The sequence below is a fragment of the Diceros bicornis genome, chromosome 7 (genome assembly GCF_020826845.1).
Source record: "Diceros bicornis minor isolate mBicDic1 chromosome 7, mDicBic1.mat.cur, whole genome shotgun sequence".
NCBI lineage: Eukaryota > Metazoa > Chordata > Mammalia > Perissodactyla > Rhinocerotidae > Diceros > Diceros bicornis.
In genome coordinates this window covers 59,336,756-59,408,844 of record NC_080746.1, presented here as the reverse complement: position 1 = coordinate 59,408,844, position 72,089 = coordinate 59,336,756, and the positions used below count along the sequence as shown (strand labels likewise).

At 36.0% G+C, this 72,089-nt stretch overlaps 3 protein-coding genes and 3 pseudogenes across 3 annotated transcripts; 4 read left to right on the top strand and 2 right to left on the bottom strand.

Annotated features, from left to right (window-relative positions):
• Positions 1-11,457: 11,457 nt before the first annotated feature.
• On the top strand, positions 11,458-12,402 carry LOC131407961 (olfactory receptor 52B4-like). The gene has a single exon (XM_058544546.1). It carries the CDS (start codon positions 11,458-11,460, stop codon positions 12,400-12,402), a length of 945 nt encoding a protein of 314 aa, XP_058400529.1.
• A 10,636-nt stretch (positions 12,403-23,038) lies between these two features.
• Positions 23,039-23,622, top strand: LOC131407960 (RNA polymerase II subunit A C-terminal domain phosphatase SSU72 like protein 3-like; annotated as a pseudogene).
• A 3,795-nt stretch (positions 23,623-27,417) lies between these two features.
• LOC131409012 (olfactory receptor 52B4-like) lies at positions 27,418-36,513 on the top strand. Its single transcript, XM_058546227.1, has 2 exons — positions 27,418-28,318; positions 36,380-36,513. Exons 1-2 carry the CDS (start codon positions 27,418-27,420, stop codon positions 36,511-36,513), a joined length of 1,035 nt encoding a protein of 344 aa, XP_058402210.1.
• Positions 36,514-41,694: 5,181 nt separating this feature from the next.
• LOC131407959 (olfactory receptor 52B4-like) lies at positions 41,695-42,644 on the bottom strand (annotated as a pseudogene).
• A 19,009-nt stretch (positions 42,645-61,653) lies between these two features.
• LOC131409011 (olfactory receptor 52B4-like) lies at positions 61,654-62,626 on the top strand (annotated as a pseudogene).
• An 8,195-nt stretch (positions 62,627-70,821) lies between these two features.
• Positions 70,822-71,766, bottom strand: LOC131407957 (olfactory receptor 52B4-like). The gene has a single exon (XM_058544545.1). It carries the CDS (start codon positions 71,764-71,766, stop codon positions 70,822-70,824), a length of 945 nt encoding a protein of 314 aa, XP_058400528.1.
• Positions 71,767-72,089: the final 323 nt, after the last annotated feature.

The window sequence follows — 72,089 nt, the reverse complement described above, 5'->3', positions numbered from 1 at the left end:
AAACTAAAGAGACAATCAACTTAGTATAGATTGCTATATACATAGGTTACTGTATATGGACACCATGGTAATCACAAACCAGGAACATATAATAAATACACAAAAAACTAAGAGAAAGGAACCCAAACATAATACTAAAGAAAATCATCAAATCATAAGGGAAGAGAGCAAGAGAAGAAGAAAGGAAAAGAGAAGGACTACTAAAACACTGGGGGAAAAAAGTTTAAAAATGGCAGTAAGTACATACTTATCAATAGCTACTTTAAACGTCAATGGGCTAAATGCTCCAATCAAAAGGCATAGGGTAGCTGAGTGGTTAAAAAAACAAGACCCATATATATGCTGCATACAAGAGACACACTTCAGACCTGAAGACACTCACAAACTGAAAGTGAAGGGATGGAAAAACATAGTCCATGCAAATGGCAATGAAAAGAAAGCTGGGGTAGCAATACTCATATCAGACAAAATAGACCTTAAAACAAAAACTGTAAAAAGAGACAAAGAAGGTCATTATATAATGATCAAGGGGACAATCCAACAAGAGAGTATAACACTTGTAAATATCTATGCACCCAATGTAGGTGCACCTAAATATATAAAGCAATTATTAACAGACATAAAAACAGAAATAGACAGTAACACAATAATAGTAGGGGACTTGAACACTCCACTCACACCAACGGATAGATCATCCAAACAGAAGATCAATAAGGAAACATTGGCCTTAAATGACACACTAGAACAGATGGACCTAGTAGATATATACAGAGCATTCCATCCAAAAACCGAAGAATACACTTACTTTTCAAATGCACATGGAATATTCTCCAGGATTGATCACATATTAGGCCACTAAACACGTCTCCATAAATTTAAGAAGATTGAAATAATACCAAGCATCTTTACTGACCACAATGGTATGAAACTAGAAATCAACTCTAGGAAGAAAATCAGAAAACCCACAAACATGTGGAGATTAAACAAAATGCTACTGAACAACAATTGGGTCAATGAAGAAATCAAAGGAGAAATCAAAAAATACCTGAAGACACATGAAAACAAAAATATGACATGCCAGAATTTATGAGATACAGCAAAAGCGGTTCTAAGAGGGAAGTCTATAGCAATACAGGCCTATCTCAACAACCAAGAAAAATCTCAAATAAATAATCTAACAGGGCACCTAAAGGAACTGGAAAAAGAAGAGCAAACAAAGCCCAAAATCAGTAGAAGAAGGGAAATAATAAAAATCAGAGCAGAAATAAATGAAATAGACACTAAAAAAATAGAAAAAATTAATAAAACCAAGAGCTGGTTCTTTGAAAAGATCAACAAAATTGACAAACCTTTAGCTAGACTCACCAAGAAAAAAAGAGAGAAGGCTCAAATAAGTAAAATCAGAAATGAAAGAGGAGAAATTACAACAGACACCTCAGAAATACAAAAGATTATAAGAGAATACTATGAAAAGCTATATGCCAACAAATTTGACAATCTGGAAGAAATGGATAAATTCTTAGAGTCATACAACCTTCCAAAAGGGGAACAAGAAGAAATAGAGAATTTGAATAGACCAATCACCAGTAAGGAGATCAAAACAGTAATCAAAAACCTCCCCAAAAATAAAAGTCCAGGACCAGACCGCTTCCCCAGTGAATTCTACCAAACATTCAAAGAAGATTTAATACCTATCCTTCTCAAATTCTTCCAAAAAATTGAAGAGGGGAGTAAGCTCCCTAACTCATTCTACGAAGCCAACATTACCCTGATACCAAAACCAGACAAGGACAACACAAAAAAAGAAAATTACGGGCTAATATCACTGATGAACATCGATGCAAAAATCCTCAACAAAATACTAGCAAATCGCATACAACAATACATTAAAAAGATTATACACCATGATCATGTGGAATTTATTCCAGGGATGCAGAGATGGTTCAACATCCACAAATCAATCAATGTGATACACCACATTAATAAAATGAAGAATAAAAATCACATGATCATCTCAACAGATGCAGAGAAAGCATTTGACAAGATACAGCATCCATTTATGATAAAAACTGAATAAAATGGGTATAGAAGGAAAGTATCTCAACATAATTAAGGCCATATATGACAAACCCACAGCTAATATCATCCTCAATGGTGAAAAACTGAAAGCTATCCCTCTAAGAACAGGAACCAGACAAGGATGCCTGCTCTCACCACTCCCATTTAACATAGTACTGGAAGTCCTAGCCAGAGCAATCAGGCAAGAGAAAGAAATAAAAGGGATCCAAATTGGAAAGGAAGAAGTGAAACTGTCACTGTTTGCAGAGGACATAATTTTATATATAGACAAACCTAAAGAATCTGCCAAAAATCTTTTAGAAGTAATAAACGAATACGGTAAAGTTGCAGGATACAAAATCAACATACAAAAATCAGTTGCAGTAACATTGGTTTATGACATTGTAAAAATTTCAGGTGTACATCATTGTACAATGTCATAAACCACTGTTACTGCAATAAACAAAAAAATAAAAATAAAAAAAATAAAAGGTTGCTCTGGAGGTGAAAAAAATAAAATAAAATTAGCTATCCTTCAAAAAAAAATCAGTTACATTTCTATAGACTAACAACAAAGTAGCAGAAAGAGAAATTAATAATACAATTCTATTTACAATTGCAACAAAAAGAATAAAATACCTAGGAATAAACTTAAACAAAGAGGTGAAAGATCTGTACACTGAAAATTATAAAACATTGCTGAAAGAATTGAAGAAGAATCAAAGAAACGGAAAGATATTCCATGCTCTTGGATTGGAAGAATTAACATAGTCAAGATGTCCATACTTCCTAAAGCAATATATATATTGAATGCAATCCATAGATTGAATGCAATCCCTATCAAAGTTCCAACAACTTTTTTCGTAGAAATATAACAAAGAATCCTAAAATTTATATGGAACAACAGAAGACCCCGAATAGCTAAAGGAATCCTGAGAAAAAAAGAACAAAGCTGGAAGTATCAGAATCCCTGATTATAAAATATACTACAAAGCTATAGTAACCAAAACAGCATGGTACTGGCACAAAAATAGACAAACAGATCAATGGAATAGAATCGAAAGCCCAGAAATAAACCCACACATCTATGGACAGCTAATCTTTCACAAAGGAGCCAAGAGCATACAATGGAGAGTGGAAAGTCTCTTCAACAAATGGTGTTGGGAAAACTGGACAGCTACATGCAAAGAAATGAAAGTAGACCCTTACCTTACACCATACACAAAAATTAACTCCAAATGGATTAAAGACTTGAATGTAAGACCTGAAACTACGAAACTTCTAGAAGAAAACATAGGCAGTACGCTCTTTGACATCGGTCTTAGCAACATATTTTCAAGCACCATGTCTGACCGGGCAAGAGAAACAATAGAAAAAATAAACAGAGCCAGCCCCGTGGCTTAGCAGTTAAGTGCACGTGCTCTGCTGCTGGTGGCCCGGGTTCGGATCCCAGGCGCGCACTGACACACTGCTTCTCCAGCCATGCTGAGGCTGCGTCCTACATACAGCAACTAGAAGGATGTGCAGCTATGACATACAACAATCTACTGGGGCTTTGGGGGGAAAATAAATAAATAAATAAATAAATAAAACCTTTAAAAAAAATAAAAAATAAACAAATAAACAAATGGGACTACATCAAACTAAAAAGCTTCTGCACAGCAAAGGAAACCATCAGCAAAACGAAAAGACAACCTAACAATTGGGAGAAGATATTTGCAAACCACACATCTGATAAGGGATTAATCTCCAAAAAATATAAAGAACTCATGCATCTCAACAACAAAAAAACTAACAACCCAATTAAAAAATGGGCAAAAGACCTGAACAGACATTTCTCCAAAGAAGATATACAGATGGCCAACAGGCACGTGAAAAGATGTTCAACATCATTAACTCTCAGGGAAATGCAAATTAAAACTACGAGATATCACCTCACTCCCGTCAGAATGGCTATAATTAATAAGACAGGAAACAACCAGTGTTGGAGAGGATGTGGAGAGAAGGGAACTCTCATACACTGCTGGTGGGAGAGCAAACTGGTGCAGTCACTATAGAAAACAGTATGGAGATTCCTCAAAAAATTAAGGATAGAACTACCATATGATCCAGCTACTCCACTGCTGGGTATCTATCCAAAGAACGTGAAAACACCAATGCATAATGATACATGCACCCCTCTGTTCATTGCAGCATTATTCACAATAGCCAAGACTTGGAAGCAACCTAAGTGCCCATCAAGGGACAAATGAATAAAGAAGCTGTGGTATATATACACAATGGAATACTACTCTGCCATAAGAAACGATGAAATCCAGCCATTTGTGACAACATGGATGGACATTGAGGGTATTATGCAAAGTGAAAAAAGTCAGAGGGAGAAGGTCAAATACCATATGATCTCACTCATTAAGTAGTAGATAATAACAACAACAAACAAACACATAGGGACAGAAATTGGAGTGGTGGTTACCAGAGGGGAAGGGAGGAGGGAGGAGTGCAAAAGGGATAATTAGGCACATGTGTGTGGTGATGGATTGCAATTAGTATTTGGGTGGTGAACATGAGAACATGATGTGACCCATGCAGAAATAGAAGTATAATGATGTACACCTGAAATTTATACAATGTTATAAACCAATGTTACCATAATAAAAAATTTAAAAAAAATAATAAAAATCAATATTATTGAGTTCTTGTGAGGATCAAATGGATTAGCATGTGTAAAAGGACTTAGAATGTTGTCTTGCATATAGTAAGGGTATATATTTTCATTTATTATGATAATTCTTATTTATTTTTGCTTGTTTAAATGTCTTTATTTTACCTTTATTTACTCTTTTAAAATAATTTGGGTTACACACTGTTTGACTTCATTTTTATAACATTCTTGAAATAACAAATTTGTAGAGATGGAGAACAGGTTAGTTGTTTCCAATGATTAGGGACAGAGAGAGAGAGAGGTGGATGAAGCTATAAAAGGAGGATATGGGAACTTTGTGGTAAAGGAACATTTCTGTAAATTGATGGTTGTGGCGCTTCACAAGTCTACACACATGATAAAATTGCACATAACTACACACAGACACACACACAAGTGCATATAAAATTGTTGATATCTAAACAAGATATGTAGATTTTACCAATGTCAATTTTTTTTAGTTTAGATATTGTACTATAGTTTTGCAAGATATTATCATTGGAGAAAATTGGGTGAATGGTACAAGAAACCATTCTTTGCATTGCTTTTTTACAACTACCTGTGAATCTACAATTATTTCAAACTATATTACAAAGCTATAGTAACCAGAACAGTATAGTATTGGCATAAAAACAGGCACATATATCAATGTAACAGAACTGAGAGCCCAGAAATAAACTCTCATATATATGGTCAACTAACATTTGACAAGAGAGCCAAGAATACTCAAGGAAAGGATAGTCTCTTAAATAAATGGTGTTGGCAAACCTGAATAATCACAAGTAGAAAAATGAAATTGGACCCCTATCTTACACCACTCAAAAGAATTAACTGAGGGGCCGGCCCAGTGGCGAAAGCAGTTAAGCGCGTGAGCTCCACTCGGCGGCCTGGGGTTCGCTGGTTCAGATCCCAGGCGTGCACTGATGCACCACTTGGCAAGCCATGATGTGGCAGCGTCCCATATAAAGTGGAGGAAGATGGGTGTGGATGTTAGCCCACGGCCAGTCTTCCTCAGCAAAAAGAGGAGGATTGGCAGATGTTAGCTCAGGGCTGATCTTCCTCACAAAAAAAAAAAAAGAATTAACTGAAAATGGATTAAAGAACTAAACATTAGACCTGAAACCATAAAACTCCTAAAACAAAACATAGGGGAAAAACTTCTTGATCCTGGCCTTGGCAATGGTATTTTGGATATGACACCAAAAACGCAAGCAACAAAAGCAAAAATCAACAAGTGAGACTACACCAAACTCAAATGCTCTACACAACAAAAGAAACAATCAACAAAATGAAAAAGCACTTCTCTGTGAAATGAAGAAAATATTTGCAAAACACTTGATAAGGGGTTAATATCCAAAATACATAAGAAACTCATACAACTCAAGAGCAAAAAAACCAAACAACCTGATTAGAAAGTTGGCAGAGGAACTAAATAAACATTTTTCCAAAGAAGACATACAAATGGCAAATAGGTATATGAAAAGATGCCCAACATCGCTAATCATCAGGGAATAGAAATCAAAACCGTAATTATTAATCACTTCACATTTGTTTGAATGGCTATTATCAAAGAAAAAAAAACAAGAGATAGCAAGTGTAGGCAAGGATGTGTGAAAAAGGGAAGCATTGCAGACTGCTGATAAGAATGTAAATTGGTTCATCCAGTATGGAAAACAGTATGGAAATTCCTCAAAAAATTAAAAATAGAGCTGCCATATGATCCAGCAAACCCACTTCTGAATATATACCCAAAGGAAATGAAATCAGGATCACGAAAGATAGTTGACAGTTTATTACAAAGCTAAACATGGTCTTACCATATTCAGCTATTGTATTCCTAGGTATTTATTCAACCAATTCTAAATTTATGACCACATAGAAACCTACATGTGAATATATACAGCAGCTTTATTCATAATCACCAAAAGTTTGAAGCAACCAAGACATCCATCATAGGTAAATGGAGAAACAAACTGTGGCATAGCCATACAATAGATTATTATTCAGAGATAAAAAGAAATGAGCTATCAAGCCAGAAAAAAACATGTATGAATTTTAAACGCATATTGTTAAGTGAAAGAAGCCAGTCTGAAAAGACTATATACTGTATGATTCCAACTATAGGACAATATGAAAAAGGTAATATTATAGCAATGGTAAAAAGATCAGTGGTTTTCAGGGGCCTTGGGGGAAGAGGAAATGGTCGATTAGCTGAAACACAGGGCATTTTTAGGATGGTGAAACTATTACATATGACATTATAATTGTTGATATATGGTACCATGAATTTTTGGAAACCCAGAGATCTTGATAGCACAAGAATAAGCCTTAACGTATGAAAATTGAAAAAAATGTTTAGGAGTTCAGGGGATCCTAGGCTGAAACGCCGAATGTGACAATCTAACTGCATTACAAGTACTTGAAACAACCTCACTATAGAAAGCGGGGGAAAGAGGTACTGACCTAAGAAGATTTGGATATTAATGGAGTCTGTAGACTAGAAGCCAAATAAATTGTACATAAGCACTTTTTTTCAATTGATAAAGTTGTATGGCGTATCAATTCTGATATTTCTGTGTAGGAAAAAGTATACTAGAATTAGACAATTAAATAAATAGATGGAAAGTAGTAGAAGCCAGGTTTCTCTCTGTTGGAGTGGGTATTTACAGATAAGTAAGAAAAAGAGTCTAGAATGATCCATGTGGTAATGGATTAGAGTTGGACACATCAGCATGAACTCATGTTTCACTTAATACAGAAATAGATAATTGCATACAGAAATATTTATAGATATGTGTATATACATTGGGTAGCATACACACATATATTTTCTTGCTCTGTCAGCTGAGAGGTCCTAGAAGCAATGGCACTTTAGTAGCAACAAGCAGACCTAGTGCCCAGATTTTTATTTCTAATACCATTCTCCACAAAAAGGAACAGAGTTCTTTGGAGAAATTGCTGATTCTAGGCCTGGGGCAGGAAATACACAAAATGAGCCTGGAGTATCTTGTAGTGCCAGAAAGTAGAGACATGCTAAACAAAACAAAACAAAACAAAACACAATGACAGGGGTATATCAAAGGGACACTGGAATCAAGTAAAAGCTCTCCTAATGACCAAAACGGAAACATTTAGGGCAGCAAAGCAAAGCAGTATGGGATTATAACTCAAAGTTGAAAATAAATAATCAAGCTCCCATACTGACATAAATAAATAATTGAATAAATACATTAATTGGAAGGAGAACAGGCATATCTGAGCAGAATAATTCTATGTAACTTATGTAGATACTCCACCCACAAGGAAGTGCAGCCTAACTCCCCACCTCCTACATGTGGCTGCACATAGTGGCTTTCTTCTAAAGCGTATACTCTGGAACGGGAGAAAGCGTAACTTTACAATAGAGAAGACTGACCAACACTGAGCCCTGTGAATAAAGTCAACATCAATAGCGATAAGCAAGGTTATAGTATGTACCCCTGTTACGATGTGATAAAAATGACAATTTACTCTGTGGCCTTCCTTCCCAAATCCCAGAACCTCAGTATAATCATGAAAGAACATCAGACAAATCCCAGTTGAAGGACATCTTAAAAAACACTTGACGGGCCCGGTGATGGCACAGCAGTTAAGTGCACACACTCCACTTCAGCAGCCCGGGGTTTGCAAATTCAGGTCCCAGGCACACACCGAGGCACCGTTGTTAAGCCATGCTGTGGCGGCATCCCATATAAAGTGGAGGAAGATGGGCACGGATGTTAGCCCAGAGCCAATCTTCCTCAAGAAAAAAGGGGAGGATTGGCATCAGATGTTAGCTCAGGCCTAGTCCTCCTCATAAAAAAAAAAAAATACTTGACCATTACTGATTAAAATTGCAAAGGTCATCAAAAACAAAGTAAGTCTGAGAAACTGTCACAACCAAGATCAGCCTAAAGAAAAATAACTACTAAATAAATGTGGTTTCCTGAAGGGGTTCCTGGAATAGAAAAGGACATCAGGTAAAAACTATGGAAGTTTTTACTAAACTAAACAAAGTATGGATGTTAGTTAATGATAATGCATCAATATTGGTGAATTAATTGTAATAAATGTATCATACTAATGTAAGATGTTAAAATAGGGGAAACTGGGTCTATGGCAACTGTGTACTATGCAATTTTTCTTTAAACGTAAATCTTCTAAAAAGTAAATTTATAAATAATAATTTGTACATTGATTTTCAATTTATATGTGTTGATTGGTAATGGGATTAATACTTAACTAATTTCCGTTAAAATGGAAACAGGAATATTTCACATACCAATGTTAACATTGGATTTCTTGAAAATAATACATGTGCACACGTAATCTAGGAGTGGAGTTGTGGAAGAGCCAGCGGTGTGGGCATGACTGAAGAACCATAATGACTTGACCCATGTGCATTAAGTCTGAGATCCCTTGTGTATTAGCTCACTCTGCAGTCTTTAGACAAATGCATAAAATATCTGCTCCCTGACACCCATTGCTCAGAGTCCTCCTGCGACTCATCCCATTCTAGCCCATGAGGACCCCATTTGAAGCAGGTGAGTGACTAATTTATTGCTGTGAAGTGAAATTTCAGGAGGAAGACCGGGAATTGCTGGGTTATGGGTCCTAAGGTAGGTGGTTGAAAGTATTAAGATCTTTGTCTGGTATTTTCATATTGATTTGGATTTCTTCCATCTCCTCCAGGGGGATGACTTTCCTTAGAGTGTTACATGTTCTCATAGTGATTGTGTGGCCATGGACTTACCTGGTGGTAGTTGCTGTCCACAGCAGACACATCCTCACAAGCCTCTACTGGGCTGCATTCATGTGAGTTTATTTTCAGTACAGTTTCAGCCATTTCTTAGGAGTACCATAGCAATGAAAATAGGAGTAGATTTTCCTGCTCTGGAAACTAAATTGAGAGGTGAAGAGAATAAAACCTGGAAGACCAAGGGAACATGTGATTCTTTGTACCTACTATGTGCTAGGCACTGAGCCAGGCCCCAAATAAATGCAAAGATGCAGACAATAGTTTATCCGTGCTTCTTCACCCCTTGAATCTCTGAACTTCTCACTACTGTGTGCTGCACACAGCTCACATCCTGCAAATCGATACCAAGTTAAACAACCACCTGAAGAGGGTGTGGAGAGTTAGGACCTAGATGTTTTCTCTATGGGACGTAAATATTTTCCCTGAGGGTAAAAATTATTCCTTTTACAAATAGTGCTTCTTGTCTCTTCAGGGGAACAATGAGTCCTCTGTGCACTGACCATCTGCATTTACTCTACAATTTGGAAAGGTTTAAATTTTTTTCTGTCTTCTCCATCATTCCTTATAGTTTGGGCCCACTTGCCCTCTATCCATGTTAGCCCCTGTTTCTTTATTCTGTAGGACACTGGACAACAGAGCCATCTTCTCCTGGCTTGGGTACAGGATGCACAGTGTTTTATATCCTTACCAAAACTTTACCCTTTTTCTTTTTAGAGATATTACCAAGGAAGCAAACATCAAAAGCTGGTGGATTTTCAATCATAATTACAAAAGCTTTGTAGTATTTTTCTTCCTCTTTATTCTGTGGTAAAGGGGATGGGTTATAGCTGCCTGCTGAGGGGCTGCCTTTCCTCTGCTACTCTCACCCCTCTCCCCCGCAGGTCAGGAGGACATCTATTTTCTTAGTTTAGAAAGGTCTCTTTTACTTGACCCATTTCAAAGTTGAGGAAATTATGTCTAGCAAACTTAGAACAGATTCAAATTCCAGCTCTGTTCTTTGAGCTGTGACATATTCTTGAGCCTGAAATTCCTATTCTGAAAAGTTGATGATGAACAATCCCCACTGGCCTGTGGTGGCAGAAGAAATGAATGGTGAGTCATAAGTAACATTTTTACATCAGGGCCTAAAATTGAAAAGGTGCTTTAAAAAGGATACTTTCTTGATCTTATTTCACTGTGATGGTAATTCTTCAATACATCAATTTCTCTCACTAGGGCAAACTTCACTATTTCATTGAATTCTAGTCAGGGCTCTCTTTTTCCTCTTTTCTATCTTCCCTGTAGCAGCAAGATAAATATATTTAAAATGCTTTCCAATTTCAAAACTATTCATGGCTGACCATTTTTTCTAACATGATGCAGTCCACACTCTTTCACTGATGTTCAGAGCCAATCAGCTTTGGTTGCCATCATTTTTTCAACTGGTGCAAATTTACAATGTCACATCACAGAGCTGAAAGCTGCTTTAAATATATTTTGCATTTGCGTGTCAAACATTTCTCCTTAAACTTCCAAATGACTTCATTCTGTTCATTACTTGGAACACCATCAACCTGATGACATCCTACTCTTTTTTTCAAGGCTAAGTTCATATATGAAGTCATCCTTAAGATCATTACAAATATGAGGAGTGAGAATAGTTTCTATTGTGTTTTCATATTAAAATTTTCTTATATAACTTAATCATTTAATTTTAGTTAGTTACATAAATGTCTATCTTATTTATGAGCTTAAAACTTCATTCAGAAAACAAACCAAGCTTATTCACCATTAATATCATAGTTCCTGGCACCCTCAGAATGGATAGAATCAGGTAGGAAGGAAAACCTTTGGTAACAACAAAGAAAATCTTTGAGTATAATCTGAATTTTCCTCTCTGTCTGTGAATAAGAGGTGAGGTCCCAGGTCATCTGCTCCAGGCATGACGTCCTTAAACCACACAGGTGTTAGCCACACAGTCTTCCGCTTGCTGGGCATCCCTGGCCTTGAGGACCAGCACATGTGGATTTCCATCCCTTTCTTCATTTCCTATGTCATCGCACTGCTTGGGAACAGCCTGCTCATCTTTATCATCCTCACAAAGCACAGCCTCCATGAACCCATGTACCTCTTCCTCTGCATGCTGGCTGGAGCAGACATTGTTCTTTCCACATCCACAGTACCTCAGGACTTGGCCATCTTCTGGTTCCGTGCTGGAGAGATCTCCCTGAATTGCTGTGTTGCCCAGGTCTTCTTCATCCATTCCACCTTCATCTCTGAGTCCGGGATCTTACTGGTTATGGCGTTTGACCGATACATTGCCATATGCTACCCACTAAGGTACACCAGTATTCTTACACATGGATTGATTGGGAAAATCGGTGTGACTATCTTCATGAGAAGTTATGGTACAATTTTCCCCATAATATTTCTTCTGAAAAGACTGAATTTCTGCAAAAGTAACATCCTCCCAAACACTTCTTGTAAGCACATTGTCTTGGCCCATGTTTCCTGTGATGACATACAAGTAAACATCTGGTATGGGTTTTTTGTCCTAATGTCAACGGTGGTCTTAGATATTGTGCTAATTTTTTTTTCGTATGTGTTGATTCTCCGTGCTGTCTTCCACATCCCATCCCAAGATGCTCGCTACAAAGCTCTCAATACTTGTGGCTCCCATGTCTGTGTCATCATCCTCTTTTATGGGCCTGGGATCTTTACAACACTCACTCAGAGGTTTGGACGCCACATTGCACCCCATATCCGTGTCTTGCTGGCCAATGTCTGCATTCTGGCTCCTCCTATGCTAAATCCCATCATTTATGGGATCAAGACCAAACAGATCCAGGACCAGGTGGTTCAGGTGTTGTTTACAAAGCAGAAATAACTTTGACATTAGAAGCTCACATTCTTTTGTTAGCAATTTTATCTATGCATGAAGTAAGCTTTAGCACCGTTATATGGTAGCAGGTGAGATACTAGTCAAATGCTTCCAGTTGTGGTGTTTCTAGTGAAATTGCATCAGTGAGTTTTTGGTGTGTGTTTCTTCCAAAGTCTCTAAACTGCCGTTAAATATCAGTGTCTTTGGAGCCTTAGTTAGCTTTCTCACCCATAGAATTGAGAACTAGATCAGGACACTCTCTAAGTCTCACCTCTATGATCCTGGACTGGAGAAGTCAATGAGATGAATCTTTGACATTAATTTTTCCTGGCCATTGCTGAACTATTCTTTCCCAGGATGTTTTATGCTTGGAACAGCTTGACTGTCATCAAGCTTAAAACATTTCTCCAGCCATTCTCCTCTGTGTCTTCTGTATCTTCACCTTTTTGTTCTTTACTTGATCATTCCCATCTTTTTACATCATTTTTTTTCTCCAATATAAAAAGATAACAAAACAAAAATAAACTTGAAAAAACAACTCCTGAATCTACATTCACCTACAGCTACTTCTTTATTTCTCCTCTCCATGATAGAGGAAAGCACCTAGAATAATTTGTCCATTTGCAGGCTCGAATCTGCTCATTTTTATCTTGATCCCACTCCACTTTGATTTTCACCCACACCATCTCACCTAAACTGCACTTGTCAGGGTCAAAATGAACTCCATGCCTCTAAATCAACACTCAAAATCAGACCTCCTCGTATTCAGTGTAAAGCAGCATTTTGATATATTTAGCCATCCTCTCTTCCTTGGAAATCTTCCTCATTTCACATTCCTTGTGTTTTTATGATTTTCCTGGCTGCTTCTGAGGTGCCTTTGATGGGTTTTCCTCATCTCCTTGACTTCTTAATACTAGTATTTCTAAGGCTTAGTCCTTGAGCTCCTATTCTTCTCTATCTACAATCGCTCTCTAATCCCATCCATTCTCATGGCTTTAGATGCATCAATATGCTAAGAACTTCCAAATTTATATCCCCAGCCTCTAATTTGTTCTATAGACTTATACTTTTAATTTTCTGTTTAATGTATCTACATGTATGTCTAATAGGCATCTCCAATGTAATATGTCCAAAACAAAACTCCTTTTCTTATCACAAAATCTCTTCCTCCAGCAACTTTCTCTTATTTAAATACAACTTTATTCTTGCAATTGTTCAGGCCCATCTTCAGTTCTTATCTTTCCCTTATAAACTACATTACTCAACATCTTCCTCCTGGGCTCTCTCTTTCTACATTTACATGCCCACGTATACCTACACTGCATATTTTCATCCTATTATTTTATTTTAATAGCTGTATTGACATATAATTTACATATCATTAATTCACTCTTTTACAGTATAGAATTCAGTGGTTTTAAATATCTCACAATGTTTTGCAACCTTCACCACCATCTAATTCCAGATCAATTTCAACACCCAAAAAAACATTCTGCTATTTGAGAGTGATAATATCAAAATAGAAAGAGAAACTTCTTAATTTTCTGGTCAAAATGCCTCAGTATCACTCCAGCATAAGGGCCATAGTTCTTCCAATGATTTAGAGGCCCTGCTTGATTTTGCCTATGGCCTCATATGCTTATTGTTTCTTCCTTCCTCATTCTGTTTTAACTGTCTTTGCCTCCCAGTTATCCTTCAAACATGCTGGAGATTCTCCTTCTCAGGATCTTTGCACATGCTCTTTCCTCTGCTTGCATCCTTCTTTGCCAAGGTATCTCCCTGAGTAGGTCTCTTGCCTCTTTAAGATTTTCGCTTAATTAACATTGTCACTAATACCTTCTCTAACCATGTGTATTAATCAGGATTCTCCGGAGAAACAGATGCAATAGAAATTAAGAATGTAAACAGATGCAATTAGGAATATATAGATAGATAGATAGAGATATATAGAGAGAAAAATTTATTTTAAGGAACTAGTTCACGTGATTGTGGAAGTGGGCAAGTCTGAAATCTGCAGGCAGGCCAGCAGGCTGGAAATTCAGGCAACAGTTAATGCTACAGTCTTGATTCCAAAGACAGAAAACTCAGGCAGAATTTCTACGTTGCAATCTGGAGGCAGAATTCCCTCCTCCTCAGGGACCTCAGTCTTTGCCCTGAAGGCATTTAACTGATTGGATGAAGCTCACCCACAATATAGAAAGTTATCTGCTTTACTCAAAGTCTAAGGATTTAAATCTTAATCGCATTTTAAAAATATCTTCACAGCAACATCTAGACTGGTGTTTGACCAAATAACTGGGAAGCATAATCTAGCCAAATTGACATGTAAAATTCATCATCATGTCATCCTATTGAAGATTACAATCCCTGTGACATTTCACCACTGTCCCTCTAAGCCCTTTTCATATATTATTTTTCTCTACAGCCTACAATGCTGCTGTTGCTGGTGGTAGTAATAGCAAATCATTATATAGAGCTGACTGTATGCCAGCTTTGCTTACAGTTTTTGTTTATTTTCATGGTCTTTCAAGTAAACATAAGTTTGTTGAGGAAAGCACTTTTGTGTGATATCTTCACTGCTTTATCTGTAGCACCTACAGCAATATTTAGCACTTTTTAGGGTCCTCAAATATTTTTTGAATGAATGAATAATGAGAGGATAAATGAGAACGTGAATGAATGAGTCATAGGAGTAGTTACTGGTGGAAACTTTTAAGAAGGTGTGTACCCTGAAGCATAATGATTTCTGTATAGTCAAATCACTGGTCATTGACATTAATTGTTCTTTTGTTTTCCACATCAGTTTTTCTCATTTTAAGATAAGTCCATGACTTACTGTTTTTGTTCCATTTGTTCTAGAGTTCAAATTTTATATTTAATATTTCAACCATATCTGTTTGTTTAAAAAATACATAATGAGGAAACATTGTAAAAATCAAAAAAGTCACATCCATGACACACAATCATTAGTATTTAGAAAATATTTTGTACTTTAAGCATATTGTCACAGAAATTCTGAAGAACTCAATAAATGAGATGAAGAATATGGTAGAAAGCATTAGAAATAGTGCAGACTATATAGAAGAGAGAATTAGGGAGCTCAAAGGTAAAAATCTAGAAATTATTCACGTGGAAGAGGAAAGACAACTAAGATTTTTTAAAAATGAAGAAATTCTACCAGAAATATCCAATTATATTTTTTTAAAAAAAGCAACATAAGATAATGGGTATCCCAGAAAGAGAAGAGAGGGTGAAGGAAGCAGAGAGCTTATTTATGATTTCCTTCATTAAGTAGTAGATAATAACAACAATAAACAAACACATAGAGACAGAGATTGGATTGGTGGTTACCAGAGGGGAAGGGAGGAGGGAGGAGGGCAAAAGGGATAATTCGTCACATGTGTGTGGTGGTGGGTTGTAATTGGTATTTGAGTGGTGAACATGATGTAATCTATGCAGAAATAGAAGTATAACGATGTACACCTGAAACTTATACAATGTTATAAACCAATGTTACTGCAATAAACAAAAATTCTAAAAATAAAAAAAAATAAAAAAAAAAATAAAGAAATAACAGCTGAGAACTTCCCAAGTCTGGGGAAGGAACTGGATATACACGTACATGTAGCTAATAGAACACCTAATGATCTCAACACAAAAAGACCCTCTTTAGGACACATTAGATTAAAATTGTTAAAAGTCAATGACAAAGAAAGAACTTTAAGGGCAACCAGGGGGAGAAAATAAAAACAATAACTTACAAGGGAGCCCCCATTAAGCTATTAGCAGATTTCTCAGCAGAAACTCTACAGGCCAGGAGAGTGCAACGATATATTCAAAACACTGAAAGATAAAAACTGTCAGCCAAGAGTACTCTAGCCAGCAAAGTTATCTTTCAAATATGAAGGAGAAATAAAGGCTTTCCCACAGAAAAAAAGCTGAGGGAGTTCATTGCCACTAGATCAAGCTTACAAGAAATGTTGAAAAGAGTTCTCCTACCTAAAACAAAAAGGCAAAATTGTACAAAGCTTTAAGCAAGGTAATAAACAGACAGACAGAATCAGAAAACTGCAATTCTATATCAGAATAAGTTAGTAAACAATTATAACATACAAGTTAAAGGGAAAGGAAGCGTTAAAAATAACTATAACCACTTCAATTTGGTAATGAACTCACAATGCAAAAAGGGATAATTTGTAACAACAAAAGCATAGAAAGGGAAGAGGAAAAGGATGGAAGTTGCATAGGCAAATAAAGATAAGATGCTATCAGCAGAAAAAGAACTATCTCATCTATGAGACCTTTTATACAAACCACATGGTAACCACAAAACAAATATTCAGAGCGGGGTCGTGAAACATAAAAAAAAAGAGGAAAATGAGAAGCACAGTACAAAAAACCACCAAACTGAAATGGCAGACAGAAACACAGGAAAAGAAACAATGGAAATATAGAGCAACCAGAAACAAAAGATAAAATGGCAGTATTAAGTCCTCTTATATCAATAATTATCCTAAATGTATATGGATTGAATTCACCAATCAAAAGACACCGAGTAACTGGATGGATAAAAAACAAGACCTAACAGTATGCTGCCTCCAGGAGACTGATCTCAGCTCTAAGGACAAACATAGGCTCAAAGTGATGGAATGGAAGATGATTCTCTGAGCAAACGGCAATCAAAAGAAAGTGAGTGTAGGGCGGGCGGGTGGTGTAGCAGTTAAGTTCGCGCGCTCCAGTTCGACAGCCTGGGGTTCACAGGTTTGGGTCCCCGATGCAGACTGACGCACCACTTGACAAGCCATGCTGTGGCGGCATCCCATATAAAGTAGAGGAAGATGGGTACGGATGTTAGCACAGGGCCAATCTTCCTCAGCAAAAGGAGGAGGATTGGCAGCGGATATTATCTCAAGGCTGATCTTCCTCACAAAAAAAAAAAGAAAGAAAAGAAAGTGGGTGTAGGGGTCGGCCCTGTTGCATAGTGGTTAAGTTCAGTGCATTCCACTTCAGGGGCCCAGGTTCATGGCTCAGATTCGGAGCTCAGACCTGCACCACTCATCAGCCACACTGTGGCGGCAACCCACATATAGAGTAGAGGAAGATTGGCACAGATGTTAGCTCAGGGCTAATCTTCCTCAAGCAAAAAAAGGAGGAAGATTGGCAACAGAGGTTAGCTCAGGACTAATCTTCCTCAGAAAAAAAAACAAAGAAATTATGTGTAGCCATGGTTACATCAGACAAAACAGACTTCAAGCCAAAAAAGATAATAAGAGACAAAGATGGACATAATATAATGATAAAGAGAACAATCCATCAAGAAGACATAACGTAATGCACCTAACATATAATATGCACCTAACATAGGAGCATCATAATATATAAAGCAATTATTAATAGACATAAAGGGAGAAATTGACATCAACACAATAATAGTAGGGGACTTTAATATCCTACTTACATCAATGGATAGATCATCCAGGCAGAAAGTCAACAAGGAAACATCAGCCTTAAATGAAACATCAGAGCAGATGGACTTAATAGATATACATAGAACATTCCATCCAAAAGCAGCAGAATACACATTCTTCTCAAGTGCCCATGGAACGTTCTCAAAGATAGACTATATGTTGGGAAAGAAAAAACTTCTCAATAAATTTGAGATTGAAATCAGATCGAGCACCTTTTCCAACCACAATGATGTGAAACTAGAAATCAACTACAAGAGGAAAGCTGGAAAAGTCACAAATATGTGGAGACTAAACATGCTACTGAACAGCTATTGGATCAATAAGGAAATCAAAGGAGAAATAGAAAATACCTGGAGACAAATGAAAATGAAAACACACCAGTAGATTCTTGTTGAATATTTTTGAAATGGTGCCAGTATCAATAAAGTTGTCATAAACACTATTATGCATAAACCTTTGTCTGTGTCCTATGATATTTCTTCATACAGCAGAGATTCTTGAAATTCAAAAAATTTAGTATTTAACTTCTCCTGACCACGCCGAATATGTGCAAAGTCTTAAGAAAAGACACATTATAAATACTAAGATTGTTTGTGTTTTAACCATGCTGAAAACAGTTAAATGAAAATTTGTTAAATTTAGATAGTGTGAATTAATTTAAAATTTAAGGTACAAATTTTATGTAGCAGAAATTTCTTTATAAAGTTTATTTCAGCAAAAATGATGATATTTTTCTCCTATTGCTGGAAGTACATGATCAGAGTGCCCATGGCAATGCATAGCTATCATTACCAATTAAACAAGAGTAGAATCCTGACTGGAGTGGGAGATTGGAGATTAATAACACTGTCCTAGCCCAGTCAGTTTAAGACCTACAGAAATAAACCTGCCTTCATATAAATCCAAGTTTTCTTTTACCCAATTCAAGGAGGGAAACCACACACTAGAGCAACAACGAAGTGTTTGACCAAACAAAGGAAAAGATGGAGTTATTATAGGCTTTAGGGATGGGTTGGTTTTAGGCAAAATATAAATAAATCAGTGTTTAGACAGGCTGAAAGCAAAGCAGGGGTGTGTATAAAGAGGTCAACGTTAGGTCTTAAATCTTGTTTTAGAACCCGTGTGACTGAGCTGAGGGTGGGTGGCTAAGCTGTGCCAGTTGCCGTTTGACAAAGTTCCTTAACGAATTTTGATTTAAAAATCTATAATACCCTATGTAAGCACATGTAATTAATATTGGGTTGTCAGAGAAGTTCTTATTGAGAAAAGAACATTTGGGCTGAGACTTATCTATTAAATAGTAAGTCATAGAAATCTGGGTAGAGAGCATTTTGGCCACTCCACTGGAAAAAGAACCTTCCAAGGGCCTATGGTTGTATTGAGATTGTGGAGTGAGAGGAACAGAAAGTCAGAGATGTGGCAGGGTATTTGTGGGAGAGGTAGGAGATAAAGTTGGTAAGATGAATAGGATTCTGATCAGGTAGGTCCTGATATGAAAAGGTTAAGAATTGAAATTGATTTACAGACCTTTTTTTTCCTGGTTGATGCTTGAAAAATTGTTAGGAAGGTGTACAAGGATATTGATGCCATGGAGGCAGAGTAAAGAGTTCAAAGAGAGAACGATCAGCCATTTTCAAATTCTATTTAGAGTTTGAACAAAATGAAAACAGAAAAATGACAATCAACAACTTGAACACATAAATTGCACCAGGCTTGCTCATGTAATAAAGGCTCCGTAATATAAAGTATAGGGCAATGTGCCACTACACTCTCTTTAGGAGAAACAAAGAAAATGTTGGTTGTTAACAAATAATCATAGAAATGATTAGATTCATCCTGACAGGATTGGAGGAGTGAAAAAAGTTTGAAAATTTCTGATATTCTTATAAATCATGGGTTTTAATGTTTTCAGAGAAAAATATATAACTGTAAGATCCACACTATATATGATAATTAAGACATTAATTAATGATTCTGTCTTGTTGGTATAATAGAAATAATGTACTGCAAGAGAAATATACAATATTTAGTCAAAGTTTATGAGGGCCAGGAGTATAATTTTTACTTTAAAAGTGCTAAGGGAATTTGGCCCCTATATTTTGTGTATATTCTCACTTTAGGTAAGACACCAAAGAATGTATCTCATTTTGCATTATGTAATTGCTAACACAGGTGGGGATTCTTAGAGTCCAAAATTAAGTGAATCTCAAAGTAAGATAAGTATGCTGAAAAAAATCAGTGACCATTTTTTTGCCCCCCAATGAAAGATAGAAATATTTTTGTTGCCCCAAATATATAAATATTAATTCTTTTCAAGCTAAATGTTACTGGTCTGTTATTTTCATATTTTCAAGACAGGTATTAGCAAGTTTCTTGAAACAAAAATCATATATTAAGACATCAGAGAGCTGAGGAAATAACAAAGACTAGATGATTTAAATTCAAGACAGGAAAACCATTCAAAAGTTGACAATCTCCTGGACGTTTTTCCCCGCTGGAATATTTGCTGATCTGGCCAGGGCTAAGGATTGGTGTTGGCCCAGGAGGAGGGCCACAACTGGGGAAAGAGAAATCACCAGAGCTTTCAGTGGTCTTACAGGTCTGGAGTAACAAATTAAAAACTTGAGGGGCCTCATTCAAGACTTTTTTTTGTATGAGATATTTACTGAATTCTGGAGCTGCACTGGATGCTAGGAAACAAGCTAAGAAAATCTAAAAAGCAGTATAAAATCTCTTGCATTCCTGTGATTTTGAGGACAGGTCTACCAGGGTGAGAGATACATGCCTAAAATGTATGGCTAATATCTTCCTTATGTCATTTTCCAAATTTGTAGCTGCATCGGATAGAGTCTAAAAAACTACATTAAAAGACTTCTGAACGGAAGAATTGAATCTTCCGCAGATTTTTTAGACTGGAGATTCAAAGGCCTTCCAGGTTCTCATTAAAAATTTCTGGAGAGTTCTTTCCTAGGAATAGGAGCATAACAGAGATACACAGTCTTACTAAAGCTGCACCTGTTCTTGACTCAGCTCAAGTTCTCATTGGATTGAAGGGATCAACTGCTCACCTTATCAGTTTAATAGAAGAAGGGAGAACCCTTCTAATAGAAGATAACATTTGCAACTCTGCATTTTTATTACAACGCAAAGCATTAAATAAAAAATACTTCACATGAAAAGAGACAAGACCTATGACCGATGATCAAGAATAAAAACACAAAAGAGAAGACCAACAGATGACCCAGTTATTGTAATTATCAGGCAAGATTTATAGAATTTTGTTTAAAAATGAGCAAAACACAGTCAAGATACTTGAGTGTATGGTGAAATACTAGGGAATTAGGATCTTGAAAAATTCAAATGTTATTATAGAACTGAAATTATAATCACCTGAAAACAATCATTCAATGGATGGGTATAAACAGGATATTTAAAATGAAACAGAAGACAGGATTAGTGAAGTAGAAACAGATTAATAGATATAATAGAAACTGAAGTGAGAGAGAGAAGAAGAGAATGGTAAAAAATGAGCATCAAACACACAATAGACACATTCAAACATATATATAAGAATAATTGTAGTCCCAACCAGGGAGAGAGAAACAGTGCTAGAAATAATATTCAAGGAGATAACGAATGAAAAATTTCCAAAACTGATAAAGGTATAAATTCACATATTCAAGAAGGTCAGAAAAATCCCAAGAAGATGCATGCAAAGCAAATGACAATAGATACACGATAAATGTTCTGAAAAAAAATAGGAAGATAAAAAGATAATCTTAAAAGAATTCAGATATAAAATGTACATTAAATTCCAAAGAGCAACAGTAAAATTCAATTCTTAATACAAAAGACGGAAGCAAAAAGCACTAGATGGCAAATTTTAAAGTGCTGAAAAACCCTGCCAACCTGAAATTCTATACCCATGAAATTATCCTTTTAAAAATGATGACAAAAATAGAGGAAGATGGGCACAGATGTTAGCTCAGGTCCACTCTTCCTCAAGCAAAATGAAGAAGATCAGTAACAGGTGTTAGCTCAGGGCCAATCTTCCTCATCAAAAAAAAAAAGAAAGAAAATGAAGACAAATAAAAATATTTTCGGACAAGCAAAACCTGAGATAATCCATCACTTGCATTTCTATACTGAAGGAAATATTTATGAATGGTATTTGACCACACATTAAAAAAAACCACCTTTCACTTATTCTTCTTTGAGTCAGTCATATTCACTGTATAAATATTAGACAATTCAAACTAAAATTATTATAAAAATCACATCATTATTCAAATATATTCACTATTCATATGATTTTAGCATAAATTGATGGAATGTTTAGATAAATATTCTATTTAAAAATTGAATCATATTATATAACTGACTGATCTGGAACTTCCTTCTCTCACTTACAAATATATTGTGAGTATAGTTCCATCACCAAAGATATAAACCCATATTATTATTTCTCACTGCTCTTTTGTATTGCAAATTATAGATGTAGCATGATTAATTTAACCAAGCATGCTCTTTAGATAACATTTCTTATATATTAATGTATATTTTATTTAATGTTTGCATAGTATACTCATATGTGAGTTGTATTTGGTCTTATGCTGAATATTTACTTACAAACAACTGATAATATAAATAAAAATGTCATAAACATAAGGATTAAGAAACTTTTGTTACATTTTGCATTGTAATTAAAGAAGAAAAATATATTTACACATACACTCATCAATTTAAGCTAAAATTATATTAATGGTGAATATATCAATTATAAGGTATGAATGAACATTATAATAATTTATCTAAAAGGCAAACATTTGAAGATAGATATGACATAGGGATGAATGAGTGGAGAAATGTCCAATGAGAGAAATAAAACAAGTGCAGCCATTCAAAGCACAGAACACACTAGTAAAGAATAGTTCAGTAATTATCTGGGAAAGACCTCTTTTCCAGTTCATTGCATACTAATCTCCAGTCTAGGAGTAGAGAGGTGAAATAATCCAGTTCTGAATTCTGTGAGTGAGTCAACATAAGCCCAATTCCTGTGCTTTGACACTCTGCTAGTTGGAAGAGCTGTAGCCAGGTGGTCGTTCCCCTGGCTTCAGAGTCCCTGCAGCCACTGAAACACACACGTCTCACTGAAGTCCCAGGTGCCCGCCATCATGTCCTCCTCCCCACTCAGGGTGGCTGTGGTATGTATGAGCAACATGAACAGGAGCATGGAAGCCCACAGCATCCTCAGGAAAAAAGGCTTCAGAGTCCGGTCTTTCGGAACTGGATCTCGTGTGAGGCTCCCGGGATCAGCACCCAATCTTCCCATGTTTATGATTTCTCAACCACATACAAGCAGATGTACAACGACCTTCTCAGGAAAGACAGACAACGCTATACCAGGAATGGAATCTTACACATCCTGGGAAGAAATGAGCGAATCAAGCCCCGGGCAGAAAGATTTCAAGAGTGCAGTAATGCCTTTGATGTCATCTTTACGTGTGGGGAGAGCGTCTGTGACAGAGTGGTGGAAGACCTGTGTGCCAGAGAGCAGGAGACCTTCCAGCCCGTGCACGTGATCAACGTGGACATCCAAGACACCCTGGAGGACACCACCCTTGGAGCTCTGCTCATCTGTGAGCTCTGCCAGTGCCTCCAGCAGGCAGAGGACATGGAGGACAGTCTGGGTAAGCTGCTGCTGGCAGTGGAGGAGAAAAGAGGAAAGAGATTTCTTCATACGGTCTGCTTCTACTGAAGAGCTGGGCTGGTTTTTGCTTCTTGGTCAGTAAGAACTTGTGCGTGGAGTTTTTGACTAGTCTGTATTTTCTGGAGAAGTGTCTTTAAATCCTTTTCCATTAAATGGTGTTGGTATGATTTTTAGGTGTACCACCAGAGAAGAGATATAAACAAGAAAAGCAGTTTACGGGAAATGAGGACAAGAACTACTAATAGTCATGAAAAATCTCCAAATGTGGGGGACATTGTTCTAGGTACTTTACAGGGGGTAAGTAATTCAGTGCTCACATTGCTCTGCAAGGAAGTTACCACCAAGGACTCCACTTTGCATATGAGCAAACCAAAGCTCGTAGTGGAGTACTTGACAAGCGACTTGTTTTTGAATATTCAGCCAGAAAATAACATTATCTAGTCCATCATTTTAAGACAACTTCCTTTTGCTCATTTTGGATGGTATATTAATTAGAAATATTTTTTTCCATAATGAGAAAGGATTATGTTGCATTTTGAAGTTATAAAAGTCTTTACTTTTAGATTATATCTCTTTTACTAATGCCAACTTCAGTAGAAACCCAAGGTAGATAATGGGCTGCGTAGTATTTCTAAAATCTAGGGATTATTTGTTCAATTAATACAGCAGAGGAAAGAATTATTGTCAGCCATTTTTGCAGATGGTCAACCACACTTGACAAACTATCAGACTGAAAGTTATTCAAAAACTTGACAACACTGTGCTGACAAGGTTTTGAGGGAAAAGGACTTGCATACATTTCTGGCAGCAATGAAAAATGGTGTAGCCTCTGTGAAAGAAATCTTTCAATATATAAAAAACTACAAATGCATTTACCCTTTGACCAAGGTAATCCTTCTTCTAGAAACTGACTATAAGATCTATCAATAGAATTATCTCACTGAAGAAGAGAGAGAGAAAGAATAAAATAAAATAAAAGACCCCCAGATACTGGTGCAACAACGTCAAAGGATCTAACATATATGTTGTTGGGGTTTCAAAGTGAAATGAGAGAATGGGACAGAAAAATGTTTTCTAAGATATACTTGCTGAATATATCCAAATGAGGTAAAAAACAGATTCAAAAATCTCAATGAACTTCAAAGAGGATAAAAACAAGCAAAGTATTGTCTAGGCTCATCCAAATCAAACTGAAAATTAAGATAGAGTGAAAAGTCTTGAATGCAGCCAAAGGAATCAGGCAAATGAAGCAGAAACATGTCTAAGGTAATCAAGATTAACACGTCTTCTATTAGCTGTTAAGCTTGTACATTTATACACCCTTAGATAACAGAGTTAAACATGATTCATGACTCTGGATTTTGAAATTCATATAAGCCCTGAGGATGAATGTAATTTCAATGTAATCCTTTTTGTGAAGAATAAAACTTTAAAAACCATGAGTTCATATCAATTATAAGCATTTATATTCCCTTTGCATTAAAATAGGCCTGTAGCAACGCTAGCTTAGGTGCTAGATGGTTTTTGATGATATCATCTGGAAAGAAGCAGGAGAGAAAAGGAGCAAGAGAAAGTGAGGGGGGTGGGAAATGGTCTTACAGACCCAGCCAATTTGGGAAGAGGGCAAGTCTGCTGGAGAGAGTTCTGTCCCTGGAGCCCTGCTGTAAGTGCTTCCCTCAAGGGCTCTCATGACAGATGATAAATAGCCCAACTCTTGGCATGCAGCAAGCTGACTTTCATCACCAATTTCATGTCTGTTCTTGAAGACTCAGTTTAAGACTGGTGAGTGAATTAGACATCTGAGGACAGAGTGGATTCAGGATCAAGGTGAGGACTGGGCTAGTGTTATGTCCCAGAGGGGACAGGATTCTTGGAAGCTATTGATATATGTGGACAAAGAATGGTGAAGACTATAGGCACCAATCTGATTAGATATAGCAGAAGTGGAAAGGGGGGTCTGGGAAGGTGGTTGAGAGTACATGGGCTGGATGGAGGTTACTGAAGGGTGGTAAATAAAGGGAAGCAATCCAATAAATGGCAAGTTCCCTAATCACTAGACCAGAGATGAGAAAACAGAAAACATATTTACTTATATTACAGACCCCTCTTAAAAAACATGAAAGGAGCCCGAAGAATGGCAAGGAACTCTGGTCACCTGCCCTGAGCCAGATGCTGGAGGGGGCTTTAGGGAAGCAGCCAGAGCATCTCAGCAGATGAGAAAACTAGGAGCCAATTTTCCCCCCAGAAACAAAAATCAAGGGCACCAAGAGGGTGACTGGAGTGGAAGAAACAATATCAATGAGCGTAAGATACATCTTAGCCACTGAGCTAGGTGCTTTAAGATGCTCCTTCATTTAATATCCTCAGAAACCACAAGAAGAAGGTGTTTTATAGTCTGGCTCCATTTCTTCATTCTGATGAAAATGGGATGGGGCATGGTTGTCTTCTCAGAAGGTGCCCTCTGAGCCCATTACACCTGGAATATTTTGCTAAACTCATCTGCTTACATATCCACCATTCTCTCAAACCACAAGCCCAGTTAGGACTCAGACACATGGCACGATGCCTTAAAATAGTCAATGCTCAAAATATGCTTGTGAATGATTAAGCTAATGAAAAAAGAAAAGTATACTCAGAAATAAATGATGAAATGACACATTAATTTCTATCAGTAGAAGAATCTTCCAAATATCAAGTACTGCAACATCCCCCACTTCAGCAATAATGTCTTTTATTTTCCAATTCCAGTCATTTCTAGCTTAGCTCCCTAAGTGTGAGCACGACGAGTGTCGCCCCTCAGGCACACAAGCCCCATCTGTGTTATCTCTGAAAGATCTCTTGACCCTCTTCACAGGTGAGCAAACTGTGTGTGTTGAAGTCAGAGAGATTTAAGACTCATTTTTATCAACTACTGGTTGTGAAATTTGGCAAGTGATTCATATTCTCTGAGTCTCACTTTCCTTAGGTGTGAAGTGGAGATAATACCCACTTCCTAGAGTGGATGTCTACTCCCTATGTGAAGAAAATACAAAATGTTACATGCAGCGTGCATGTTACAATCCCTGGCATAAAACATTGCTTAATAAATATTAGTTTAATTCACTGTGACTGTATTACATTCAGATCCATTCTATTCCTGGAACATGACTGGCCTTTTGGCATCCAGCCTCTTCAGTCAATTACTGCTCCAATAAACCTCCACAGGTAATCATTCTAAAGTAGAGTAATTATTAAAACTACTGGCTTCAAGACATCTGCTGGCTGTCCCCTGTGTAAAGGATGCAGTCTAAGTGTGAAATTGTGAGCAAGGCCCTTCATAATCAGTAAAATCTGCTTGTACAACCCCCCATGCACTCCCTATGCACCTGTGATCCTACCCTGGAAATGTTTCGTGAATACATTGTGCATTGATCTGTATATTCACCTTTCCTTATGCTGCTTCCCTTCTCTTTTCATTCTATGATAAACTAGTCAATTTCAACGTCAAGTTCAAGTATCATCTTGTTACAGCCGTCCCAGACATGCATAATGATTTCCTCTGTGTATTCATAGTCCTCTGTTTGAAAGTGAAATACATACAACAATATCTTTTACTTTGATTAGTTGGAGATAAGTGTAATTGGCTGTCACTCATTGAGATGCAGACCGTATCCTTTCATCTTTGCATTTTTCCTATTATTTGCATTTTCAAAGAAGATGGAGAGTATGAGATATGCCAAAAGCTCCTGGTGGCTTTACAAATAATATTAATGTAATTCCTCTTGAGAATATATTAAAAAGGAATATGTATTTTCCTCTCTGTCTGTGAATAGGAAGTGAGGTCCCAGGTCATCTGCTCCAGGCATGACTACCTTAAACCACACAGATGTTAGCCACACAGTCTTCCACTTGCTGGGCATCCCTGACCTGGAGGACCAGCACGGGTGGATTTCCATCCCCTTCTTCATTTTCTATATCATCGCCCTGCTTGGGAACAGCCTGATCATCTTCACTATTCTCACAAAGCACAGCCTCCATGAACCCATGTACCTCTTCCTCTGCATGCTGGCTGGAACAGACATTGTCCTCTCTACATGCACAGTACCTCAGGCCTTGGCCATCTTCTGGTTCCGGGTGGGGAAAATATCCCCGAATTGCTGTGTCACTCAGCTCTTCTTCATCCATTCCACCTTCATCTCTGAGTCAGGGATCTTGCTGATGATGACGTTTGACGGCTACATTGCCGTATGCTACCCACCGAGGTACACCACTATTCTTACACATGCACTGATTGGGAAAATTGGAGTGACTGTCTTCCTGAGAAGTTATGGTACAGTTTTTCCCATAATATTTCTTTTGAAAAGATTGACTTTCTGCCAAAATAATGTTATGCCACACACCTTTTGTGAACACATTGGCTTGGCGAAATATGCTTGTAACGACATTCAAGTGAACATGAACATCTGGTATGGGTTTTCCATCCTAATGTTAACAGTGGTCTTAGATGTTGTGCTAATTTTTGTTTCTTACATGCTGATTCTCCGTGCTGTCTTCCACGTGCCTTCCCAAGATGCTCGCGACAAGGCTCTCAACACATGTGGCTCCCACATCTGCATCATCATCCTCTTTTATGGGCCTGCAATCTTTACAACACTTACTCAGAGATTTGGACACCACATTCCACTTCATATCCACAATTTATTGGCCAATGTCTATATTCTTGTTCCACCTATGCTGAATCCCATCATTTATGGGATCAAGACCATCAAATCCAAGAGCAGGTGGTTCACGCATTGTTTATAAAGCAGAAACTGATTTGGTATAAGAACTGAGTTTTCAGCATCTTTAGCTATGTGTGAAGTGGTCTGTGGAAGTGGTAGGTGGGAGGGGTCAGCTGAAACACTAGGAAACAGCTCAGTGAATTCTGTCTCTGGAGCAAGTTCACCAGGGAAATTGCAGGACTTACTCTTCCGTTGTCAAAACAACCTGAGAGAGCAGTGCTATGTCTGACTGAGGAAGCTACCTCCTGTAAAGAGCCTGGGACAGGATAAATTGATTTTCACAAGTTATATGTCTTTAATGACACTAGCATGATCTTCAGAAATAGATTAAGTGAGAACAGTGCTCTGGCCTGAGAATTTATTCAGTTCTCCCTCACTGAGTTTCCCACTCTCTGAGACATCTTGTGATATCTCTAGACAATCACATACAAACCTCTATTCCTTAATGTCCTTCATTTAGCTATTTGACATTCTTAGAATCAGTGGTTCCCAGGTTTGGAGTTAATCCTACTGTAATTTATATCCTCAACATGCCTGTCTATAATAAGGGAATGTAAATTAATTGTGTGTTTTGTATTTTGCAGAACAACACTTGAGGAGACTGAGGGGATTGAGATTGGTCACTCCTGTGATGGCAAAATACTAATGTGTTTTCTGAAGGCGTAGCGTATGCTGGGAGAATGCTGAGAAATGGGAACTCCTCCATCTCAATGTCAGGCCATGTTCTTCAATGATCTCCTCCTCAGCGGGGCACTCAAGGTCTTTAATGACCTGATTCCTGACCTCCTTTAAAGCAACAATTGCCATATCACTTTCAAAGCAACCTGAGCTTCAGACACACCAGGCCATTACCTCCTCACCTTTCCCAGGTCATGCCAGACTCTCCATATATCTCTGCTGTCTTGGGATAACCTCCCTTGACTTGTGGAAAACTTATTCCTCCTTTCACACCCAATTCTCATCTTGTCGCCTCTGTGACACTTTCTCCAACCACGATTCCTTCCCAATGTGCTATTGTTTAGTTAATAATTTCCCTTTGAGAAAAATAGCATATTGTCCATATTTCTTTTTTAATACTTGATTAAAAATCTAAGTTCCTTGTAGAAAACAATAGAAGTTATGAAAAAAGACAAACGTGACATGGAACTCGCAAACCCATAAACTTGCAGCCCTCAACCAATTTTATTGTTAGAATTTTGTTTTCTGGGGGCCAGCCCGGTGGCGCAAGCGGTTAGGTGCGGGCGCTCCACTGCGGCGGCCCAGGGTTCACAGGTTCGGATCCTGGGCGCGCACCGACACACTGCTTGTCAAGCCATGCTGTGGCGGCCTCCCGTATAAAGTGGAGGAAGATGGGCATGGATGTTAGCCCAGGGCCAGTCTTCCTCAGCAAAAAGGGGAGGATTGGCAGATGTTAGCTCAGGGCCGATCTTCCTCAAAAAAAAAAAAAAGAATTTTGTTTTCTGTAGCTATACATCTACTGTAACTTTTATATCTTATTTCTACATCTATATTGTAATCTGTATCTGAATCCATGTCTGTATTTTATCTCCATTTATACCTATAGCTTTATCTATACCTATATCTGTCTGGAAATATCAAATGATACACATATAGAGTATCTATCATACTATATATGGTCTGCAACCTACTTTTCTTTTCTAGCAGTACCTTGTTGACAATATTCCTTTTTAATATATCAATTTATATAATCAATTACGATGTCTATATAGTATTTGATAGCAGGATGCTACCATAATTTATTTAATTGGGCATTCTTCTTCTACCTCTTTTTTGCATGGCATAATGACCAGATATTTACAAATTTAAGGCTCAATTCTACTTGTTGCTTGAGTGCACATCCCAGATATGTTCTAAATAAATTATTTTTAAGTATTGTCTTCTAATATAAGATGCAAATGCTCAAGGTAAGACCATTGGAAAACAGCAAAAATATAAAGAATATCCCTAGTCAGGAGGACTCACTGATAGCATTTTGGTATATTGCCTTACACTTCTTGTTCTATGCATATATTTTTTCATTCATTTTCAATATTATTGGGCATTTGGAGTTTTCCATTTTTAGCTATATAAACAAGGCTTCTCTAAACATCTTATGCATAAAGCTTACTCTGATTTTTCAATTTTTATTTTACGGGTAGAATCCTAGAAATGCCATTGCACTTTTTAGATTTTTTGATGAATGCTGTAAAATTGCACTCAGAAAGGATGCATAATATATCTCTCTGCACTGACAATGGGGTTGAGTATTTTCATTTTTAAAAATTTTTGCCATACAAAAGGACAAAAGTGATATGGTAATGCAATTTTACTTATATTATTTATTGCTACTGAGGTTAAACATTTATTATATAGTCATAGTTCATCTTATAAACTAGTGATAACTACCATTTGTTGAGTACTTGTCATGTTACAGCCCCCAAGCTAAAGATTTTATGTACATTACCTCACATCATCTTCATTTGAGCTCCATAAAATAAGTGCTACAGATGAGGAAATGGAAACTCTACCAAAGAAAATAGCAGTGGCAGGAACAAATCCTTTTCTTTTTTATTTGTCAAGTTTCTGCTCTTGGCTACTAAATCTGCTAGACGATTCTGGCTATTCCTACTTTTGCCTATTTAACTCTTGAAAATTCTATGTTGTCCTTATTGCATTTCAATATTTTTTTTATTATTCAATAATAATATATGTTTTCACTCTCATATTTAAGTATTTGTCCAACGTGTTTGTCTTTTATTCTTAAAATTTTTATAAACCGATTTAAACGTCAATAGCTATACGTATGTCTTTTCTTTTGTGTCTTTTTCCATTGGTTAACCACAGGAAATTCTCCTTAAACTAGGATTTGAGTATTATTCATATCCATCTCTCTATTTTCATTTTCTCATCTCTAAATTAGCATTATTTTATCAACATTATAGAGTTCTTCTGAGGATTAAATGGGTTAATGTATATAAAGCACTTAGAATGTCATCAGGGATATAGTGTTATATATATTTGCTATTATAATTATTATTATTTATTTTCATTTGCCTTAAGATATCTTTATTTCACATTCAACAATTTTTTAAAACCTTTTATTTTGAAATGATTATAGATTGGCAGGAAGTTGCAAAAAAAATAATGTACTAGAAGGTAGTGTTTATCCTTCATCCAGTTTTCCCCTGTGGTAACATCTTTCATAACTGTAGTACAATACCAAAACTGTAAAGTTGACATTGGTACAAACCACAGAACTTATTAGATTTCATCAGTTTTACATGCACTACTTGTATGTGTGCTTATGTCTGTGTGCGTATAGTTCTAGGTAATTATATGACATTATAGATTCATGGAACCACCACTATAATTCAGATACAGAATTGTTCCATCATCACTTATGACTTCCTTTTGTAGCCTCACCCACATCCCTCTCTTTCCATACGTAGCCCCTGGCAACCACTAATTGGTCCTCTATCTCTATAATTTTGTTATTTCATGAATGTTATATAAATGAAATCATACAGCACATAGAGACTGGGTTTATTTCACTCAGCATAATTCCCTTGTGATCCATCCAAATTGTGTGTGTATATCAATAGTTTGCTTCTTTTTATTATTGTGTAGAATTCCCTGGTAGGGATGTACCACAGTGTTTTTAAACATTCATATGTTAAATAACATTTGAGTTGTTTCTAGTTTTTGGCTGTTATGAATAAAGCTGCTACAGATATTCATGCACAGGTGTTTGTGTAAATGTAAATTTTCATTTCTCTGAGATAAATGCTCAAGCGTGCAATGCTGGATTGTACAATAAATGCATGTTTAATTTTATAAGAAACCACCAGACTGTTTACCTGAGTGGCTCTACCATTTTACATTCCCACCAGCAATGCATGAGCCATCTGGCTTCTCTGTATCCTCATTGACATTTCGTGTCGTCACTATTTTTTATTTCAGTCATTATGATAGGTGTATGTCATTGTGGTTTTAATTTGCATTTCTCTAAATTAGCTGATATTGTACGTTTTCCATGTGCTCGTTTGTCATCTGAATATTCCCCTCTGTGAAATGTCAATTTATGTATTTTGCCTGTTTCCTAATTAGATTCTTTGGTTTTTTGCTGTTAAGTTTGGGGAGTTCTTTATTTATTTTAAACATAAGACCTTCATCAGATGTGTAGTTTGTAAATAAAGTTTCTCAGTCTGTAGCTTGTCTTTTCATTCTCTTAATGGGGACTTTTTCGGAGCAAAAGTCTTTCATTTTTAAAATTTTGAAATTTTTAAGTTAGTAAGCAGTCCAATTTATCAATTGTTCCTTTTGTGAGTTGTGCTTTTGGTGTCATCTGAAAACTCTTTGTCTAGCCCTAACTCCAGGGGATTTTTTTCTGTTTTCTCTAAATGTTTTATGAGTATTCATTTTATTTTTAAGTTCATGACGATTTTTTTTTTTTTTTTTTTGAGGAAGGTCGGCTCTGAGCTAACATCCATGCCAATCCTCCTCTTTTTAACTGAGGAAGTCTGGCCCTGGGCTAACATCTGTGCCCATCTTCCTCTACTTTATATGGGACGCCGCCACAGCATGGCCTGACAAGCGGTACATCAGTGCGCGCCCGGGATCCGAACCAGGGCTGGCCAGCAGCGGAGCATGCGCGCTTAACCGCTACGCTACGGGGCTGGCCCCCATGATGAATTTTGAGTTAATTTTCATACAAGGTGTGAAGTTTAGGTCGCGGTTCTGTTTTTTTTGCCTATGAATGGTCATTGCTCCAGCATCATTTGCTGACAAAAGCTGTCCTTTTATCGAATTCCTTTTGTGTCTTTGTCCAAAACCAGTTGGATATATTATGTATGTCTTTTTTTTCTGATTTTTTAGTCTATTCTATTGATCTCTGTGTCTATTACTCTGCCAATAACACACTATCTTGATTACTGTAGCTAAAGAGTAAGCTTTAACATCAAATCGAGTGATTCCTCACACATCACTCTTCTTTTTCAAAATGTTTTAGATATTTTAGGTCCTTTGCTTTTCCTTATAAATTTTAGATCCTTTGCTTTTCCTTATAAATTTTAGAATAAATATGTCTATGTCTACAAAAATCGTTGCTGGGATTTTGATGTGGATTTCATTAAATGTATAGATCAATTTTGAAAAATTGGTATCTGATATCTTTACTATGTTGAGTTTTCCAATTCGTGGACCTGGTATACGTCTCCATTTATTTAGGTCTCTTTTGATTTATTTCATCAGCATTTTCTGATTTTCAGCATACAGATCCTATACATATTTGGCTAGCTTTTTATCTAGGTACTTTTTTCTTTTGGGATAATTAAAAATAGTACTTCTTCATTTCAATCGGCACATGTTTGTTGTTAGTATATAGTATTGACATTGATTTTGTGTGTTAAGCTTGTATCCTGCAACTTTACTGAACTCACCTATTCTAGGAGTTTGTTGTGGTTTTGTTTGTTTGTTTGTTTTATAGATTCCTTGGTATTTTCTATGTAGGCAATCACGTCATCTCCAAGTAAGAACAATTTCAAATCTTGCTTTCCAATCCATATGCCTTTTTTTTCATTCTCCTGCTTTCTTGTACTGGCTAGAACTTCCAGTATTACGTTAAATAAAAGGGGTGAGAACAGACATCCCTGCCTTGGTCTTGATCTTAAGGAGAAAGAATTCAGTTTTTCATCATTAATTATAATGATACCTATAGATTTTTTTGTAGAAGCTCTTTTTTCAAGTTGATAAAATTCCCGTCTATTCCTAATTTGCTGAGCATTTTTATCATGAATGGATGTTGGATTTTGACAAATAACTTCTCTACATCAACTGATAACATCATATACTTTTTATTTCTTAGTTGTTTGATATGGTGGATTACATCGATTGGCTTTTTAATATTGTACCAGCTTTGCATACCTGGAATAAATCCCATTTGGTCATGGTATATAATTCTTTTCCCACATATCTGGATTTAATGTGCTAAAATTTTGTTGAAGATTTTTGTATCTAAGTTCATGAGAGATATTAATCTGTAGTTGGTTTGTTGGGGTTTTTTTGTACTGTCTTTGCCGGGGTTTGATAACAAGATAAAACTGGCCTCATAAAATGAGTTGGGAAGTGTTCCCTCCTCTTCTATGTTCCAGAAGAAATTGTAAAAATTAGTGTTAATTCTTCCTCATCTGTTTGGTAAAATTCTCCCGTGAAAGTATCTGGGCCTAGAGATTTCCTTTCTGGGAGCTTTTTAAGTTCAAATTCAATTTCTTTAATGTTTATAGAATTATTTAGATTATCTATTTCTTCTTGGTCGAGCCAGGTAGTTTGTGGTTTTAAAGGTATTGGTTCCTAGTGTTTAAACTGTCAGATTTTTTAACATAAAGTTGTTCATAGTATTCTCTTATTATTCTTGTAAAGGCTGCAGGATTTGTAGTGATATAAACCATTTGAGTCCTGATATTAGTGATTTGTGTCTTTTCTCTTTTTATCTTTGTCAATCTTACTAGAAGTTCACTAATTTTAGGGATTTTTTTTTCAAAGAACCAGCACTTTGTTTCATTCTTTTTTTTCTATTGTTTCTCTGTTTTTAATTTCATTGGTTTCTGCTATTATCTTTATTGTTTTCTTCCTTCTGCTTCTCTGAGTTTGTTTTGCTCTTCTTTTTCTAGTTTTTTTAGGTAGAAACTTAGACTATCGATTTGAAATCTTTCTTTTCTAATGTAAGCATTTAGTGCTTTTTCTCTCTTTTATTTCTAATCTACCTATATTAAATTTGATGTGAATTTCTTATAGATAATATATATTTTGGGGGTTTCTTAATCCATTCTCTGTCTTTTAATTGGTGTATTTCATTTTCATTTAAAGTAATTAATGCTATGGTAGAGCTGAAGTCTGCCATTTTATTATCTGTTTTCTGTTTGTTCCCTGTGTTTCTCATTCCTCTGTTTCTCTTTCCTGCTTTCCTATGTTTTTTTTTTTTTTTAATTTTTTAAAATTCAACTTTGGGTTACTTATAGTGGTTTTTTAGTATATCACATTGTATTATTTTCTTAGTGGTTGCTCTAGATATTACTCTCTCTCTCCCTCTCTATCTCTCTGTGTCTCTACCTTTCTATATATATACATTATATAATATTAATATAGTTGTAATATATTAATATAATATATATTATTAAATATAATATAAATAAAATACATATTTATCACAGTCTATGGGTTTTGATGTGTTACCACTACAAGTGAAATATAGAAACCTTATTTCCATTTATATCCTTTTATCCTCCTCACTTTTAAAGTATGATTGTCTTAGTTATTTTCTCTACATGCATAAAGAACCTCATCAGATGGTGTTCTAATTATTGCTTACCTATTAAACATGATTTAATAAACTCCTGATGAGAAGGATTATTTATTATACTTGCCTCTATTTTTACATGTCTGAAGTTATTCTTTTTTCATTTCTGAAGTTCCATGTCTTTATCTGCTATCATTTCTTTGGAGAATTTCCTTTAGCCATACTTTAGAGTAGTTTCCTTTGAATGTTTCTTCTTTGTTTTTAACTGCAGATGTTGTCCTGATTCTAAGACAAATCCATTCCTTACTCTTTTTTATTCAGTTCATTTTAGATTTTAAATTTTTATATTTAATATTTCAACAATACCTGTTCTTTAAAAATGAAATATAATAAATATTATAATTACCAATAAATTATACACATAAAACATAATTGTTAAGATTTAGAAAATATTTTGTCATTAGCCATATTTTCATATATTAGTATATTATATAATGATTTGTATGTCATATTTTTACTTAATGTTACGAAAGGATTTCCCTTGTCACAAAATATACTTCATGTGTATGTTAAACTTAATTTATTATTGACTAATATATTTTCATGTAAACAATATATTTCAAAATCTATATTTTAGCCAAGCAGTAGATTCTTGTTGAAAGTTTATTTTCAAATGATTGCAAGTACGAGTAAAGTTGCCATAAACGTAATTGTGCATAAACCTTTCTGCTCTGTATTTGTTTTTATATGGAACAGATTCTTGAAAAATTTTTATTTACATTTGATGTGCTCCTGGCCAGACTGTATATGTACAAAGTGTTAAGAAAATATACATTATATATACTAAAATCCTTTGTGTTTTTCAACTACATTGAAAATAATTAAATGAAAATTTGTTAAATTAAGATGTCAATCGCATCACAAGAAAAATTTTTGTAACTATGTATGGTGACAAGTGTTCATTGGACTTGTTGAGGTGATCATTTTGCAATACATACAAATGTCTAATCATTATGTTGTATACCTAAAACTGACATAGTGTTATATGTCAATTATACCTAAATAAATACATAAATAAAGTTGGAAAATAAACCAGTCTTAAAAAAAAAAAGAGGTCAGTATGAATTAACTATAATTTATATCACAAATTTTTATCCAGCAGAAATGTCGTTATAAATTTTTATTTCTGCAAAAATGATGACCTTCGTCCAATAGCTGGACGTACACAATCAAAGTGTCCACAGCAGTGCTTAGCTGTCAAAAAAATTCAGCTAGGGCAGATCCCTGAGTGAGGTGGGAAGTTAGAGATTAATGACTCTACCCTAGCCCAATCAGTCTGTGATCCTCAGGGGTAAACTTGTAGTCCACCAAATTCAGGGTTATTTATTTTTTCACCATTGCAGGGAGGAAGACCAAACAAATGAAAAGTTAGAGTTATCACAGAATTTAGGGTACAGATTGGTTTTAGGCAGAATATAAATAAATCAGTGTTCTGGTAAACTCAAAGTAAAGCAAGGGTGTCTATAAAGGGATCAACATAAGTTCTTGAATCTTATTTTATGGTTCAACTGCCTGAGCTGAAAAAGGGTGGCTAAGCTTTCCTGGTTAGCCTTTGATGAAGCTATTTTATGAATTTTGTTCTGAAAATCTATAATTCTCTACTTGGGCATATGTAATTAAAATTGGGTGGTCAGAGAAGTTCTCACTGAGAAGAGGACATCCGGGCTGAGACTTATGTGATAAATAGTAAGCCACAGAAAAATAGGCAGAGAGAGTATTTGGGGCACTGGATAAAGAAAGTTCAAAGAGACCACGCTTGAAATGAGATGGAAGAGTTAAAAGAAAGGAGAGTCAGGCTTGTAGCAGGTAGTTGTGGAGGTGAGGTAGGAGATAAATTAGGTGAGATAAATAGGAGTCCAATATGGTAGGGCCAAATATGCAAAGTTTAAGATTTGAAGATTTGATTTATAGATTTTTTTTCCTGGTTGATTCTTGGAAAATCACAGGTGAGATGTGGGGGGAAATTAATGCCACGGAAGCAGAGTAAAGAGGAGAGAATAGACAGCCATTTTCAAATCTATTTAGAGGTTGAAAAAGATAAGGAGAGAAAAATGACCATTGACAACTCAAACACATAAATTGCACCATTATTACTCACATAATAAATGTTCTGTGATCTACAGTATAGGATGATGTGCCACTACAGTCTTTTCAGGAGAAAAAAAAAATCGTTTCTTGAAATTGTAGGTAGTTAACAAATATCAGAGAAATGACTAGATTCACCATCACAGGATTGGTGGAGTGAAAAAAGTCTGGAAATTTCTGATATTCTTAAATATCGTGATTGTTAGTGTTTTTGAAGAAAAACATGTAGCTGTAAGAACCACACTACATAAGATAATTAAGACACTAATTAATGTTTCTGTCTTGTTGACATAATGGAAATAACGTACCACAAGAGAAAAATAGAATGCTGAATCAAAATTCATTATGTTCAGGAGTATAATCTTTACTTTAAAAATGCTAAGATAAGTTGGTCCCTTTATTTTGTGTATATTCTCAATTCAAGCAAGACAAAAGAAAGTATCTCATTTTGCATTATATACATATGCTACTACAAATTAAAGCCTTAAAAATCCAAAATTAAATTAATCTCAAAGTATAATGAAAAAAATCTATGATCATTTTTTGTATTCAGATGAAAATGGTAGAAATAATATGTCTTTTTGGCCCAAAAAGCATAAATATTTATTCTCTTCAGGCTAAATGTTATTAACTTGTTATTTTTATGTTGTTAAGGCAAGCATGAACCAGTCTCTTAAAACTTTTGCTTTGGATACGACATAGTAGATATGCCATGATAATGTTCCCATTGTGGCAACTACGAAAAGACAAATACATTGCCAAAATCATATATTAAGTCATCAGAGAGCTAGGGAAACAACAAGGATAAGACGAACAAAAATTCAAGAGACAGGAGAACCATTGAAAAGCAAGTTGACAATTGCACACCACTTTCTACTCCCCCCGGAACTATCTGCTGATTCTGGACATGGGCTAAGGATCAATCTTGGCCCAGGAAGAGGGCTTCTCCTAGGGGAAGGAAGAAAAGCCAACAGAGCTTTTGGTGGCCATACAGGACTGCAGTAAAAACCTGAGAACTTTCATGTCTCAAATGCACCATTTTCTCCTACATTTCCTGAGGACTGTGGCTGCTCTCAAAGCTGGGGAACTAAGCCAAATATTCTAAAAGGCAATATGAAATTTCTTGCATTCCTGTGATTCCTAGGAAAGAAAAACCTACCAGGGTGAGGAGGCATGACCAAACCATATCTTAACCTCTCTTTTCTGTCATTTTTCAAAGTTTGAAGCCACATGGAGTGGAGTCTAAAGAGATAAGTTAAAAGACTCAAGGGAAGAACTGAATCTTCCATGGTTATTTTTAAGACTGAGGAGAAAAGGGCCTTCCAGGATCTTAACTGAAATCTCTAAAGACTTCTGTTCTAGGAATAAGAGCATAGAAGACAAAGACTGAGTCTGACTAAAACTCAAACCTGGTCTTGACTCAGGCCAAGGCCTCAATGGAGTGAGTGGTCAGCTGCTTGCCTTATTTGTATAACAGAAGATAGAGAAAACACTTCTGATGGAAGATAACATCATCTGCAGCCTCTATAGGTTATTTATTAGATTATCAATCATAAAATAAAAAACTACTAGACATAAAAACAGGAAAAACTTTATGATCAGTGATCAAGGAAAAAGCTAAAAAGAAAAGCAGACTAATAGATGACCCAGTAATTGGAGTTATCAGACAAGGACTATAAAATTTTAATAAATATTTTCTTTAAGAGAGAAAATATGGTGAAATTATTTAAAAGTATGAAGAATTTATCCAGAGAATTAGAATCTGGGAAAAATTTAAATGAATATTATAAGACTGAAAAACCTGATTATCTGATAATAAGCTTTAATGAATGACCAGATTTTACAGAGTAGAACAGGATTAGTGAACTGGAAGATAGATTGATAGAAATAACAGAAACTGAAGTAAGAAAGAGAAAAAAATAATGACAAAAATAATAATAAATGAGCATAAGACACATAATAAACACACTCAAAATTTCTAAATATATTGAGAGAAGAGAGAGAATATGGGGCAGAAATAGTGTTCAAGGAGATAATTGCTGAAAATTTTCCAAAACTGATGAAAAGTATAAACTCACATACTCAAGAAGTTCGGAAAATCCCAAGAAGGATACATGCAAAGCAAACCACATATAGACACATGGTAATAAATATTCTGAAAAAACAAAAAGACAAAAGAAAATCTGAAATGTTGCCAGAAATAAAAGCACAATACATTCAACGGAGCAACAATAAAATTTTTAGGTGAATTCTCAATATAAAAGGAGAAAGATGGCAATAGAAGGAAATTTTTAAAGTTCTGAAAAAAATCCCTGCTGATTAAAAATTCTATACCGATGAATAATTTTTTAAAAAATGAAGACAAAATTAAAACATTTTCAGATAAGCAAAACCTGAAATAATTCATCTCTTGCATTCCTACACTAAAAGAAATAATAATCAATGGTGTTTAATAATACCTCTATTTATGTTTGCTCCTATAGATAGAACATTAATATTTTATTAATATAATGGTGTGGCATATTTCAAAGGCAGCAAATAAATATTTAAAAATATTAGATCTTACTGCATTAAGTGGAAAATAACACAACAGAAATGTCAAATACACCTTTGGGGAGGATTATAAAATAATAAAGTTGAATGGCCACCATATCTCTTTTTTAAAAACTTTCACTTAGCCTTTTTGTGTAAATCATGTTCACTGAATAACTGATAGACAATTCAGACTAAAATTTTTACAAAAATCACCTGTATCTTATGATTCATATATATGCACCAATCATATGATTTTAGCATAGGTTTATGAATACAAGCATAGGAAAATATATTTTAATCGATAATATTTAACTTTCTGATCTGGAATGTACTTCTCTGTCCTAAAAAAACACATTTAGAGCATAGTCCAGTCACCAAAGACACAGACCCACTATGTGGGTTTATTTCTCACTGGTCTATTATATTACATGTAATTCATGTGCTGTCATTAATTTAGGCAATATTACTCTTGTTTTCTTTTGATGAGAGAGATTGGCCCTGAGCTAACATCTGTGCCAGTATTTTGTCTATTTTTTTTGTATGTGGGACACCTCTACAGCATAGCTTAACGAGTGGTGTAGATCCATGTCCAGGATCCGAACCCACGAACCTGGGGCGCCAAAGCAGAGCATGCCGAACTTAACCACTATGCCACCGGGCCAGCCCAAGGCAGTTTACTCTTTAGAAATCATTTCTTATACTTCACCATAATTTTTGGTTAATGATTGCTTAATATACTATTAGGTATATAATGTATTTTAGCCAAGCAGTAGACTATTGTTAAATATTTATTTCCAAACATTTAAAAGTAGGAATAAAAATGTCATGAACATAAGAAATAATAAATTTTTGCTCCATTTTGTGTTCCAGGAAAGAGAAGAAAAATATATATACACATATACATAGAATTTATGCTAAAATTATAAGGTACAGATGAATTTTTTTGTAATAATTTGTGTGGGAAGTAAAAATTTGAATATGCAGAAGATATTGAGGAGAATGGCAGAAGAAATGTGCATAAGAGGAATAAAACAAGTACAGTTCTTCAAAGTTTAAAATACATCAGGAAAGAAAATTTTAGCAACTATCCAAGAAGAGCTACTGTCTCCAGTTCATATTATTCCAATAGCCAGTCTAAGGTTATAGGGTATAAGTGATTTAAAGAGGAAACTAAGCACCTAAAGACACTGAGATCTAATGACTAATTAGAGGTTTTGGAAGAAACATGAGCAAAATTGTCCCAGCGCTGTTGCTCTAGAGACACCAATACCTGGAGTCATTCAACTAGTTTCTCAGCTGTACATTACCACATCCTGAGGCTAAAGCTCACCTCATGCATAGAGAGAATTATTGAGAAAAGTACAATGTTAGTTTCCTTCACTACATTCATTTCTGCCTTGTAAAGAACACATGAACTACCTGGTCCCTGATCTGTTTTGTTTTGTCTTGATCCCGTAAATGATGGGATTCAGCATAGGTGGAACAAGAATATAGACACTGGCCAGCAGGACATGGATATGGGGTGAGATATGATGTCCAAATCGCTGAGTGAGGACTGAGAAGATGTCCGGTGCATAAAAGAGGATGATGACACAGACATGGGAGCCACACGTGTTGAGAGCTTTGTGGCGAGTATCTCGGGAAGGGATGTGGAAGACAGTACGGAGAATGAGCACATAAGAAATAAAAATTAGCACAACATCTATGACCAAGGTTGACATTAGGACAAAAAACCCGTACCAGATGTTTACTTATATGTCATCACAGGAAACGTGGGCCAAGACAATGTGCTTACAAGCAGTGTTTGGGAGGATGTTACTTTTACAGAAAGTCAATCTTTTCAGAAGAAATACTATGGGGAAAACTGTACCATAACTTCTCAGACAGATAGTCACACCAATTTTCCCTATAAGTGCATATGTAAGAATAGTGGTGTATCTCAGTGGGTAGCAAATGGCAATGTAGCGGTCAAACGCCATCACCAGCAAGATCCCTGACTCAAAGATGAAAGTGGAAGAGAGGAAGAATACTTGAGTAATGCAACGATCAAGGGAGATCTCCCCAGCATGGAACCAGAAGATGGCCAAAGCTTGTGGTACTGTGCATGTGGAGAGGACAATGTCTGCTCCAGCCAGCATGCAGAGGAAGAGGTACATGGGTTGATGGAGGCCACTTTTTCTGAGGATAATGCAGATGAGCAGACTATTCCCAGGAAGGGCAATGACATAGGAAATGAAGAAGGGGATAGAAATCCACACGTGCTGGTCCTCAAGGCCGGGGGTGCCCAGCAAGCGGAAGACTGTGTGGCTAACACCAGTGTGGTTTAAGGCAGCCATGTCTGGCAAGACCACTTGAGACTCCACCATCTGTGTACAAAGACAGAGAAAAATACAGATTACATTCAAAGATTTTCTTTGATATCATCAGCACTTTTGGCAGCTTACCTGATCCCATTCAATTCAAAGAATGCCAGAAGCTATGTTACATGTAATGATGAAGACTTAGTTCGTTCCCTAAATGAGATCTTAATCACAAAACAAGATAGACATTTATATAACTAAAGAAAATAAAATTATTTAATTAATATCTTAGTTGTACAAAATAAAATTAATACAGTAACACAAGAGAAGAAGTAATGCATTCTGTATTTGTGAAGTTTTTGAGAATGAGTACATATCCAAAGTTACCCTTGAAGATAGTGTAACATGTCAATAGGTGGGAGGAGTGGCAAAAAGAATTTTTCTTATGGGAGGCACTGAATAGAGCTAAGGAGCTCAGGGATTAAGGTCTAGCCCATAGGTGAACTTGCATGTACTACAGTGGTTGATTGTTTAACCCAAGGTCACTATAAAAAACTTCTCAAATGCTTCATGAAAGTTTTCACAGCCCTGATCCAGATGCCTTCTGCATCCTGGAGAAGTCGTCTCAATGTCTCTGCTTTGTTCTGCTGAGAGAATTACCCCTGTTTGGGGCACTTCTCACCTCCTTCATGACACATCTGCCCTTAAGTTACTCTTTTGCCGGCTTTCACAAGGAGTCTCATATCAGAGTACTTATCTCTCAGATAGGAGCATATCTGACTACCTGTCAATGATCCCCCAATTGACTGTGAACTTTCTGTGGTCTGAGTAGTGCCTTTTTCCTTTGTGTATTTCCGGAACCTAGCACACTGAAGCACAGTGTAAGTCCTCAAAATGTTCAACAAAACAACCTAATAACAAATATTAAATGAGTGTGATAATGAGCAAGGAAGTCATGAATAAGGCCCTTTAAATACTTTGGATGTTTACAATAGTCAGGATCTGAAGGCCAATACAGAACCTTATCTGTAGGGACTCAGGGGTCATTGGTACATTAAGAGCTAAACAGTTCCTCAAACCCAGAGTCTCCTTGCTCTCCACTCCATGATAGCACTTTACCTTCTCCTAAGACATTCCATAATTGTGACTCTGGTCCAGTGGTGTGCTGGTAAACTGGCTCATCAAAATATATACATATATATATACACACACACACAAATATATATAAATAAAATAAATAAAGCTTGATTTGTAGTGTTTTTCAGCTTCCATGATGCATATACTCCCACCATGGACCATTTTAAGGGACCAATATGATATCACAATATCCACAGTTGATGCTCATGAACCTGTATAAACGGCTCCAGCACATAACTGCTCTATTCTTTCCAACTGGGTCTATTTCACTCCAAAAAAAAAAGGTCTTAATATTTTCAGCCACCTGTTTTAGGTCCCATAACATCTAGTCAGGAGCAGGTCTTCCCCCCTGAAATTTCCCCTCACAACAAAAAAATTCACTCACCAGCTTCAAATGGAGTTCTCACGGGCTAAAATGGGATTAGTCGCCAAAGGACTCTCAGAGTGATGGGGGCCAGGGACCTGAGATTTTACACATTTGCCTGAAACCCTCAGGGACAACTATTACCCCAGGCGGTGCAGACATAGCGCTGTCCTTTCAACAACACCCTTTCTGACACATACATTTGGGTCCCTTTGTTATGGCTCTCCAACTCTGCCCACACCACTCCTTCCTCCTCAACACCATTCCTGGATTAGGTGGGCACATGTGCCTTCTTCCAATTAATAAACTGTTAGTATTACTTCACAAATATTCCTGTTTCCATTTTAATGAGAATTAGCAAATATTAATTCCACTTTCAGTCCACATGAATAATTTGAAATTAACATATAAATTATTTTAAGCACTGATTATAACAAATATATTCCTTCAAAGTTTAGACAAACTTGAAATTAAATATATACCATATGTTTAAAGTCGTTTAAACTTTGGAATTTATAATAATAATGTTTTAAATATTGACATGAGAATACTTTAATATCTTTTTTTAATCTATTTACACTACCCATGTGAGTCAAGGTCAACAATGAAAAATGTTCTGTACTCTTTTCTCTTTTGGCTACCAAATAGTCTACATTTACTTTTCAGTTATCTTATCTAGTAATGCGCCTCTTATTGACACAAAGGTCTCCTCTTTTTTATATTTTGTTCATTATTTTTATTTAGTTAATCCAAGTAAATAGTACATACATATTTGTAAAGGAGAAACAGCTTTATGTCTAACAATCATCTTCGTGTCTGTGTGTGGTAATAGAACCACAGAATTCTAATTGAAATGATGTAAGAAGCTGATTCAAAAAAACTCTACTCCCACTTAGAGAGGAGCTCGATAAAAATTCTTACTTATTTGTTGTTGTTGATGAGTTGTACTTTCATTATATGAATATATCCGTTCTCATTGGTGGAGGCTCTGAAGGTTAATGTTATCCACTAGTCAACTTGCCTAGGCCACAGTATCCAGCCGTTTGGTCAAACACTAGTCTGGATGTTGCTGTGAAGATATTTTTAGATGAGATTAACATTTAAATCAGACTTTCAATTTGAGCAAAGCAGATTACTCCTCATAATGTTGGTGGGCCTCATCCAATCAGTTGAATGCTTTAAGAGAAAACAGACTGAGGTCCCCTCAAAAAGAGGGAAGTTTTCCTCCAGGCTGTCTTTGGACTAGAGCTGTAACACTAGCTCTTCCCTGGGTCTCCATCCTGCAACCTACCTTGCAGATTTGGGGCTTGCCAGCCTCCACAAGTGTGTGAGCCAATTCCTTAAAATAAATAAACACACACACACACACTATTGGTTCTGTATCTCTGGAGAACCGTGACTAACACAGAGGCCAAGGGTATTTTTTGTGGACATAATTTTTTATTTCTTTTGGGAAAATGCCTGGGATTTGAATTGCTTGGTCATGCAGAAGATGTATATCTGATTTCATAAGAAACTGCCAAAACTTCTTTCAAAGTGGCTGTACCGTTTTACACTCTCACCAACATGGTATGAGAATTCTAGGTGCTACACATCCTCATCAACATTTGTTATTTGTCTTTATATTTTTAGCAATTGTGTTAGGAGGCTACTGGTATTTCATTTATGTTTTAATTTGCATTTCCCTAACGACCAATAAATACTGAGCACACTTCTTGTGTGCTTATTGTCCATTTGCATGTCTTCTTTAGTGAATTGTCTTTTCTAATGTGTTGCCCATTTTTTAGTACATTTCTTCTATTTTTTTTATTGCGTTATAGGAGGTTTTATATATCCTGGATACCAGTCCTTTGTCAGATGTATGTTCAATGAATATATTCTCTTGGCCTGTAGCTTGCCTTTTTAATTTTTTAAATGCATCTTTTGATGAGAAAAGCTTTTATTTTAATGAAATCTGACTTACAAATGTGTTTTATATGTATGGTTATTGTTTTTTGTGACCTAGTAAGAAATCTTTCTCTACCCTCATGTCATGGAAATATTCTCCTGTTTCCTTCTAAAACTTTTATGGTTTAAATCTTTACATTTAGATCTATGGTCATCTTTGGATTAATTTTTATAAACAGTGTGAGGTAAGAGTAGAGATCTATTTGTTTCTATATGGATATACAGTTTTCCTAGAACCATTTTTTAATATGACTCTTCTTTACTCATTGAATTGTTTTGTCAACTGTGTTGAAAAATCAAATGTCCCTGTAAGTAAGTTTCCATTTCTGGGATCTCTATTCTATTCTGTTGATTTATTTGTCTATTTTTATGCCAGTACCACACTACTGAAGCTTTACAGTAAATATTAAAGTAGAGTAAGTTCTTCAACTTTTTGTTCTTCTTTTCCAGATTGCTTTAGATAGTCTAGGTCCTTTGCATTTCTATCTGAAGTTTAGAATCAACTTGTAACTTCTGTTTAAAAACCTTCCTAGGAATATGATTGAGGTTCTAATGAATCTATAGACCCTTTTGGGTAGATTTGATTCTTAAAGATATTGAGTCTTCTAATCCATGGACATGGTATGTCTCATCTGTTATTTAGGTCTGCTTTAATTTTTCTCAGCAATATTTTTTAGTTTTCTGTGTGGGGATCCTGCATCTCTTTTACTAAACTTGTTCTTAGATATTTTTGGGGGGCATTGATCCTATAGTAAATGAAATAATTCTTAATTTATGTTCTGGTTACTTGATGCTCTTATATAAAAATACAAATATATGTAGACATATATAATTTATTTATGTGTTTTAAACTTGCATTCTATGACACTACTAAATTCAATTACTAGTCCTGGTAGTTGTTGTGCAGATTCCTTAGGATTTTCACATACCTTATAATATCATCTGCAAATCAATACAGTTATATTTCTTCCTTAGCAACTTTAATACCTTTTATTTATTTTTCTCCCATTATTGTAATAATGTTGAATAAAATTAGCGAGACTGGGTATACTTGCCTTGCTCCTGATTTTAGGGAAAAGTGTTTAATTTCACATTTAAATATAATGTTACTGGCTGATTTCACATGGATGCTATTTGTCAGGTTTATAAAGTTGAGGAAGTTCCCTTCTACTCCTTGTTGCTGAGAGTTTTTATTCTGAGTAAATCTTGAATTTTGCCAAATGCTTTCTTCATATTGTACAACTTCACAGAAAATATGGAAACCTCTGCAGCTGCATTCCCTTCATCACTCAGTCTCTTTCTATAATTGTTATATGTATTATGTCTGCCTATACATTATAAACCCCCCAGGACAATATTATAATTTTTGCTCTAAATAGTCATGCATATTTAAAGAAATCAAGATGAAAATAAATTTTTGTATTTAATCCAATATTTGCAATTTCTGATACACTTTTCTTCCTCAGGAACCAAGTTTCCATCTAGTATCAGTGGTACCATTTCCTTTCAGCCTGAAAAACCTCCTCTAGTATTTCTTGTATTGCAGTTTCCTGACAGCAAGTTTTCTTGGTGTCTTTTATTTGAGTATATCTTTATCTCAGCTTCTTTAAAGGGGTATTTTTACGCCAGATTTCTGGGTTAGCAGTTCTTTCATTTATTTCTGCACTTTCCAGATTTTTTCCACTCTTTTCTGTCCCCTCACAGTCTCTTGAAAAGTCAATGGTAATTCAAATTACTGTTCCCATATATAATGTGTCATTTTTATATAATTCCCATATATAATATAATTTTCATGTATATGTGTCATTGTTCTTTGGCTGCTTTCAAGATATTTCTCTATATTTAGTTTTCAGAGGCATGTGCCTGGGTGTATTGTTCTTTGTATATACCATTCTTGGGTTCCATTGAGCCTCTTGAATCTAAATTTTTTCACCTAATTTTGAAAACTTCAGCAATTATTTTTATAAACATTTTTTTCTGCCACAATCTCTTTTCAAGATCCTCATCTCAAAAATGTTAGACTTATTGATATTATCACACAGATCTAAGGCTATTTTTATTTTATTCTATCTTTTTTTTTTTCTATCTGTTGCTCATATTAGTTAGTTTAATTGATGTATCAATAGGCTCTCACACTTTTTTGTCATCACCTATTTCTTTCGAACCCATGCACTGAATTTAATATTATTTTAGAAAATGTATTTATTGATTCTAAAAATTTCCATTCAGATCTTTTTATCCTATTGTATTCTGTGATTTTCTATCTTTTCATATTTTATTAACATTTTTCTTTATTCACTGAGCATATTTAAAATACCAGCTTTAAATGCCTTTAATCTTAAATTCAAGATTTTATTCACATCAAGATTGATCTCTGTTGATCATCTTATCCCCTGAATTTGGATCACATTTTTCTGATTATTCCTTAGTCAAATAATTTTACATTAAGTACTGGGTAGTGTTAATGATATGTTGTAGAGACCTTTGATTCTGTTAAATTTCTCCAAAGAGTGGAGATATTTTTGTTTTAGCAGGAATAATCTTGATGGGAATCAAACTGAAAATTCCATGTCTTGGGAGGAAGCTTAAATTTCAGTTCAGATCTTTTATACTCACTGAGTTGCTTTAAGTCTACACTGTGGTTATGTGGCTCAGAATTCAGCCAGAGATTTGGGTAGAGTTTATACATAGAATTTGGTACTCCCCCTTGCTGACTCACTCTTTTCTTGAATTTCACTCTCATTTTCCGGTGGTTGTGGTTTTCCCAACTCTGTCATCTGTCCTTCCATCACAAGTACTATAGGTATTCTATGAGAGCATTAGCCACTTTGCATGGCAGCAACTGATGCTTGCATGAAGTTCAAGTCATAAAAATGGCCACCCAACTTTTCCCTATCGCCACTTCCAGGTGGCAATTTCCTTCTAAAATCTGTCTGCTCTAGTTCACTCACCACAGTGGTGTCAGAGGAGGCCAACTAAAACAGAAGGCTAAAAGAAGATCCAAAGCCTCATAACATAATTCCCAAAATATTCAGGTTTCAATTCAGAATCACCCATAATACCAAGAACTATGAATATTTTGAACTGAATGGGGAAATGATGATCAAATAGATACCAACACCGAGATGAAAGAGATGTTAGAGTTAATGGACACAAATTTTAAAGCAGCCATCATAAAAATACTTCAATGAGCAATTAAAAACATGCTTAAAACAAGTGAAAAAATAGAAGGTTTTGATAAAGTAAGAGAATGTATAAAGAAGAACCAATGGAAATTTTTAAAACTGAAAATACAGCGACAAAAACAACAAAACCTCAATCAATGGACTCAACAGTGGAATGGAAGGAAAAGAGGAAAGAATTACTGCACTGGAATTTAGAACATTAGAAATTATCTTATCTGAACAAGAAAGAGAAAATAGACTGAAAAAGAGGAACAGAAACTCAGGGACCTATGGGATTGTAACAGAAGATCTAACATTCACATCATCAAAGTCCCAAAAGAAGCGAAAATGGGCGGGGCTAGAAAAATACTCTAAGAAATCACGGCTGTAAACTTCCCAAATTAAGCAAAAGACATAAACCCACATATTCAAGAATCTGATAAACTCTAAATAAATGCAATGAAATCCATGCCAACGTACATCATAATCAAAACCTGAAAACTAAAGGAAAAGAAAAAGTCTTGAAGCCAGCAAGAGAGAAACAAAACCTTATCTATAGGGGAAAAACAAATTGAATGACTGTGAATGTCTCATCAGAACCATGGATTTCGGAAGGAAATAACACAGCATTTTTCCAGTGCTGAAAGAAAATAACTATTAACCTGGAATCATATATCCAGTGAAAATATCCTTCAGCAATGAAGAGGAAATAAAGACATTCTCAGATGGAGGGAAACTAAGAGAATTTGTCACTAGCAAACCTACCCTAAAAGAATGGCTAAAAGGAAGTTCTCTATAAAGAAAAGAAAGCGTAAAAGAAGGAATCTTGGAACATCAGTAAGAAAGAAAGAATATGGTAAGCAAAATTAAGGGTAAAAAGAATAGATTTTCTTGGGGCCAGCCCAGTGGCAGTAGTGGTTGAGTCTGCGTGCTCCGCTTGGGCAGCCCGGGGTTCACAGGTTTGGATCCCAGGCACTGAACTACGCACAGCCCATCAGGCCATGCTGTGGCAGCGTCCCACATGCAAAATGGGGGAGGATTGGCACAGACATTGCCTCAGGGACAGTCTTCCTCAGGCAAAGAGAGAAGGATTGGCAGCAGATGTTAGCTCAAGGCCAATCTCCCTCACCAAAAAAAAAAAAAAAAAGAAAAAAAGAACAGACTTCCTTTCTCCTTTTGTATCTCCTAAATATGTTTGAAGGTTTGTATTAGTTTGCTAGGGCCATTATAACAAAATACCACAGACTGGATGGCTTACACAACAGAAATTTATTTTCTCATCATTCTAGAGTCTAGACGTTTGAGACCAAGATGTTGGCAGGATTGATTTCTTCTGCAGCCTCTCTCCTTGGCTTATAGATGGCCCTCTCCTCCCTGTGTCTTCACATGGTCTTCCCTCTGTGTGTATCTGTGTCCTAATCTCTTCTTATAATGACCACAGTCATATTGGATTGAAACCCACCCTAATGACTTCATTTTAATTTAATTACCTCTTTAAAGACCCTATCTACAAATTCAGACACATTCTGAGATACTGGAGGTTAGGAATTCAATACATGAATCGCAAGCAGACAAAATTCAACGCATAGCATGGTTAAAGCAAAAATTATGATACCATCTGATGTGGTTCTCACTATACACAGAGGAAATGTTTAACACATTAATATATATTTTGTTTTATATAATTATGTATAATTACTAGAATAATATATTATAAATTTGGCAGAGTGAAGAGATATAAAGGGAAGTACAGTTTCTACACTTCACTTGAGCTGGTAAAATGATGACACCAGTAGATTGTGATAAATTATGTATACATGATGTAGTACCTATAGCAACAACTTAAAAAGTTGTACAAATAAATACATTCAAAAACACTGTAAAATAGAGAAAGATGGGCACGGACATTATCCCAGGGCCAATCTTCCTCAGCAAAAAGAGGAGGATTGGCATCAGATGTCAGCTCAAGGCTAATCTTCCTCACAAAAAAAAATAAAAATTTAAAAAATTTTAAAAAACACTATAGGCAAATCAAAATGTATTTCCAAAATGTGTTCCTACAACCCACAGAAAGGCAACCAAAAATGCAGAGAAAAGAAAAACAAAGAAAAAAAACAGAAAGCAAAAATAAAAGGGCACATTTAAGCCCTAACACATCAATAATTACATTAAAGGAAAATAATCTAAATACACTAATTAAAACACAGAGACTAGCAGAGAGTATTAAAAAATAACCAACTATATGTTCTCCACAAGAACCTCATTTCAAATATAACAATATCAGCAGATCGGATAGAAAAGGATATGCCATGCAAATATTAATCAAAATAAAACAAGAATGGCTGTAGTAACATCAGATAAAATAGATTTAGAGCAAAAAAAAAATTACCAGAGAGAATGAGAGATATAATATAATGATAAAAGGGTCAATCCACCAAAGACATACCAATCCTAAATGTATATGCACCAAACAGTACGTGCAAAATATGTAAAACCGAAAATTCTGCCATTTATTTTGTTCAAGTTGATAGATTTATATTTAAGTATTTCCATTTTTTGGAGTTATTGGAAATGATATTGTTTTTGTCATTTCAAATTCCAATTGTTTATTACTGGATTATGTGGTGACCATGGAGACAAAGAGGCAGATTTGGGACATAGTTTGGAGGTCAAATTTCCAGGACTCGTTGAGGGATTGGACTATATTGAAAAACTAAAGAAGAGGGGGAAACTGAGGACAATCTCAGATTTGGGGTTGGAGTAACTAAGTGGATGGACATTTATTAAAATAAGAAAGACTGGAGAAAAAAAATTTCGGGAGAAAAACCACGAGTTCGGTAATATTGCCCTCAAGGACTTCATAAGCACATAGAATTTAAGGTTTGGGATATTTTTTGTGATTAGATTTTTAATAGCAGATTTAATTTCTCCAAAGGATGGACTATTCAGATTTTCCAGTTCTTCTTGTGTCAGTTTCGGTAAGTTTTTTTTTTTTTTTTGTGAGGAAGATCAGCCCTGAGCTAACATCCATGCTAATCCTCCTCATTTTGCTGAGGAAGACCAGCTCTGAACTAACATCTATTGCCAATCCTCCTCCTTTTCCCCCCCCCCCAAAGCCCCAATAGACAGTTGTATGTCGTAGTTGCACATCCTGCTAGTTGTTGCGTGTGGGTCGCGGCCTCAGCATGGCCAGAGAAGCAGTGCGTCAGTGCACGCCTGGGATCCAAACCCCTGCCGCCAGTAGCAGAGCGTGTGCACTTAACCGCTAAGCCAGGGGGCCGGCCCGTAAGTTTTATTTTTTAATGAATTTTAATATCTCACCTAAACTGTCAAACATATTGGTGTAATGTTACCGACAATACACTTTTACATTTTTAATGTCTCCAGTATCTGTCATGATGCTTCATATTCCAATCCTGATATTGGTAATTTGTGTTTATTCTTTTTTTCCTGATTGATCTGTCTTGGAGTTGATCAAATGTATTAATCTTTTGAAAGTGTCAACTTTACCTTTGGCTACTGTCTCGAAAATATTTTAGTTTTATATTGTATTGATTTTTGTTCTCATCTTTATTATTTCTTTTCTTCTAGATTCTTTAAATTGATTTGTTAATCCTTTCCCAGTTTCTTGAGATGGAAGTATAGATAACTGGTTTTCAACTTTTTCTTCTCTTCTACTATATGCAGTTAAAGCCTATAAATTTCTCTCTAAGCACTTCTTTAGCTGCATCACACAGATTTTAATATTTTGTTTTTCTATTTTAATATAGTTCAAAATGTTCCTAATTTCCATGCGACTCCTCGAACCAACGTTATTTTGAGGTATATTTTATATAGTTGTGGATTTTTTAACTATCTTTGTGTAATTGATTTCTGTTTTAATTTTGCTATGGGCAGACAACCTGCTCTGAATGATTTCATTTCTTGGAAATTTGATAAAGTTTGCATTATAACTTAGCACACAGTGAATTTTGGTAACAGCTCCATGTGCATATGAAAAGATTATGCACTCTCTTGTTATTGAATGCAGTGTTCTATAAATATCAAATAAGTCAATTTGTTTAAATTATGCTGATTATTTTCCATGTCCCTATCACACCTATTAGTCTTTTGTCTCCTTTTTTTTCATTTATTGGAAGATGTGTCAAAGTCTCCCACTATGATATTGGATTTGATTATTTTTCCTTTTAGTACTGTCAATTTTTACTTTATGTATTTTGAAGCTATGCTACTTGGTGCATAAAGACTTAGAATATTCTTGTCTTTCTCGTGAACTCATGCCTTAATTATTATAAAATATCCCTCTATATCTCTAGTTATGATTCTTACCCTAATACCCACTCTCTATTTTATTAGTTTAGCAACATTAGCCTTCTTTTGGTTGGTATTTGCATGTATATGTTTTTCCATCTTTTTACTTCTAACTTTTCAATGCCTCTATGCTTAAGATATTTATTTGTAGGTAGCATATAGTTTTTTTTTGTCTGTTATCCAACATAAATAAATAAAGTTCAATTTATTTATTATTTTCTTTTATATTTATGAGTTTTATGTCATATTTAAGAAATCTTTTGCCAAACCCAAGACTACTAAGATCTTCTCCTCTAGATGATTTCCTCTAGAAGTTTTATAGTTTTAACTCTTACATGTAGGCCTATGATTCTTTGGAGTCAAATTTTATATATGATGTGAGGTAGCAGTTGAGGTCTTTTTCTGTCATATGGTGATCCAAATGTTCAAGCACCATCTGTCGTAAACATTATGCTATTCTCATTGAACTGCCTTGCCACTTTTGCCAAAAATAAGTTGACTATTCAACAAAACGGACAGAGTAGGGAAGTCCAAGGACTTGTTGTTTTGCAGAAAAGCCAAAAAAATGAGCAAAAACTGTCAGAATCAACTTTCTCAGAACTCTGGAAAATAGTCAAAAGTTTCCAGCATCCAAGCAAACCAACAAAAAGATGACGTAAACATGGTAGGAGAGGTTTGTGGTATTTTAACTTACCCTTGTTCAACCCCTTTCCCCAGCTCAGTGGCAGTCTTGAAGAAGGCAACCAGCATTCCTTATGTGGGTCTCTGCTTCTAGAGGGAGCAAGGTAGATCTTGTTCTCAAAGAATTGTGTTTGTCTCTTTTGACCTCTCTGAGTGTTGCCTAAAGGACTAATGCACAGTGCTCTCATTTGGTTTATCTAACTCTGAATTCTCTGGGGTATGAAAGCAGCTATATGGAGGATATTTCTCAAAAACATTGAAAGGTAATGACCTCAGGCTTTTGCTGCCATTACCACCCGGGACAAAAGATTAGCGTTGAGGCAAACAATAGATGCACCAAAAGATTGGCGGGGAAATCTGGAAAGAGAGATACTTTGGAGAATAAGGGCCTTGAAAAGCTCCTGCATATAATGGAGAGTATAGAAAGCATCACTCAAACCTGGGGTAGGATGCATGCTCAAAGAACACACAACACAAAAAAATCATTTGTATTTCTATATACTGGCAATAAAAAAATTGAAATTAAAAAAATTTCATTTACAATAGCATCAAAAAATTAAGACTAATGAATAAACTTAACCAAGAAGGTGTAAGACTTGTACACTGAAAACCACAAAACATTGCTGAAAGAAATTCAAGAAGGCAAGGAAGAACTCTGTGATGTTGCATTGGAATTAAAGCTATCAGTATGAATTAATGATTCAGGGAGAGGGAAAAAAAGCTTTCATTCTTCCTGACTCTTATAAATGAAAGAACCTAGAAGCAATGACATCAAAATAGCAACGAACACTTCTAGTGATCAAACTTGTTTTCTAAATACTATACACCATTAAAAGTATCTAAGGGACCTTAGAGACTAGTTTATTCCAAGGCTGATGTGGAAAATTATAAGATGATTCTGGAACATCTTGTGCTAAAATGTGATAAATAAATGGCAAGCAATAAGACATATTGGAGTATGTCTTAACCATCCATTTGGTTTAAAACTAATTTGGCCTGATCTTGTTTTTCCAAAAGGGCCAGATGTGGCCTTTGAACATGCATTGTATATTTGCTTTAAGCATTTATTATGTCACAAAGACAAGAACAAATGCCCTTAAGATAGAGTAACTTCCCCTACATCAGCATTTCCTTAAGGATAAGCATCTCTCTCTGTCTAGGCTAGGGATTGATTGCTGACCTGCTGTGACCACCCAGCTGGAGACCACAGAGCTGCTACCTGCTGTGCTCATCAATTGCTATGTGAATCACTGTGCCAGCTAGGCAGGCTAGGCAATCTCATGACTGTTGTAAAAGGGACATTCCAATCATATGTGATACATGCTCTTTGATAGTATATAACTGCTCTGTACACCCCACTTCTTTGGTGCCCTTCCTTCCTCGGGGAAGGAAGGCCCCAGGCTATATGGTCTTCAAATTTGGCTCATAATAAACTCTCCCCAATTTTGATTTATAGATTGATTATGGATTATTGTGTTGACAAATGTAAGGAAGTGCTCGAAAAAATGATAGGGAAATGGCAAAGATTGCAAGAACCAGTTTGATGTGGCTCTCACTAGTCAAACCTGGGAGAATTTGAGTATCAAAATGAATAATGATTGCATTAGATTATACAAGTTATTGAATAAAAAAGAATCCATGAGTCCATACCAATACTAAAAAAACAAACAAACAGTAAAGATGAAGCCTCTTCTTTACAGTAGAATACCAACTAATAAATGTAATGGGAAAGACTGAGTTGGAAAACCACCATTTTGCACCCTCAAAATAAAAATTGATTCAGGCAAGAATCATCAACGAGGAACTCTCATACACTGCTGGTGGGAGTGCGAACTGGTGCAGTCACTATAGAAAACAGTATGGAGATTCCTCAAAAAATTAAGGATAGAACTACCACATGATCCAGCTATTCCACTCCTGAGTATTTATCCACAGAACTTGAAAACACCAATGCGTAAAGATACATGCACCCCTGTGTTCATTGCAGCGTTATTCGCAATAGCCAAGACTTGGAAGCAACCTAAGGGCCCATCAAGGGATGAATGGATAAAGAAGATGTGGTATACATACACAATGGAATACTACTCAGCCATAAGAAACGATGAAATCCAGCCATTTGTGACAACATGGAAGGACATCGAGGCTATTATGCAAAGTGAAATAAGTCAGAGGGAGAAGGTCAAATACCATATGATATCACTCATTAAGTGCTAGATAATAACAACAACAAACAAACACATCGAGACAGAGATTGGATTGGTGGTTACCAGAGGGGAAGCAGGGAGGGACGAGGGCGAAAGGGATAATTCGGCACATGTGTGTGGTGATGGGTTGTAATTAGTATTTGAGTGGTGAACATGATGTAATCTATGCATAAATAGAAGTATAATGATGTACACCTGAAATTTATACAGTGTTATAAACCAATGTTACTGCAATAAACAAAAAATTTAAAAAAAAAAAAGAATCATCAATGAAAGCTAAAACTCCTAGATGTAGGTTTGTTGGGGAATAGTGTACTTCACAGTCTCAAAGATTATGTATTTCATTGGTTAAAATGATGGGGATGATATCTTTTTAGTGAGGAAATCTGGTGGACCCACTGTAACTAGTTAATTATTCATCAATGATAACATTACCAATAATGTGACAAAAAACTTTATATCAGGTAACTGCTGTATGTGATACAAGAAGGACACAGCATCACTTATGTAGTATTCTGACCAAAAATGTATAATCTGAATCTTATGAAGAATACATCCAAATTGAGGAACATTATACAAAATATGGGCCTGTATTCTTCTTTAAAAATGGCATTATCATGAAAGACAATAAAAGGTTGAAGGACTGTTCCAGATTACAGGAGAGTAAATATATGGCAACTTAATACAATATGTGGTCCTAAATTGAAAAAACTAATAATTAACTGTGAAAAAGAATTTTAGGACAACTAGCAAATTTTGAATACGTACTGTATATTGGATTACAGCATTGTATCAATGTTAAATATCATGAATTTGATAATTGCACGGCTATATGAAAGATATTGTCCTTGTTCGTGACTTCACTCACATGTGGAAGATAAACAAATAAACACATAGATACAGAGAACAGATTGGTGGTTATCAGAGGGTAAGGAAGTGGAGGGAGGGCAAAAGGGGTAAAGGGGCACATATGTATAGTGACAGACAAAAACTAGACTTTTGTGGGCGAACACGATGCAGTCTATACAGAAGTCAGAATATAATGATGTACACCTGAAATTTATATAATGTTATAAACTAATGTGATCTCAATAAAATAAAATTTAAAAAGAGAATTATGAGACAGAGAATGTGGCCAAATGTTAACAATGACTGAATCTACATGAAAGTTTTATTGAAATTTATCGTAATATTTATGTAGATTTTCTGTTTTAATATTCTCAAAATAAGCAATGAATAGAAAAATAATATTTTGTCAAGTATTTCTATAAGTTAAGCAAGCATGGAGTCTTTCTGAGTAAGCTCAATATACCATTTTAATAGAAACTTATGAATTTATCATCATACACGCACACACACAAAGCTTTCTCTTTACACATATGTATGTAACACTTACTTGGGCTAATTTAATGAAGATAAAACACAGAGAATATTTTAAAGGGTGGAGATATGTTACCAGCAAAAACATATTGGGAAATGTGATAAGTGAGCATTAATTACAGATTTACTGGCAGCCAAAGGAGAGAAGCATGGAGAGTTTTTCTTTGCCATACCCTGACTCATATAAATACCTTAAAGACATTAAAATTTTCTCACATTACCTATTAAAACTCATCATTTCAGGTTCTAGAATATGAAATTATATGAAAAATAAGGTACAAATTTCACTTCAAATTTATCAAAATTACAAAGAAATCCTTGTAGAATGTATTTTTAAATAATCTATGTATTCAATAGTTAATGTATTTGTGCTAATTTAAAATACAATTAATATTTACTAATTCTCATTAAAATGGAAACAGGAATATGTAGCATAGTAACACTAACATTTTGTTTATTAGAAATAATACATGTTCACACTCAATCCAGGGATGGAGTTGTGGAGGCTGGGGTAGCGGTGGCAGGCACAGAGAGCCATAATAACTTGACTCATGTGTTTGCGATGGAGGGGGTGTTGTTGAAAATACAGCTCCAAATCTGGGTTCCCTGGGGTAGTAGCTTACCCTGGAGTCTCCAGAAAAATGCATAAAAATCTCTGTTCCCTGGTACCCGACGTTCAGAGTCCTCCGTGATCATCATAATCTAGGTTATGAAGACTGCGTTTGAGCAGGTATATTTATAGATGTGGGGTAAACTTCTATGGGAGGAAAAAGAATGAGAGTACCCCTTCGAGACTAGAGGGTTATAGGGGCTAAGGTATGTGTCTGAGAATATCAGGACCTTTGTCTGGCGTTAAGTAAGCAGAGTGAAGGAGACCAGAATCACAAATATGGGTGATCCTAGTAGAATGGAAACTGGTGTTTGGGAGGGGAGAATGAGAGGTTCTGAAAGCCTTTTTAGACTAGTGTGCCAAGGACCCCTGAGCTCCTCCCAAAAAGGTACTGCTTAGGCCCCAGGTCCTGACTACCATGAATATCTTACTTCTTTACTCTTGTCTAACATTTTTGTGTGCTAGATTCTGGAAATGCACAGATGAAAAACAAGTTCCAGAACTCAAGGAGGTCACAACAAATGAAATAGGAATTTTAATGATTACATTCTTTGTGAAATCAGAATAGGGGGGTGACTTTTGGGGAGTTGGGTCTCTCCAGCACGTTCCTGACATGGTAAATATTGGAAGATGGTGAGTGTGCTCTGAATAGAACCAGTTCTCTTAGCAGCACAAAGCAGAGGGATGGAGGTGACTTTTCTAGGATGCTGAAGATACCTGAATCTCATCATCCTTCATGAGGAGACCTTCAAGAGGCATTTGAGGAGTTTTTTTCAGATGAGTCTAAGTTAGACAAGCAGTCATGCTAGTTCAGGCAACTTCTCCCACAGACCAACCCCCAATCTCTGAGCTCTCTGGCCTCTCCTATATGCTTCCCAAAAGAAAATTCTTCTTTGTGATCCATAACGCATTCGACATTCATCAACATCTGGAAGCTAGTTCTCTTCCAGATCCTCTTTCTAGTTACTTAAGAATTATTTTGCTTTATCTTCCTCTCCTTTTCCTGCTATTTCTTTTCAGGAATGTGGTGCATATAGTTGGCCTTCAGTCCCCTGTGCCATTTTCGTTTCTGTTTTAATTTCTTTCACCTCGTCCAGGAGGCTGACTTCCCTCAGGGGAGCATATATTTTCACAGTGTTTGTGTGGTCATCGACTGATCTTGTGGTAATTGATGTCCACAGTAGGACTGATCCTCACTCTTGAGCAAATAGTCCCCATCCAAAAACCTACATCCGAGCACCAGCCTCTCCTGGCTCTCCTCTCACGTGATTTTATTGTCAATACAGTTTCTGCTTGGGGATGGATCAGAGTGGATGGATTTCCTCCTCCAGATACTGAAGATGAGAAAAAAGCAAAATTGAACCTGTAGGGGAAGAAACTCAAGATAGGTTGCTTGCTATGCACTAGGCCCGGAGTTGGGCACTGACTAAATAAATGCAGACAGGCTGGCAGTTATTTATCTGTGCTTCTTCATTTCTTGGATCCCCAAACTTCTCATGACCTCTGAATTTCTCACTACCCGAGTTCTGCACCAAGGTCATCTCCTGAGAATGGGAATGGGAATATCAAGTTTAACTCTAAGCCAAAGAGGGTATGAGAGAGAGTAAGATCTAGAGTAGAATTTCCCAACCTTGATGCTATTGACATTTTGGGCCAGACGTGCTGTTGTGGGGATCATTCTGTGCTTTGTAGAATGTTTAGCAGCATCCCTTGCCTCTACCCACTGGATGCCAGTAGCAAGCACTCCCCAGTGTGACAACCAAACTGTCTTCAGGCATTGTTAAATGTCCCTTGGAGGGCAAAGTCACCTCCATTTGAAAACCACTGACCTAGAGTGTGGCCTTGAGAGTGAAAAAGCATTTATTTCATATATAATGCTACTTGTGTCTCCATGGTAATAACGAGCCCTCTGGCTGCTTAATCACCTGAGTTTCTTCTGGATTATCTAAATATGAGTCAGTTTGACTTATTTTTCTCCACCAGTTATTTGAGTTGGGTCCACTTGCCCTTTTTCTTTGTTAGCACCTGAGCCCTCTCTTTCTGTAGCACTCTGGAAAGCAGAGCCTTTTCTCAATTTCTTAGCCTTCAGCCTCCCTGGGTGCACAATTCTTTTATGGTTTTGCCAGAATTTTACTACTGGTAGCTAAAGGGTCATAGAAAAGGAAACAAAGTATCAAAACTGCTGGAATTTCAATTATAAATTATTTCAAAACCCTTGTGATGTTAAATATACTCTACATACAGAGATACAAGGGATAGGGCATGGCTATCTTCTCAGGGACCCTCCCCGCTATCTCTTACCCCTTGCCTCAGGACTTCGCAATTTCCCTCAGTTCAATACAATCTCTTGCCCTTTGACCCATTTTCATAGACCAGAAAATGATGTATTCCACAGTTAGAGAAGCTTCAAATTCGAGATCTATATCTTAACAGTTGTGCCAAGTTCCACAAGCTTCAACTTCCTATTCTAAAAAATTGAAGATGGTAATATCTATTTTCCCTGGATTGTTATAAGTAATTAATGAGTTACTATAAGTAATGTTTTACACCTGTGGCTGACATAAAGTAGGTACTTTAAAAAGTCATTTTGTTAATCCTATTTCCCTGCACAACTATTATGTCAATACATCATTTTATACTCATAAGAAAAACATTCAACTTTCCTTTTAAATTATTTCTCCCCTCCAATCCATTGTCCAACCACTTCCAGATAAATATATCTAAGGCTTTCCAATTTAAAAACTCGTGGTGGTTGACTATCTCCTCCCAGGATACCATTCAAGAGCCAAAATATTTTTGTTTCTTTTTACCATTGCACAATATATGCAATCACACAACCACACACAGCTGCAAACTATTTTAAATGCATTAACTATGTGACAGCTATCCATCTTTTGCTCTCAAATGACTTCATCCCATTCTCCACCTAATTAAACTCCATCCAATGACTCCTACAGCCAAATACACTGAATTACCTATTCCATTGGGTTCCTGTAGTAGGTTTTCTGTACCACTAATATGTTTACTTAACATGTTACTTTAGTTAGCTATGTAAACGTCTATCTTCTATGTAAGATTATTATCACATTGAAAAAAACAGACAATATCTTATTTATTTTCTCACCTATATTGTTCCTGGCACACTGACTATGGAAAAGAATGAGGTAGATGCCGTAAGCTTTGAGTACAATCTAAACTTCAACTGTCTCTAAACAGGAAGTGAGGTCCCAGGTCATCTGCTCCAGGCATGACTACCTTAAACCACACTAGTGTTAGCCACACAGTCTTCCACTTGCTGGGCATCCCAGGCCTTGAGGACCAGCGCTTGTGGATTTCCATCCCCTTCTTCATTTCCTATGTCATTGCCCTCCTTGGGAATAGCCTGCTCATCTTCGTTATCCTCACATGAACCCATGTACCTCTTCCTCTGCACGCTGGCTGGAGCAGATTTTGTCCTCTCTACACGCACAGTGCCTCAAGCCTTTGCCATCTTCTTGTATCATGCTGGGGCAATCTCCCTGCATCACTGTATTACTCAGCTCTTCTTCATCCATTCTACCTTCATCTCAGAGTCTGGGATCTTGTTGGTGATGGCGTTTGACCGCTACGTTGCCATATGCTACCCACTGAGATACACCACTATTCTTACACGTGCACTGATTGGGAAAATTGGAGTGACTATCATTCTGAGAAGTTATGGTACAATTTTCCCCATAATATTTCTTCTGAAAAGACTGACTTTTTGCAGAGGTAACTTTCTTCCACACACTGCTTGTGAGCACATTGTCTTGGCCCAGTTTTCCTGTGATGACATACAAGTAAACATCTGGTATGGGTTTTTTGTCCTAATGTCAACAGTGACTTTAGATGTTATGCTTATTTTTGTTTCATATATGCTTATTCTCCGTGCTGTCTTCCACATGCCTTCCCAAGATGCTCGTCACATATCTCTCAACACGTGTGGCTCACATGTCTGTGTCATCATCCTCTTTTATGGGCCTGGGATCTTCTCAGTCCTCACTCAGCGGTTTGGACACCACATCTCACCCCAAATCCATGTCCTGCTGGCCACTGTCTGCATTCTGGCTCCTCCTATGCTGAATCCCATCATTTATGGGATCAAGACCAAACAGATCTGGGACCAGATGACTCATCTTATTTTCAAAAGAGATATGACTTTGAGAATGGAAACTAAACTATTGTTTTCTCAACATTCCTAGCTGTACACAAGGTGGGCTTTAGCAGCCCTAGTAGGTGAGGGATCACTGAGACTAGAAAAATATCTCAATGAGTATATGTTTCTGGAGCAAATCCACAGAGAAGCTTGGGGACATGCTTTTCAAAGTCTCTGATCAATAATAAGATATCTATTTCTTTGTGGCCTGGCAAGCTTTCTCATTCAGGGTCTGAGAAATAAACCCCTCCTAGTCTGTAACCCTAGATAGGTATTTGGAAAGAGATGAATTATGGATAATTACTGGACTGTTCTTTCCTGCTTTGTTTCATGCCTTGACCTGGTGAAGTAGTTCCCATTCCTCTAATCTACCTGGGGACACTGCTCTACATCTTCTTCCCTCTGTCCTCTCCATCACAATTTTTTATTCTTCACAGGCTCACTTCTATCTGTATGCATTCTGTTATTTGTTATATCTACAGGGAGGAAGGGAGGGAGGGAAGGAGGGAAAACCTCTGGCACCCACATTCCCCTACAGCCTTTCCTCTGCCTCTCTCTCTCTTTCCTCTCCTTCTTCTTTCTCTTCTTCCTCTTCCTCCCCCTGCTCCTCCACATCATCTTCTCCTTCTCTTTCTCCTTCTTATTTCTCTCTCCATCACATTAAAACACCTTGAAAAAGTTGCCTATACATTCGAGATTCAAAAAGGGAGATTCTTTCTCCCTATTTTTCTTGACATCACGCCAGTCAGACATTTTTCCTATGCCATTGCACTGCTTGTCACAGTGACCTCCACCCTGCTGAATTCATGGGTCGATACTCAGTCTACATCTTACAGGACACATCAGCAAGATTAGGTACAGTCAAGCATTCTCTCATTCTTGTATATTAGATAGTATATTAGAAATAAAATCTGTAAAAAATTATCCTTTTTGCCAACATAAAGATATTTTTCACTGCTGATATTTTATGGAAGAGTGGTATATATTTTCTACTATGTATGTGTGTGCAGGTAAATAAGTTTTTTAAATTGAACTATCTTCCTCCTACTCTTCTAGAATGCACCTTTCTCATTTACAAAGTAATGTGAACATATTCCCATGCCAAAAATATACACGTTTGCAGGCATTTTTCTCCTCTCTCCACTGTATTCATATAAGGATGTGCCATACATAATTTAGCCAAGCCAAATATAAGTATTTGTTACATTTTTTAACATAATTTTAGTTGGCTGTAAAATATACCATTTTATAAAGAAGCACAATTTACCTAACCATTTCATTATTATTAACATGCAGTATATTTAAAATTTTTCAGTTCTCCAAGAAAGTAATGTTTATTAAAACATTTCCTCATTTTGCCTATTAACCTTAGTTGTACATGAGTCCTTAAATATTATGTTGTCAAATTACAAGTCTTCTCCTTTGTTTCCTTTGTGTTCCTCTGAAGTGCTTCAGGGGGCCAGCCCCGTGGCTTAGCGGTTAAGTGCACGCGCTCCGCTACTAGCTGCCCAGGTTCGGATCCCGGGCGCACACCGATGCACTGCTTGTCCGGCCATGCTGAGGCGGCATCCCACATACAGCAACTAGAAGGATGTGCAACTGTGATGTATAGCTATCTACTGGGGCTTTGGGGAGAAAAATTGAAAAAAAAAAGGAGGATTGGCAATAGATGTTAGCTCAGGGCCGGTCTTCCTCAGCAAAAAGAGGAGGATTGGCATGGCTGTTAGCTCAGGCCTGATCTTCCTCACAAAAAAAAAAGAAGAAGTTCTTCAAAATCAAAGAAGAATTACATTATTTTAATGTAAAATCTTGTTTCTACTTAATTTAGCACTTGAATAATTATAGTCAATATTTCAAAATTATCTGTAGATTTAAAAATACAAAATAACAAAGAAGCATTTTAATGACCACTAATCATACCCATTAGCCAGCCCTGGTGGTCTAGTGGTTAAGATTCAGGGCTCTCACCGCCATGGCCTGGATTGGTGTCCAGGTCAGGGAACCACACCCCACCCATCTGTCAGTTGTCATACTGTGGTGGCTGCATGTTGCTGTGATGCTGAAAGCTATGCCACCCGTATTTCAAATACCAGCAGGGTAACCCCATGGTAGGCAGGTTTCAGTGCAACTTCCAGACTAGACAGACTAGGAAGAAGGACCTTGCCACCCACTTTCAGAACAATTGGCCATGAAAACCCTCTGAATAGCAATGGAGCATTGTCTGATACAGCACTGAAAGATGAGAGGATGGCGCGAAAACATCAGGCAGGGTTCCACTCTGCTGTACACAGGGTCACTAGGATTTGAAATCAACTCGACAGCACTAACAACAAAATCATACCCATTAACAAAATAGTTCATAATTACAATATATTTTGTCATTTAAGTATTTTTTCACATATTATGAACTGTGCAAGTATTTTATACTTTACTTTTTTTTTTTTTTTTTTTTATACTTAATGTTATATAACAAGTATTTTCCTTTGGCACCAAGAAAGTTACATAAATATTAATTTTACTAAGTGCATAATATACTGTTAAGTGGTGTACTGTATTTTAGTAAACTAGTGGATTCTTGTTAAATATTTGCATCCAAGTAATTGACAGTATAAGAAAATTGTTATGAACATAAGCATTAATAAATATTTGCTATATTTTGTGCCCTTGTGGTATACTATAGGAAAAATTCTTGAAAAATTTTACTGCATATATTTGTTAGTAGATTCTGGCTAGGTTGCATATGTGTTTTATATGTGCAAAAAGTTGATTTTCAATCAAATTATATTTTTCTGTGTTTTAAAGATACAATTTAATACAGTGAAATTCACTTTTTAGTTTAAATTTCTGTGAGTTTCAATAAACATGTAACCACTAACATAATAAAGATATAAAACAGTCTTATCACCCCCCGCCCCCACCACCCCACAAAAGAAAAAACACTCCAGTGCCCCTTTCTAGTCAACTACTCCCACCAGCCCTGGTAGCCATTTATCTGTTTTCTGTGCTTGTGTTTTTTTTGCCTTTTCTAAAATGTCACACAAATGAAATCATACAGTATGTAGCCTTTTGAGTCTGAATTATTTCAATTAGCTTAATGCATGTGAGATTCATCCATGTTGCGCACATATCAGTAGCTCATTCTTTTTCATTGCTAGCAGTATTCCATTGTATGGATATACCAGAGTCAATTTATCTAGTCAACTACTCCCACCAGCCCTGGTAGCCATTTATCTGTTTTCTGTGCTTGTGTTTTTTTGCCTTTTCTAAAATGTCACACAAATGAAATCATACAGTATGTAGCCTTTTGAGTCTGAATTATTTCAATTAGCTTAATGCATGTGAGATTCATCCATGTTGCGCACATATCAGTAGCTCATTCTTTTTCATTGCTAGCAGTATTCCATTCTATGGATATACCAGAGTCAATTTATCCATTCTCCAATTGAAGCACCTTTGGATTGTTTTCAGATTTTGGCCATTACAAATAAAGTTATTAAAATTATCATACATGTCTGATATGAAATAAAAACATATATTTACATTTCATTTGGCTAAATACGTAAGAGTGAGATTGCCGGTCATAGGATAAATATATGTTTAACTTTATAAAAAATTGCCCAACTCTTAAAAGTGTCTGTACTATTATGCATTTCCACCATCAATGTATGAGCAACAGTTTCTCTACATCCTCATCAGTACTTGGTAATATCATTTTTTTTTAATTTTAGCATTCTAATAGGTGGTTAGTGGTACATCATTATAGTTTGATTTACATTTCCCTAATGATTAGTAGCATTGAGCATTTATTCAAATACTCATTTGCCATGTGTACATCTTCTTTGGTGAAATGTGTGTTCAAATCTTTCGGGCATTTTTATTACATTGTTTTCTTTTATTGAATTTGCAATTCTTTTGTTCTGGATACATGCCTTTTATCTTATATATGATTTGCACATATTTTGTCTCACTTTATGACTTGTATTTCCGTTTTCTTAACAATGTCTTTCAAAGAGGATAAACTCTTAATTTTGATGACGCTAATCTTTTCTTTTATACATGATGTTTTTGATATTGTATCTAAGACACATTTGCCTAATTCTAGGTCACAAAAATTTTCTCCTATGTCTTCTTTCAGAAGTTTCATACTTTTAGCTTTTATATTAAGTTCTATGATCCATTTTGAGTTAATTTGTTCATGGAAGGTGAAGCATGGATTAGAAATCATTATTTCGCATATGGATATCTACATGTTCAACTATTTGTTGAAAAGACTATTCTTTCTCCATTAATTTGCCTTCACACCTTTGTTAAATAAATTTACCACGTGTGCGGGTCTGTTTCTGATCTCTCTATTCTGTTCCATTGATTTATATGTCCTTCGTTCTTCAATACTACAAATTCTTAAAACAAGATAATGTTAGTACTCCAACTTTGTTCTTCTTTAAAATCATTTTAGCTATTAGAATTTGTTTGGTTTTTCATATAAATTTTAAAATCTGCTTATCAATGCATACCCCCCAAAATTTCTGAGTTTTTTTTATTGGGATTGTGTTGAATCTATAGATTAGATTAGTGAGAATTGATATTTTATCAATATTGTGTCTTCCAATCTATAAACATGATTTATCTCTACATTTGTGTAGGTCTTCTTTGATTTATGTCAAACATGTTTTGTAGTTTTAAGCCAAGACCTTTTCTATCTCGTATTTTTTCATATTTATTTTTCACATTTATTTCATATTTTCATACACTGAGTGCAATTGTAAGTGGTAATCTTTAAATGTATATTTCCAATTGTTCTTTGTTTATATATATAAATACAATTGATATTTGTATATTGACCTTGTATCCTGCAACCTTGAAAAATTCAGTTGTAAATTTTAATAGATTCTTGTAGATGTTTTTTGGAGGGGGAATTTCTACATAAACAATCATATCGTAAGTGAATTGTTTTATTTCTTTATTTCCAGTGTGTTTGTCTTTTATTTTCTTTTTTTTTTGCCTTATTGCACTGTCTAACATCTCTAATATGATGTTAAATGTCAGTGACAAGTATAGATATCCCTACGTTATTCCAGATCCTAGGGGGAAAGCATTCTGTGTTTCAGCACTTTGTGTGATTGATGTTAGATATAGGGTTTTATGTAGAATAGTGCTGCTATAAACATTCAAATACACATTTTTGAGTGACATATGTTTTCAGTTCTCTTGGGTATATACCTAGGAGAGGAATTGCTGGGTCATATGGTAACTCCATCTTTAACTTTTTGAGGAAATGCTAAAATCCAAAGTCACTGTGCAATTTTACATTCCTACCAACAAAGTGGGAGGGTTCCATTTTCTCCACATCCTCATCAACACTTGTTATTGTTTATCTTTTTATTATACTCATCCTAGTATGTGTGAAGTGGGATCTCATTATGGTTTTGATTTGCATTTTCCTAAAGACTAATAAAATTGAGCATCTTTTGATAGCTTATTGGTCATTTGGATATCTTCTTTGGAGAAACAATTATTCAAATCTTCTGTCCAGTTTTTAATTGGGTTACTTGTCTTTGTATTGTTGAATTGTAAGAGTTTTTAATATATTCTGGATACTAGACCCTTAACAGATACACAATTTGAAAATATTTTCTCCTGTTCAGGGGGTTGTTTTTTCACTTTCTTGATAATAAGCTTTCAAGCATAAAAGTTTTAATTTTAATGAAGTCCAATTTATCTATTTTTGTTTTTGTTACTTGTGCTTTTGGTGTCATACCTAAGAAACCATTGCCTAATCCAAATCACAAAGATTTATAACTATGTTTTCTTCTAAGATTTTTATAGTTTTAGCTCTTGTGTTTATGTATTTGCACCATTTCGAGATAATTTTTGTATATGGTTTGAGTTAGGGATTTATCTTTTGCATGTAGATATTCAGTTTTGTCAGCACCATGTGTTGAAAAGACTATTGTTTCACCCCTTTGAATTGACTTGTCACACTTGTTTTTTCTGTCTTATTTCTCAGGATTGCTTTGGGTATTTGGGATCTTTTGTGGTTCCATACAAATTTTAGAATTGTTTTTTTATTCCTATGAAAATTGCCAGTGGAATTTTGATAGGGATTTCATTGAATCTATAGATGGCTTTGGGTAGTATGGACTTTTTAACAATATTAATTCTTCTGATCCATAAGCATGGGATAGCTTTCCATTTGTTTGTGTCTTCTTCAGTTTCTTTCATTAAAGTCTTATAGTTTCTAGTGTCAGATCTTTCACATCCTTGGTTAAATTTATTCCTAAGTACTTGGTTCTTTTTGAAGCCATTGTAAATGGGATTGTTTTCCTTACTTCTTTTTCAGATAATCTGTTATTAGTTTATAGAAATGCAACTGATTTGTGTAGGTTGATTTTGTATCCTACAACTTCACTAAATTTGTTGATTAGTTCTAAGAGTTTTTTGGCGGCGCCTTTAATATCTTCTATATATAAGATCATATCATCTGCAAACAAAGGGAATTTTACTTCTACCTTTATGATTTGGATGCCTTTTATTTCTTTGCCTTGCCTAATTTCTCTGGCTAGGACTTCTAGTACTATGATGAATAAGAGTGGTGAGAGGGATACTCTTGTCTTTTTCCTGATCTTAGAGGAGATCAAACTAGCCTTTTCAAAAGATTGTCCTAGAACAACAGAATATCCACATGCAAAACAAAAAAATGAACACAGACTGTATACCCTTTACAAAATTACCTTGAAATAGATCATATACTTAAATGTAAAATGCAAATTATAAAACTCCTAGAAGATAACATTGGAGAAAATCTAGATGACCTTGAATTTGGCAATGACTTTTTATATACAACACCAAAGATCCATGAAAGAAATAATTGATAAACTGGACTTCATTAAAATTAAAAACTTCTGCTCTGCAAAACACTGTCAAGAGAATAAGAAGACAAGCCACATACTGGGAGAAAATATTTGCAAAGACATGTATGATAAAGAACTGTTATCCAAAATATACAAAGAACTCTTAAAACTGAACAATAAGAAAATGAACAACCCAATTTAAAAATGGGCAAAAAATCTGAACATACACCTCACTCAAGAAGACATGTAGGGTTCCAAGTCGAGACAGCAATGTAGAAAGATTCTGAACTTATCTCCTCCCACAGACACACCAAATTTACAGCTACATATGGAACAACTTCTTCTGAAACAACCTAAAAACCAGCTGAGTGACTCCTACACATTGGGCAAGTGAGAAAAGAAAAAACACATCAAAGCAGGTAGGAGAGGCTGAAACAAAATCTCGCCGTAAACCCCAACCACAACATGGCAACCCACAATCAGGATGAGGAAAATCCATCAAAAGAGTCACAGGAGCAAAGCCAGAAAAATCATAGAGATACAAGGAGAGTAAGATAAGGAAAGATTTTCAAGGAAGAGAGAATGGTATCAAAATGCTACTATTACATTGAATAAGAGGAGGTCTGATTTTGACTGTTGATTATATGCGTGTAGATCACTATGACCCTGACAAGTGCAATTTAGGTGAGATGCTGTAGGTGAAAGCCAAAGTGGAGTGGGATCAAGAGAAAAATGAGGATATTCGAGCCTGCAAGTGAACAAACCATTCTAGGTGCTTTTCTCATTGATGAAGAAGAGAAATGAAGTAGTAACTACAGGTGAATGTAGGTTCAGGAGTTATTTTTCAAGTTTATTTTTGTTTTGGTATGTTGTTACATTGGAGAAAAAGTTATGTAAAAAGATGGGAATAATCCAATAAAGAAAAAAAGGTGAAGATACAGAGGAAGGACATAGAAGAGAATGGCAGGAAAAATGTCCTAAACTTGATGAGAGTCAAGGTATTCAAAGCATAAAACACTCTAGGAAAGAATAGTTCTGCAAATTGCCAGGAAAAATCACTGTCAAAGATTCATCTCATTGAATTCTCCAGTCCGGGGTCATAGAAGTAAGCGAGACTTAGAAAGGTAGCCTGATCTAGTTCTCAATCCTATGGGTGAGAAATCTAACTAATGCCCCAAAGACACTGATATTTAATGGCAGATTACAGGCTTTGGAAGAATCATGATGCACCAATACCTCACTGGTGCAATTTCACTGGAAACACCAACATCTGGAATCATTTGACTAGCATGTCACCTGCTGTTATATACAGATGCTAAAGCTCACTTCACACATAGATAGAATTGCTAAAAAAAAAAAAAAAAAAGTATTTCAGCTTCCAACGTCAAAGTTATTTCTGCTTTGTAAACAACACATAAACCACCTGGTCCTGGATCTGTTTGGTCTTGATCCCATAAATGATGGGATTTAGCATAGGAGGAGCCAGAATGCAGACATTGGCCAGCAGGACATCGATATGGGGTACAATGTGGTGTCCAAACCTTTGAGTAAGAGTTGTAAAGATACCAGGCCCATAAAAGAGGATGATGACACAGACATGGGAGCCACAAGTATTGAGAGTTTTGTAGTGAGCATCTTGGGATGGAATGTGGAAGACAGCATGGAGAATCAACACATATGAAAAAAAGATTAGCACAATATCTAAGACCACTGTTGACATTAGGACAAAAAGCCCGTACCAGATGTTTACTTGTATGTCATCACAGGAAACATGGGCCAAGACAATGTGCTTACAAGCAGTGTTTGGGAGGATATTACTTTTGCAGAAAGTCAGTCTTTTCAGAAGAAATATTGTGGGGAAAATTGTACCATAACTTCTCAGAAAGATTATAACACCGATTTTCCCAATCAGTGCATGTGTAAGAATAGTGGTGTATCTCAGTGGGTAGCATACAGCAATGTAGCGGTCAAATGCCATCACCAACAAGATCCCAGACTCAGAGATGAAAGTGGAATGGATGAAGAAGAGCTGAGTAATGCAGCAATCCAGGGAGATCTCCCCAGCATGGAACCAGAAGATGGCCAAGGCCTGAGGCACTGTGCATGTGGAGAGCACAACATCTGCTCCAGCCAGCATGCAGAGGAAGAGGTACATGGGTTCATGGAGGCTGCGCTTTGTGAGGATGATGAAGATGAGCAGGCTGTTCCCAAGCAGGGCGATGAGATAGGAAATGAAGAAGGGAATGGAAATCCACCTGTGCTGGTCCTCAAGGCCAGGGATGCCCAGCAAGCGGAAGACTGTGTGGCTAACACCTGTGTGGTTTAAGGAAGCCATGCCTGGAGCAGATGACCTGGGACCTCACCTCCTATTCACAGACAGAGAGGAAAATTCAGATTCTATTCTAATACTTTCTTTGCTGTCACCAGGGGCTTTTCATACCTACATGATTCTATCCATTCTGAGGGTGCCAGGAACTACGATACTAAATGTGAATAACGTATGGTTTGTTTACTGAAGGAGGTCTTAAGCTCATAAATAATATAGACATTTATATAACTAATTAAAATTAAATGATTAAGTGGAAATATTAGTTAAAAAAATTTAAATGGAAACACTATAGAAGTAATTCTCACTGTTCACATGTGTAATGGTCTTAA

What these genes read in the sequence shown, in the direction of transcription:
- LOC131407957 (XM_058544545.1), bottom strand. Translation starts at nt 71,766, where the DNA reads ATGGCTTCCTTAAACCACACAGGTGTTAGCCACACAGTCTTCCGCTTG.
- LOC131409012 (XM_058546227.1), top strand. Translation starts at nt 27,418, where the DNA reads ATGACTACCTTAAACCACACAGATGTTAGCCACACAGTCTTCCACTTG. An exon ending in CATTTATGGGATCAAGACCA is followed by an intron (nt 28,319 to 36,379) that starts TCAAATCCAAGA and finishes GTTTTTATATGG; the next exon opens with AACAGATTCTTGAAAAATTT.
- LOC131407961 (XM_058544546.1), top strand. Translation starts at nt 11,458, where the DNA reads ATGACGTCCTTAAACCACACAGGTGTTAGCCACACAGTCTTCCGCTTG.